This window comes from Candoia aspera, chromosome 3 (genome assembly GCF_035149785.1).
Source record: "Candoia aspera isolate rCanAsp1 chromosome 3, rCanAsp1.hap2, whole genome shotgun sequence".
Taxonomy (NCBI): Eukaryota; Metazoa; Chordata; class Lepidosauria; order Squamata; family Boidae; genus Candoia; species Candoia aspera.
This window is the reverse complement of record NC_086155.1, coordinates 168,968,994-169,029,941: the sequence shown is the minus strand read 5'-3', so window position 1 is coordinate 169,029,941 and position 60,948 is coordinate 168,968,994. Positions and strand designations below refer to the sequence as shown.

Genomic DNA, 60,948 nt, shown 5'->3' with positions numbered 1-60,948 from the left:
TCCATACCTAATTTTTGATTTGACACTTCTCCCATCTCTTTTAACATATGAAAACAAAATGACAATGTCTGTCACTTCCAGAATCATCTCTGTACCACTGAATGTAAGACAAATGATATTTTGGGCAAGATGCTTGTTAGGGTGAGGCAGTAAGTCAAATGCATACTTGAACTTCATTTCAAATACTAGTCTAGCTTGGGGTTCTATTTTTCTTTCTCGAATAAAGTCTCTGAAACCCAAACTAAATTCTAGTTGCTAAATTTAATGTGATTGTACTGAGTGTTCTGTCATAAGAATCAGCTAGTATATGAAACTAGATTGAAACTGTTGTGGCAACTCAAAGACATAACTCATTTATTTAGAGTGATATTTCATTGAGAACAGCTAACTCTATTAGATGCCAGAAGTGAAAGTTTGATACATACAGGGATTGCAGTGCAGCATAGGTTGAGATAAAGGGAATACAAAACAAATCATGATTCCTAGAATATGAATACAAGGAATGAACAATTTAGACACATATTAGTTTAGGAAACTTGGGAAAACTTATTTTTTCTTGAATTTAAGATTATATACATCCAAAGGCTATTTCACAGAACTATTATAAAAATAGCAGACCAGAAGACTTTTATATGAATGACACCTACACAGTCCTTCTGAAAACCAGTTCCCTGCTCTGTTTTCAGGACAAGTCTAGCTCCAAATGTGACATTTTGTCTAAGCAACTCTATTTTTAGTTGTGAGAGGTTTCCACAATATCTGATGGTGAATAACCTATTTGCATTTGTTTTTGAAGCTGCTGAAAGCTGTTTCAAAGTTCACCCTCATCATCCAATTCCTAACCCCTAACCCTAGCCCCCAAAATCCTGAGCTAGGGTCCAAACAATGACTTGAGTTTCAGGCAGATGACACTAACCTTGTTTCAAAGTTATGAGAACATTTTTCCCATGATTAACCTAGATTTATGCCTGTGGTATAAGCCACAAACACAAATCTCGAAAAATCTCTGTTCATCCAGCATAAATAAGCAGTATATTATATTATTTAACTATACCATGGAATTGCCACACTGCCTGGATGACTATGACTTAAAAAAAATTACAAGAAGACAAACATTCTATCAAAAGAAAAAACATTCTGTCAAACAAAAGAAAAGCAAAACACTTTAAAATATGGAAGAAAAGTCTACATTCTGTCTGAAATCTTTAAGCAACTGGTGCAACCAGCAGAGAGGGCACTTAATGTCATTGCTTATGAATGGGACAAATATTGTATTTAGAATTGCTTTAGATGTCTTCTTCTAGTTGAGCTTACCACCTACCTCAGGAAGCAAAAGGGTTGTAGAGCTTGAACTCTTTTTGCCCTCTTCAGTCCCCAGCATGACCTCAGAAACAGAAGGAAGGGAGAGAGAAACTAATCCCATCCTAATCCTCTCTTCAACAGTGTTTCTCAACCTTGGCAACTTTAAGATGTGTGGACTTCAACTCCCAGAATTCCCCAGCCAGCGTGCACCCTCAAATTGGAACCTGATTCTTCCAAGCAAATAGTCCCCCATTTAAAATAAGTTGAATCCCTCAACTGTATTAGTGTCCATCTTGTTCTTGGCCACATTCCAAACTGCATGAAGAAGACTAGGAAAATAACTCCACAAAGGTTCAAGAACAGATCCAATCCAAACTAAACTTCTCTATTAGTTGAGTGGTATATCACTGCCGCTGCCTCCTCTCTCTCTGCAATCTCAGCTAGCAGACACAGAATTGAAAACAAACTTTAATATACCGCCTCACTTTCCATTAGGATTTCTCTCATAGGAGCTGAAAGACAGATTATTTATATAATCAACTGATATATTTATATTTATATATAGATGTTTTTTTGCCCAGGTATTGAAGACAGGGTACATTGTTGCCTTCATGGCAGACCACAACTTATTTTATCCTCACAAAAGCCCTATGAGGCAGGATAGAGTGAGAACTATAGACTGTCCAAAAGTCAAACAATGAGCTTCATGGCTCAGTGGGATTTAAACTAATCTCATTCATCTGACCATAACCCAAATTGAAAATAAACAAACAAACAAACAAATAAATAAATCCACCTCTTCCTCGGCCTAATGTGGCACTCACAAATATAGTTCTAATATTGAAGAAGCATAAATATTTGATTATCAGGGATAAGTTACTTACTTGGTAGAGATTGAGGATGAAAACCCAGATATTCTTTACTTATTCAATTTAATTTTGTGCATCCTGACACTTGGCTTGAAACACTCTACAGATGAGGAAACTGAAAATAGATGAGAAAACAAGAGTGCAATATAAAAGAGGAAATTACTATTGTCTGTTACCGCCTACTCTTCAAGAACATACTAAACACATGAAATGCATACTTATGTCATCTATTTATGTCAAGATAACTGAAGAGAAAAGAGCCACTTACCTTTAGAGAGCTGAGATTTTAAACAGCTGGAATTCTCAAAGAAAACAGTTATTTTGCAAGGGGAGGCACTCTACTCATTCTTTTCCTAATTCTTTTTCAACAGCCTGCTGGATTACCCACCCCATCCTTGTTTTCTGATTACAGATTCTGTAGGTTAAAGATGAAGGAATTAAAGATCCATCTCTTTGCTCTGTTTTTGAAGATGTAAAAGCTCAGAAGGCTTACCATGCTGGGCACATGCACCCGCGTGCGTGTGCACACACACACACACACACACACACACACACACACACATGGTTCTTGTTCTGCACCAACATTCACATGCTGTATTGGAGATGAGACCAACATTCTAACCAAGTTAGAAAGGATTATTGTAATTGAAATAGCTAGACAAATATAGCTCATGTTATATGGTATCCAAATGAGCTCTCTGCTTGCTGATCATATGCCTGTAGTTCAAGGAAAATTTCAGGGCCCCTGTTATTCCTCTGTCCTCTGTAAAGCAGAGCAGTTTGGCCACCACATTTGGCCATTTAATGTGCTGCAAATCTGTGACTGGAGTTCCTGATATATTTATTTACACTTAAAAGCAGTTGTAATATGAATGCTTAAACTGAGGTATATTTCTCCCATTGAGATAAAAAGAAGCTAGTGGGACTTAGAACAGAAAAACAGCAGGGTGGGGGTTACACAATATTTCAGGGACACAGAGGCATACAAAATTGTAAAAAAAATTGATAAAAAATTTAACAGATCATACGTTGGATTACTGCAATTTGTTCTACATGGGGCTACTTCTGAAAGTGACATGGAAGCTACAGCTGATAAAAGATGCAGCTGTGAGAGTATGGACTGGTCAGAACCAGCATAGTAGAATAACACTGATGTTGTGGGACTACACTGACTACCAAGTGGCTTCTAGGTCCAATTCAAGATGATGGTGTACATCTAAATAGCCCTCTAACATTCAGGTCCTTGTGAGCCTTGAAGTCAACTGATCCAGGTAGAATCTGCCTGCTACTTTGCCTTAGCTGAGAGGGGAGGTTGAAAATCCACCTCCCACAACCCCAGATACCAGAAGGAGGATGCTTGAAAACAAGGCTTCTTGGTAGCAGTCTCCTCACTTTGTCATAGGCTACCCAAGTTTAGGAGGCCACTGTCATGCTCCCAGATCAAACATTCTCAGAACACTTGATTGGACTCGCATGCATGTTTCAGTCAACACATGTCTTCTTCTTGCGAGTTGAAGCAAAGGGAGGGGGAACATAGTTGGAATGTGAAATCATTTTGTTTGGACTATCTTGGCCTGCCAAGGTCATCTGCAAGGAACGTTGGAGACAGCTGCACATACTTACATTAACTGGCATGAGAGGGAAGGGTACATACCTGAGATGGGGAGTGGGGGTGGGGAGAACTGGAAGTCACTGAAGTTGTTTAATGGGGAAAACTTTTTTCTTTTTCACATTTTCTTCTGTACTGAATGCTACACACCATCAAAGAGAATTCTAAGTAATTACTTATGAGTCGGATTTAATGGGGAGTATTCCAGTCATTACAGCCACCTTCTTTGCTAACATTTCAGAACACAGTGAAGACTATTTTTTTTTCCTTAAGGCGCTTTGGGGTAGAAATGCTCCTTCATCAGAGGCAACTGCTCATGGGCACACGGTATATGTAGATGGATCACATTGCAAGTATGGAAGAATGGGGCTTATGTCGTGACATCATGACACACATTTTGGCATCACTGTGGGTAGGAACAGATGTCTGTGTTGAAGGGTGATAAGGATTAGTGACCGTGCATTGTATTGAATAGTTGGTGTTTGATATGGCTTTATAGATTTTATTGTTTGGAAGGTGTGCTATCTAGGATCTGTGGAGGTGTAGTATGCAGCATATACACACACACACACACACACACACATACATACACACACATACACACACACACATATAATCTCTCTGTGTGTGTGTGTGTGTGTGTGTGTGTATACACACACACACATATATGTATATGTATATATATATGTATATATTCCCTAAAAATAAAGTGTAGTTTGGCCAGATAACTGCCATTTGAAATATTTGCTAAAGCTATTTAAAAACTAACAAGAAAAAAATAATTTTTCAAGTTAACTCATGAGAATCTTTACATATGGCCTAGTGGCCTCTGATGCCCAAACCTCAATTCCTTAATACTAAATAAGATAGACTATACTTGCTGTGAACCAGTTACTGCTACCTACCCCTACTTACATCCAGCAGTTTTTTATATTTTATGTTTTTTTCAGTGTGACAGGACATACGGTATATTAATACAATTTATAATTAATATAAATTAATATATTGATTGTGTTGATTCTTACTGTTTAAGCATTTAACTGATAGCTAAACACTAGGCAGTAGATGAAATTTTCAAAAATGATACTGTATGCAAGTTTACAATATAAGAACTGGAACTGATCTCAGCCCCTGATAAATAGCTCACTAAAGTGATTCACGCAGATATTCCTTAGCAACTACTACCATCCCTCCAGCAATGTTTCTAGAGACAAAAAAATTACAAGGTGAGGGTGGCAGTTTTGAACAAGTAATAATGCAAATGCACATGCTGTTTTATTTTATTTTTATTTTTTTAAAGAAGCACCGGTAAACCAATCTTTACAATGGATGGTTCTTTGATGGATGCTAGCATAGAAAAGCAAATTAGTCAGTGTCTACAAGATCATCTGGGCTTCAAGTAATATTTACTCAGTCAATGACCAGCACAAAGTGATGATAACACAGAACATGGAAGATTGTGGTTTGGAGTATAAGAAGAGGAAGTGGTAAAGAACAAGCTTTAGCATACTTTTTTTTTTTACAGATAGAAAAAGTATAAAGCCAGGTTAGCAGTTTTAGTCATAACCAAGTTACATGCAGTATTTCCATGTATTGGTAAGGACAGTACCTGCCAGTTTTGGCTCACTGGCAAGTATGGCATAAACACATCCACAGCCCAGTTTACCCCAAGCATACTCACACTATTCTATCAAGATAGGATCTTTAATCAAGATATTACCTTGCAAGCCAACATACTGTAACCTGCATCCCACCAGCTGGAGGTATAATGACACACACAGAGATTTACAGTAATAGTGAACTGAAGCAATGATTATCAGTTGGGTTCAGGGATAGCGGAGTGTCATTAAATTGTGTTTTTCTGTATATACAAAAATACCTGGTAAAGCTCAGCTTTTTCTCTTCAGATGCTTAAATATAATCCCCATCCACTTGGAAAGTCTAAACTGTTTGTATTTCATGGCACAGGGTCTGGTTAGTTTAGGAATTGCTTGCCTCCCATAGTATCTGCCCAGCCAACCCGATCTGGCAGGGCTGGCATGCTTTGGGTTTCTTTAATTAAGCAATGACATCTATCGGGACCCTGAAGTGTGCCTTCTCTGTAGCAGCACCTGCCCTTGGAATGAGGCCCCCCTTAAATTCAAACAGTTCCCACTCTGCTGGTATGTCGAAGGGCCCTGAAGACATGGCTCTTCACCAGGCATTTGGCAAGCATGATTAAAGCCTACTTTTCTTCTTTTTCTTTGTTCCCCTCTGTGTTTGTTCTCTCTGCCAACGTTTTGTGTTGTTTTCTTGTCTTAGTGTTTTTTTACAATTAGTAAACTGCTCAGAGTCACTGGGAGTTGGGCAGGATATAAATTTAATGTAATAATAATAATAATAATAATAATAATAATAGTAGTAGTAGTAGTAGTAGTAGTAGTAGTTTCATTATGTGTTTTCCCAAGATTCCTAATACAGTATATTCTTTTATGTATAGCTGGTGCTATTTCAACAACATAAGCATAGATTGTTGAAGAATGAGTTATCTACCAGTATAGTCCATCTGTTTCTAATGATTTAGAAAAAAAGAAGGCACTCAGGCTACAATGCAAAGGGCACAATACTACCCACCAACCATGTTGAATAGGATTAGAATGATAATGCTATTTAAGTCCCAAAGTTGGCTTAATTAATTTTGTGGCTGCACAGAAGTATGAATATGCCTCTCCTTTGACAACACTCATACAACAGTGGTTATTTGTCCTAACTGTCCAGAACTGGACAGTAAGAACAGAGCAAAAGGAATAACACTGGGAAATGTGTTGCCTCATGTTTAGTAAGCCAATTCTTCAATTTGGTTTACAGTAACAATTGATGTAGTAATTTAGTATGTATCATTGTAGCAATTCCTCCTAATCCCAGCCATGTACAGTAGAGGCTAGAGAAACGTAGATATTAAGAAGGGTTAAGTGATGCAACCATATATAAATTTATTCATTACAGTGTTTTATCCATACAGTTACATGTGATCACTGACAAAACACCATAGAAAAATCTTAATACAACTGTATTTTTGGTGAACCTCGGAAACTAAAACTCATCCCAGCAGAAGACAATGGCAAAGCATTTCAGCATGCCAAGACATGATCATAAAAGTCACCATGAGTCAAATTCAACTCAAAGACAATTTTACTTTTACTTTTTTGAGGTCAGAAACAACCACCAATCAATTTCTGACTGCTAAATTGGTCAAACCAATACTGGACTACCATATTCTTCTGCTGGGTAAATCAATCAAATCAAATATTTTTTGAAGTCATTGCTACAGTAATTCCTCCCTCACAAAAAAAACCCACTATTGATGCTACATGATCATAGAAACGAAATAGCCCACTCTTCTTTATAAACATTTGGGGAATTCAGATTAAAAGAGCCATATGAGAAGAGGGCAGATCTTCTATTTACACCTCCAAATTATGTAATGTTATGCAAAAAAAAAATCAATTTAGAGCTGAGGCACAGGAAAGGAAAGTGAGTGTGGGACTCATGGACCTTAAGGTGCTTGCCTGCCTCCCTATAGGCAAGACTCCATTTACTATCTAGCAAATCTCAGATCTCAATATACAGTATATTTGTAAATACAGTATATATTACAAAGTGCCTGTCAACTTTGTAGATCTTCAATGGTATATTTACACAGGGGAAAGACAGTAGTGTACTGAAAAAATTGGAATGCATGGAAAGTGTTCTGTAAAATGCTCTTTAAAAAAATAGAACAAGAATGCACTTCAATAGCAGCAGGAGAAGAGAAGGGGGAGGGGGAGGAGGAGGAAGAGGAAGGGAAGGAGGGAGTCTTCATCTTTGATGTCCTAAGAAATGCAGTGTTCTCACTTTTAAAGGTTCCCAAATACATGAAGTGAATGAAACCATGGAGAGTATGTACTCTATTCAAGAAAAGATCAGGTTTCACCCTGTATTTTACCTAGTCTGACAGTCAGCCTTCAGTTTATACTCGTTTGTCTTCACAGACTAAGCAGACCCTATCCTTTAAATGCAGGTATGTAAGTGTCATGTGATATATGATGGACTTACATATGATTAAGTATGAAACAAGTAAATCATAGCTATTATAGATTATTTAATCTCTAGGGAAAATATGCTTAACTATAATACCAAGAAGTTTTGACCATTTTTAAAATGTTCTCTGCTCATATGCTTTTAATAGCAGCACTACTATGCCATTGCGATAGAGTCGGAGAAAAATCTTTTTAAAATCCATTTGAATATAAGTTTGCCCTTGAAAGCATAAAAGCAGGCATGAAAGTGGGGCACACTATTTACCACGGGAACAGATTTTAGGGAAATTTAGTATGAACTACTATTGTCATATGACCCTGTTAAGAAAAAACAAAACAAATCCAAGTAACACCTTCCTCATCTTTTTAGATCATAACATAAAATTAGCATAAAATAAGCTCCCTTTCCTTTTGGTCAAACTGAGAACAAAACTTTCCTAAAGCTAAATTTAATACCGAACCTACTGCATCACATTTTCCATTTTGTAAAAAAAATAGATTCCATTCAGAAGTTATCGCTCCCTATCTCCGTCCGAAGGGCCGCAGTTTGACAGAGCAAGCAAAAACAAAGCTTAAAAATCGCGAACTGCTATTGGCTGCTACATTGACGTTTGCATCTTTTGACGCAACACCCTTGCTCCTTCATTGGTCGCGGAGTTGCGAGGCGGAGTCTCTCCGCTTGCGGAGCCGACGCAACAACCCCGCGTCCAGTCCGAAGGAAGGGTGGAGCGTCTCGCCTCCCTCCCCGGGATAGGGTCACGTGCCCCCAGTGTTTACATCCTCTCAGCTGTTTGGCTTCTTCCCCCTCCCCCCTTCTTCTTGGCGTCGTTCAGGCCAACACAAACAGTCGGGATCGGCGATCGCGGGTGGCGGAACGGGCTGACTGCGAGGAGAACCATTTCTCCCCCCACCCGCAACACACGCGCGCACACACACACACAGTCACTCACTCGCTCATTCAGTGGGCAACACCATCTGACTCGGAGCCCGAGACGTCTCTTTCTTTCCTAACTGGTTGGTTCCGCTTCATTTCCCTCGACAGTCCCTCAGAGCTTCAGCCCCCTTCGGGACCCAGAGGACGTGCGGAAGGTGAGTCGGAAGGGGGGGCGCTGACAGAAAAAGGACAGCCAACGAGCGCGTGAGGCGCGAGGCGGCCCCTAGGGCGCCGAGTGACCTGGCCGGTGAGGTTGGCCCTCTGAAGGCCGTTGGAAAGCTCCGGGGGACCAACTGCCCCTGGTGCTTCCTTCCCCCCTTTCCTCGTTGGCCCCTCCTCTCCCCCAGGGCCCGTGGCTCTGGGAAAGCGGGCGGGCGGGGGGCGAAGAGTTTCCCCGAGCGCCTGCCGTTCCTCGCAGGAGACAGTTCGTGGCCCCTCTGCCGCCTCTGAGGGGCTCTAGTCCCTGAGCCCTGGACCGTTTGAAAGCGCTCGGTGCTGGGGGCAGAGGAAGAGTGACGGATGGTACCCTGCCCGCTCCCCGCCACCTCCAGCTCTTAACGAGGAGGCCCCTTTTGCTCCGAGCGTTTGCCGCGTTGGTGGGACTATAAAAGGATAAACAAGTTGGTGGCGCCGCCGCCTCCTACTTGCTCTGCTTTTGGCCGCCAGTTGGCTCGGTGTTGAGGAGGTGCCAAAGAGGAAGAGATCAAATGAGCCACCCAACAACAAAGAGGCGGAAAGCACCCGACTCTCCGCTGCACAAGGTAGGAAAAGAGAAGAAAGAAAGAAATTCATTTCTCGCTTCTCTTCTCCGCCCCCCGCCTCCCCGGGATGCCTGTCACAGTTTTTGGCGAGGCACTCAAGTTCACGCGTGGCCTTAATGTCGCCGACAGGCTGCTCCAGATAGGACACGCCGTGGCTTAGCCGTGGAGCTAAACCGGTTGAGTTTCTCTCATCCGGCAAGCACGGCTTCTTCTGCTCAGAGCGTTTTCCTCCTGTTCACAGGAAGACTGTACTAAACGACGGGGGGACGGACTCAGGGTCGATGGCAGGAGAGCTTTTTGCTGTTGGGCTGCGGGAGAGAAGGAGGCTGCCTTTGCAGGCAGATTTAAAGGATCTGGGCTGCTGCGGTGCCTTGCTGTGACTTGAGGGCCTATTGCGTTTCTTTCTTTTTTCTCCGCACTTCGGAAGCGTTTAGCTTTCTCTGAGTGCTCATTTAAGTGCAAAGGAATTTGTCATTGGCTTATGCCAGAGTAAGAAGAGTTTGGTGTTTTTCATTTGCTTCAAACACAGTAAGTTTTATCATCATCTTCACTACGTTTAGTAGAGGACCTGGAGAGGAAAGCAAAGGAAATATCATTAAGGGAGAAAAGGGAAAGACTGAATCTGTAAGAAGTCAGTCCTGTGTCCTGGCCTGAGATTTTTCGTCTAGTAAGTAGTCCCATACAGTACTTTGACCTATATGAAAGCTGATAAGTATGACATGGGATGAGATCCTGGTGGGTTTGAAAGTTTGATAGACATACACATTTTACCATCAAGAGAATAAAAACCTTAGTATATTTCTCCATTTCATTCAACAAGTTTTTAAAAATCCTGCAAAGTTTTTTTTACATATGTCAGAAGATAAAAGTGGAGAGTTTATTATTGAAGTTAGGAAATTTAATGTCAAAAGAAAAATCCTGTATTGCATCAGTTAATGATGGAAAAATGAAGCCCATTTTACTATGGCCCGTCATATGACTGCCTTGTACAGGGACTGTTCACAATTACAGCGGTGATGAAAAAGTAACTTTGTGACCAGTCCTCGCATTTACAATATTCACAAATCTGTAAAGCAAAGGAAAGCTGAAGTAAGATTGTGAGCACAGTTGTGGTTTCACTTAGTGACCACTTCATTTAACAACTGAGTTGCCGGTCCCAATTGTAGTTGCTAAACAAGGACTACTTGTATAGGATTCCAGATAATTTGGGACTGCCCTGATTATGTTGTTAGTTCCCATATTTCATCAGCCTTCAATAGCTGCTGATACATAATGTAATCAAGAGAAATATATTTTCATGCAGTATTGATGAAATTCTGTGTTATATTCTGGCTAGGATATATGGAAATATCAGCAGATCAAGCAAAATGGTGTAAAAATATAAAATTACAAAAAAATCCAGGACTTTCTGTACCCATTTCTAAAAGAAAAAAAAAAAAACAGTGTGGTGGGAGGATATATTTTTAATTCAAATAAGTTAATATTTTAGTGCATTATTTGAATATATTACAATCCAATTTACATAGTTAAAACTTTCTTGCATCTAGGAAATAGTTATTGTACTACTTCTGTGTAAATAATTCTTAATGTTTGAAAAGATATACAACTTGTAGAATGCTGAAACTAGGTATATCTTCTACAATAGTACAGTTTTACAAGTATACTCGACTTATTTTTTTTCCCATGGAACTTATTTTTCATGTTGCAAATTCTTCTGTGCCATACATACTTTATCTTCACTTTATCTCTTAAAGCAAACTCAAAAGCTGTTTTCAACTTGTGCAACATTCCCAGTTCCTGTTGCCTCTGAAGCTCAATGAAAGTTGCAAGTTAAAAGTTGCAGTTTCGTGACAAAAATCCTACCTAATTCAGCATATGCTTCCTACAGTGCCTAAACAGTTGTCTATACAAAGTCCTTAAGCATAATTGAATCTTCCTTATCATATATTCCACAGCTAGTACTGAGAGATATAAGTACTGAGGCCTCTGATACCATAAGTAATATTTTGCCATGATGATTAGTAACTATGGATATCCTCATTGATCGTGGTGGTTTAATTTTTAAAAACAAGCAGAATTTATGATAGCACTTAGATAAACCATTACATTTCCAGATTATTTGTCTAATTAGAAATTTGAATTATGGCATTATTTTTAAGGATAAATTATATTCTGGGATAGAGATCTTACAGACAAAAAAAGCAGCCATGCATCAATTTTAATACTAACTGAATCTTACATATAAACATCATTCAGCTCAACAGGACTGACTTTTCCAGGACTATGCATATGCATGCCTAGGATTTAGCTGTTTTTTGTAAGTTGATGCTATCACACTCTTCAGTGATATTATGAAGTGTTAAAAATGCCAGTTCTATTATAATTTCTTAGATCTTCTGTTTTCAGACATTCATATAACAATTAAAACCTTTTATTATAGCATGGATTACTTTTTATTTTCATTTTATTCTAGTTTCCAGACAGTATAAACTAAGTTATATATAGGTCCTTAAACTGTACAGTTATGCATATAAGCTATATTATTAGGAAACATTTAAATTGAATTCTGGAAGTTCTGAGTAAATCTGCATAGAGTTGCAAGTAGAATGTAACAGTTTGCAGTTCTGTCAAATTATTACTTAAATACAGTTAATTGTACATTACACTCTAATAAATTAATACTGTCTCACACACACATACCACACTTGGCCAAGAAGTCTCTACCAGTGTATGGAATTGTCTTACTATTGTACAGAGATTAAGAAATAGTCCCTGTCTGTAGGCTCATACCCTTAACAGAAACAAATATAAAAGAGGGAAGGTTGACATGGGAAGCAAGTAGGATCCTTGGCATATGGCACTTTGGTCAGGGTGAAATAAGCCCAAAGCAACTGCTCTTCTGTTACAAGTTGTGCATAATGTATTTTGTCCCTTAAGTAGTAAAATAAATGTATGATTTTATGTTCATGATTAATATAAGCATATATACATGCACATGTGTCTGCAAGTATTATAAAATTATTTTCTTTCCATGATTTTTGCCCTTCATTCTTCCATTATTTCTTGAAATCTTGCATGTCTAGTTCAAACAGCTTTTACTTGCAGTGTTTTGATCATTGTGTAGTCATTGTTATGAAGAACAACTAAATTTTATTCAGTAAAAGTTTATGTAATATGAGGAAGAAGTACGTAGCACAGGTAATCCTTGCTTAATGACAGTAATTGGGGCCAGGATTTCCACTGCTAAGCAATGCAGTAATAAAGTGTGACTACATTAAGTGAGGATCTCCTTGCGACTTCCTGCTGGCTTTCCACAAGCAAAGTCAGTGGGGAAGCGAGCAGAAAGTCACAAGTCCCAGGTGGCTTGCAAGCAGGCCAAAGGATGGGTAAGTGGCTGCTGCAGTGTGAGCGTAGTGGGGCTGGGGGAGAAAAAGCCACAGGAGTGCGAGCGACTTACAGGAGTGACTTGTGACCTTCCTTGCTGGCCTCCCCATTGACTTTGCTTGTGGGAAGCCAGCAGGGAAGGTTGCAAATGGCGATCCTGTGGCCACGGGATAGTTGCCAAGCACCCAGATCGCAGTCACGTGACCGTGGGGGTTCTGGGACGGCTGGAACTTCAAGACCAGTCATAAGTACACTTGCTCAGTGCCATTGTAACTTTGAATGGTCACTAAACAAGTGGTCATTATCCGAGGACTACCTGTAGTTTTGTTATCCCAAAAGAAAAATTCATGAAAAGTTTTTTTCTCCATACTTATATTTATATTTATTGAGTAATATTTATTACTCAAAATGTATTATACCTTATACATTTAGCAGCTAGATAAAAATAGTAATTATGAGAAATGTAGTTGCAGAAAGTATTTTACATGTTTTCAGTCACCTTTACAAGAGCTCTGTAAGGTAGGCCAGTGAACTTTCATTGTATAGCAAATTGCATGAGTTTACAGTAGCAGTAAAAATACATTGCCAAGTGGCTAAAATGAAGTGTTAACTTTGGACATCTGACAGTAGGTTCTCAACCAGTGCATATACTTCATGCAGAATTAGTCCTTGGTTATAAACATAAATGGACATATTAGTTGAATTAACTACATTCTTTCTGTAGTTTTCATTTTGCTTCCTTTTGTGTGTTTCCTTTGACTGGTCTGTCTAACTAGTTTTTTGCTTAGGTTTCTATGTTAACCAAACCCCTGTTGAAAGCACAGTTGTACGATTTTTCCAAACAACTCATAAAAAAGTTAAACAACAGAATAAGCATAAGAACAGAATAAAATCTTGTTTCTGGAAATATAAGTTTTGTGTTTCTAGATAAAACTCCAAAGTCAGCCATTTCAAAGTTTGGATAACCCCAGAAAAATTCTTGTTCATTGAATGAAGCTGCCTCTACTTCTGATAACACTATTTGAAGAAAGTTGGTGAAAGAGGGCCTTAGTAGCTTCTTCCAGGTTTGAAATACCTACTAAGGCAGTTCAGGTTAGCTGGCAGTTTATATTGAGGCAAAACTTGATTATTTGCTACGTTGGGTATAAACTCATTCCTTTTTAAGACTGTTTCACTGATACTTTGTTTTTCCCCCCACTGTATTTTAAAAACACATTTGTCATTTTACTTTTGTAGTACTATAGTTATAATTCTTATTGCTGTTCATTGGTGAAATTGAGTAAGAACATTATTCAAGGGCATGTTTTAAATGCATACACTTTACTCCTATAGACAAAGGTGCAGATACTCCTTGAAATAGATCAGATCATTTATAATTTTTTAATAGTCATAAGTAGTCATTCCCTAAATTGTATATGGTGATGAACTTATAGCCGGTGGAAATGTCTTAAATATTTACAATTTTCTCTGATAGGCAGAATATTGTTGCTATTTCAGCAAGCTTTGTTTGCCTGTCCTAAGTTTTTCTATGTTTACTTCGTGTGCAAGCATTGCCAGCATAACAACACAAACTAATGCATTAGAGCAGGAGTCCCCAACCCCCGGGCCGTAGACTGGTCCCGGTCCATGGCCTGTTAGGAACCGGGCTGCACAGCAGGAGGTGAGCAGTGGGTGAGCGAGCGAATTTACAGCCTGAGTGTTTACAGTCTCTCCCCATCGCTCGCATTACCGCCTGAGCTCTGCCTCCTGTCAGAAAGCAAGCCCATTGGCTGCTATCTCCAAACGGCGTGAAGAAAAAAGAATAAAAGGTTGGGAAAAAGAGGAAGTGCTCGAATCATCCCGAAACTACCTCCCACCCCAGTCTGTGGAAAAATTGTCTTCCACGAAACCAGTCCCTGGTGCCAAAAAGGTTGGGAACCGCTGCATTAGAGCACTCTAAGTATATCATACTAGCATTATAATCTGTTGACAAAATAGAATTTTGTAACAGACCTGTTCCTGCTCATCTGGTTGTTGATAATAGAATGGCTCTACTATCTTCTGTTTTTCATACTGTTGCTTAATATAAAGTATATCCTGCAATGCGTTTTGTAGTGTGTTATCTAGTGAGTTTATGTGAACTCCTCAGTTATTTCCATAGCTTGAAGAAGTTTACAGTTTGGTCAGTAATGCATATTTAGAGACTAACATTTTTGTTCAGGATTAGTCGTTTTACATTTTTAGAATTTAATGTCACTTGCATTTTTTCATGATACAGTAATTTGATACGAAAAAACCTTAACGTTAAAATATATTGATTGGAATTGACTATGTCTAACCCTATAATACTGAGAATGAGCAAATATTGTACAACTATATACTTCGATGATGATATAAACAAATTCTGTCATCTTTTCTGATACTTTATGATACAATCCTTAATAAAATATAAGTCTTTGTTGAGCCCATGGGCTATCTTCAGTTCTTGGCATTTTTAGGACAAAAGGAATGTTGTACATCACATCCCTTGACAACTGCTAACTCTTACTGGGAAATGGTCACCCAGAAGTCCTCTTATTTTTAGTGTAACTTTTAGAATCAGAGTGGGGAATTCTGTCCTAGAGACTTTTACAATCCATTATGATGCGAGAATTCAGCAAAAATTTGGAGGGCCAAAAGTTCCATATCCCTGTTATAGGGGAGACTTCTGTTGGTCAGTGGAAAGAGATTGTTAACAGTTGAGAGACAAAAATCAGGAGGAATTTGGTAATCACTTTTCAGACTAACAAATTTCATTAAAAGGCATAAACTTTTGTGAACTGCAGCTCACTTCATCAGATGCATGGACTAGCTAAATCGATGTAGGATTTAATTGGGATGAAGCAGGGGGAAGGGATGGGAAGATCAGATGGTTATGCAGATAAAGGTTACATGTGAGACAGATTTCAAGTACTTTGTCAATTAACGATTATAATGTGTTAAAGCCCATTGTTTTTTTTTTCCTTCACTATAACCATTTTTTATCTTTTGTTTCCCTGTTAGTATTGTTATTTTATGTATTACATTATTAATATTTTTTTTAAAGTATTATTTTTATAAGTTAGGTTTCCCAGTTATTATATTCTATTGTACAACATGCAATATTTCTTTTCCAACTATTGATTTTTTTTTCCAGAATTAAGTAAGTACTAGTAAAGTATTACACAAAATGTAATCCAAATGACAGTACAATAAACTCTTGACTTAACAAACTAATTGGAGGGAAGAGATGTCTGTTAGATGTGAATGCCCATTAATGGTTGATGGAATTCTTTACATGCAGAAAATGGCAAATTGGTTTTGTCTACTGCATCAGGAGTCTGCTAAATGTGAGGGTGAATTGAGGCTTTACTATATTCTGGAGTCTTGAGTAAACATTTAGTAAACAATTGGTACATGTCCATGCATTATTATTGTTGTTGTTGTTGTTGCTATTATTGTTATACACAAATCACAGTTGCCAGTTCTTTAGCAGGTGTTGGCCTTCATTCGCATCAAGTTCTTCCCAAGAACCTAGGATGTCATAAAGTATTGGCATATAGAATATGTGCAGTTCCAAGCAGTGTGGGCTTTTGTAATCGACAGATGGAAATTTTGTCAATGTGCAGATTTTCTAAGTGCCATCCAAGGTTTTTTGGGATGGCCCTCAGTGGGCCGATAACCACTGGGATTATTATTATTATTAATAATAATTTGGCATTTATCATAACGTACATTCTGTGCTAGCAAAACGTGTCCTAGGCACACTTTGGCTTCTCACATTCCAGGCTTTTCTGAGATTCTTTCAATCCTCAGAAGAATTTTAGAAGGCACAGGAAATTATAGTATGGAGGAAGCAGAACATTCCCTTGCCAAGCACTTATTCTGCTAGAATCTGCATTGGACACAATTCATTAAGAAAAAGTCTACTTACTTAAAAGAGTAAAACAGAAGCACAGAATTAGAATTTGAGGTCCTTTACTGTATTTATATGTATGATAAAATAGATCACATTACATTAGCAATTGTGTTAGAGTTTTTAGATTCCAATCAAACTTCAGGAGCATTTACTTTCTATCACATATGACAATGATATCATGATGCACTGCCTTTTTTTCTAAGATATTCTGACAGTTTATCTTGATTATTAATCTGGCATAATGACCTTTTTTATACACACTGTAGTGAAAAACAATTAGCAATCCTTAATTTTATAATTGATCCTTTAAGAAAATATGAACTCTGTTCTTTGAAAGGAATATAAGTAGAGTACTTGTTTTTTAATATGACCTTGGTAGTGAGGTATCATGCTATTTTCTTAATTGTAGCAACCATATAATTTGCATCCTGTTTCAAGAAATACAGGGATCAGAAAGTTGGGATTATATCTGATTGTGGAGCTATATTTTTGGCAATCACATATACATCAACTTGGATTCACATTTGTGGGGTATTTTGTTTTTGGCAAATCCTTTTACTATTTTACAGTAATTCTGTGAGGAAAATATTTGCAGGAAAATGCAGTTAAGAAAAGATAGGCCAGAAGACTTTCTCCTCTGTAAGAATAGGTAAGCAATTCTCTTCGTTTTCAGTAAGTGAAGTGTTTTCTACAAACTAGGTATTTGACTAATTGCTGTAAAGTTAGAAAGATAAAAATTATTCGGCTTGATCATATCTAAAGCTGCAAACTACTAAGCACTATTCTGTTCAATTCTCTTCTGTTAACTCCATGCTCTCTTTCTATGCAATGTATTAAGTCAACTCTATGCCCATCTTTCTCTCAACAGATAAATTATTAGCATACTCCAAAAAATGTAATACTGTCATGTCATTATTTATATTGATATTCAGTTAAGAAATCTAGTTTGAAGTCTTATGATAGACATATGGCATATGTTTAAATTGGAGGACTCTGCTTGTCCCTACCTAGTTAAATAAACTACTTTTAACACAGTCCATGGCAAAAGAAAGTTTATACACACTTGTGTGTGTGTGACTTTCTGTGCTGTAAATCTTCAAAAACTTCAAGTCATTTTTACGTTTTTGAAGCCTTACAGTCATTCAAGACCTGCACACTTTTTTGTGCTTGATGGGCTGTTATGCTCAAATTAATGATTAGACTTCCAGTCTGGTATTGTTTTTGCTTCCTGCCTTTCTCCAACAAACTCAGGGAGAATCTAAAAAGAAATAATATAAACTTGGGTGAGGAAATAAATCTGATCTGAGAAACTACAATAATCATTAAAACTAATATTGGCACTGTTGACTCAAGTCAATCTTCAAAGGTCTACCAGGAAAGCCAATTTTTTTTTTTACAACTGGCTGGCTGTTAAATCTTTGGAAGTTTCAGGGTATATAATTATTTAAAAATCAAACAAAATAGGTAAAACAAGATGTGTGAGAAGGGTCCATGAAACTTAGGCATGAAGATTATGGGATCATATATATTTTAATATCTTGAAATGCCAAGTGATCTTGCTTTGTTCTAAGGGCTGACATTAAAAAGGGAAGGGAGAAGGAAAATAATGATGTCAGCCGTTCAAGGTAGGCCAGGTCAAGAAATAGATGCTTCAGGGATTCCAGTAATGCTCTTTACTGTGTTAGGGTAGACTAACAGAATCTTGAAAACCTATCAGAGTTTCTCTCTATTCATCTTATATAAAACAGAATCAAGGCAGAGGTATTTTAAGTTCTCACATTTTCCTCTTTCTCAAGACTCCAAAACTTCTCCCTTAATCATTCAGTTACTATTTCCCTCTTCCCAAGGACAGGTTGACATTCTTTTACCTTCATGCAGTGGCTAACTAGCACAAATGACACTACAGTACATTTCTGGCTACTGTTTTGAATGGGATAGAGCCTCTTTAAACAGAACCTGAAGTAGGGATTTTGTTGCTTTCTTTCCTCAATGTGTTATGTGTTTGAGTTATTGTCATCTATTAGTATATAATGTATGGTGACAGAGAAGTTCTTTCCTTTGAAAGTCTTAAAAAATTAAGCTATATTATTAACAGCATATGGCTTACTTTTCATCATAACAAGGAACCAGGGTTATGTAATAGTCAACTAACCAGAAATTGTCAATTCTCATTTGCTTGAGTGAGTAAAAAAAAAGAATATAGTTGAACTTCTTGTAATCTCTAACAAATACTTTCTCTTTTCAGGATGTATATAAATCACAACCTCAAATATTTTAGGTGTCATATATGCTTTTTTCTCATATAGCTTATTGTAACTGTTCCATAGAAACTGAACTATTTTAACAACCACTGTGTAGTTTCCTGGGGGGCGGGGAGCTCTGTCAGTTACTTAATTGGGTTTTCAAGTTTTACTGTTTTGAGTGAAAAAAGGTGAAATCCATCTTTAAGTTTCCCAAAGGAATGTTTAACTTTGGACTAGACTAAGGTTGATTTTAATGGATTTTTAATGCAACTAACTTTGCTGATTCACGTCTCCTTCCACAATTCTTCACAATCTTTTTGTTCTGTTTTTTTCCTTATAATAAATAAGGAGACAAATATGCTTTTAAGAAGGAAATTCAACATTTAACTGAAACCTTTTATTGTTATAAAACCTAATCCAAATAGATTTTAAAATTATAGCATTTGGTTCAATCTTATCTTCTCCAGTGCTTTCTACATGAAGGCTATATTTAGAAAGGAGACTGAATGTCAAATAATGTTTATTCCATAGTCAATAAGAAAAATATGTAAATTACTTCCTTGTAAATAAAAATGTTTTGCTTGCTATTTACAGTATATGGGCATTTCTCTGAATGGACAATTAACATACTGACTTGCTCTTTTCTTTTAATAGATCTGTTTTCAACTGAGGATCAACTGTATATTTCCAGACCAGCTTTGTTTTGGCCTAGTTCCATTTGGGGTGGCTGATATGGATTACTTTCATCTAGTAAGGCTTTCTACAAATTCTGAAGACTTGTGCTGTATACTAAGTATTTGGTTTAATTTTGCAATCTTGTGTCCAGCATATTAGACATAAAAGAACATTATTTACTTTTCCTATCCAGTTATCTCTGAATTTAGTTACATTTTACAACTTGTGAAAGTAAAAGTATGTCTTCTTTAAAATCTTTTAGGATTCTCTTGCAAAGCAGTATTGAACCAGACTGGGTTGGATCTTCTGTGTGGAAACATCAGACAAGCACCTACCAATGTATTTCACAATTAATTGAATTGTTAAAAGACAATCATCATGGGAGGAGCTGTGAGTGCAGGCGAAGATAATGATGATTTAATTGATAACTTGAAAGAAGCACAATATATTCGCACTGAGCGAGTAGAACAAGCCTTCAGAGCTATTGATCGTGGTGATTACTATCTGGAAGGCTATAGAGACAATGCATATAAAGACTTGGCTTGGAAGCATGGAAATATACATTTATCAGCACCATGCATTTATTCTGAAGTCATGGAAGCATTAAAGCTTCAGCCTGGATTGTCTTTTCTTAATCTGGGTAGTGGAACCGGATATTTAAGTACAATGGTGGGATTAATATTAGGTAATATTTTTAAAATTATTAAATGTTTTTATATAGGCTTAGTTTACTGGTATTCTCATAAACTAGCATGTTTATAACCCTGCTAAACTTGTAAAATATTAGCAAGTAGCTTTTCAAATTAATGTTTCTGATACGTAATTGATCAAAACTCCTTAAACTACCAAGAGCTTTGTGGCTTTGCAAAGATGAGCAGATGTTTATAGCATAACCACACAGACAATGGCTTTAGTTGCAAAGCAAGGTTAAGCAGTTTCATGAAACCATGCAAACACTGAAACTGAAAAAAAAAGAACTTTTCGCAGTACACTAGGTTAATTGCAGTCGTTCCTTTTTTCTTGTTACAAAGAATAGTTGCTATGCCCTGGGATCTTTATTTATTCCTGTATCAATATTGCAGCTATATGGTTTGGGGCCTACTGGACAACTTCCCCTTTTGAAATAAATACATAAATTCCCACTATCTACCAAGTGGTCTGTAGTTGTCAAACAAAGATAATGTTGCTTAGCATTCACATCAATGTTTCGTTTTATAAAAATATACCCATTGATTCAATGAGTTTTACATGGTTGCTGAATACTAATTTACAGGCCCTTTTGGAATAAATCATGGAATAGAACTTCATTCTGATGTGGTGGAATATGCTAAGGAAAAACTGGAGAGCTTCATAAAACACAGTGATAGTTTTGATAAGTAAGTATATTGATGGCTAATTTTATTTTAAAATCATTTGTTTTTTTGTGGTGGTAGTACAGCATTTAAGATTTTTAAAGAAACTTGCCATACCTATTTATTGCAGCCACAATTAAAAGCTTTCAACATGATTTTGGAATGTTCAAAATGTATGAAATTCATTGATATGGTACTGTAGTTGTATTATCAATAATCTTGCCCAGTTTTTAAAAGTGTTATGTGTCTTGGTCTCTCATGTTGTTTGGGGAGATTCTTGCATCCCTTACGATGTCCTTTCCCATCCCTCACCCTGTGCATAGTTCTCTATGTAAATATTTCTACTTGCTAGAATTACTGGAATTCATTCTGAATATTATTGAATTTCAAATTAAGATTGGGTTGTACAACTTATTTTGAATTTCAGTCAAGGAATATTTTAAATAGTAGCACTTGTATCTCTGCTGCATAGGCACCTTATGAATCCCAAAAAATTCCAGCAGGTACTTGGAGAATTTCCCATGAATCTGGTAGGCAGTTCCATCACCTGCCTGTTCAGCTCTCAGCAACAAGAGGTAACCTGGGCTCTTGATAAGTTTGCCTGCAAATGGCCTTTCTGTGCGGGCCAATCCTGAATTGGTCCCTTGGTTCGTTGAAGAATTCTGGGAAATGCAACCCCAGCAGTGACATCTAAAGCGCTGATGAAGAAAGACTGGAAGTAAACCTCACCAAACATGGTTAGAAGCTCAAGTTTGTGTACACATCAAGGCAACAGGAGGTGAAGTGTTCTTACTTCTCCTCCCTAATTGCATTGGTAGGCTGTCTTGGGTAGAGTGACAAACTGTGTGAGACAGTCATCAGTAGCTCTTCTGCCTGGCATCTGTAACTGTTTTGTACAGCCTTTTGTCTTCGTGACTCTTCATGGATAGGTTCCATGATGGTGATGGGCAACATCTGCCATATTAACGGACACCAATTAAGTGAAAAGGTGCTTGCTAATGTGTCATCTGCATGTATGGGTTGGATCCATGTGCTTCCAGGCTCCTTTGGATAGTTGAGGGAAATGTAATCAGCTGTATCTAAGAGATGGTCAGTTCGTTCCTTCGGAAAGGGTCTTTTCTGCATCTTTGAAAGAGGCTGTAGTGCACCTCTTCCTTAAACGCCATCTCTGGATCTAGCTGTATTGGACAACTAACTCTGTTTCCAACCTTCCCTTTTTAGAGAAGGTTGTTGAGTCACTGGTGAGAAAACCAGTGGCACTCTAGGAGGCAAAGCATCCTAGAATGGATTATCTGGACTCTTCTCAGTCAGGATTCAGTCCTGGGCATGGGATGGGAATCACATGTCATGCAGGTCATCACTTTTGTCAGGACTTACTGTAGATGGAGGGAGTGTGCAACTTCTGGTCCATTTAGACCTCTTGACAGCCTTTGATACCATTGATTATCATGTCCTGGATTATTTATCGAGGTGGGATAATTTCCCACTATGAAATCAGGGAAGGAAAGGCTAGAAGGAAATACTTACCTGTTACGGTCCCTGTGCTATTGGACAGTGTTCCACTGGAGGTTAGGTTTGCCCTGTTTATGTTGACTTTCCAGAAACAGATTAAAATTGAGTTCTTCTGGAGACCTTTATACTTTTAGTTAGAATAGTACTGCAGGAATTATTTATATATTGGTCTAGTCTTAAGTTGTTGATGAGTTTATAGTTGCATTATGTTTCTATAGTTTTACTATGGTAACCATGGACCATGGTTGTTTCTTGTAAACTGTCAAGAATTACATGATTGCAGTGGTCTAAAATCAGTAAATCAGTAATCTACAGGCTTTCATTTCAGCTTAGAGTGAAAGGATTCATGCTTTATTCAAATTTTGTGTATTATGAAGCATTTAGCACTTTAGCTACTTTGTAGTTGTATTTTAGCATATATTTCAAATATGTGTTAATTCTAATATCTAATTTAGCATGACATTAACTGCTACTATTTTTATTTAGAATGTTTCAGACTAAATGTTCTGTTCTTCATATTAAATGGGCTGTAGGGTGCATCTGCACAAACCCATATCCATTAATGTATTATGCTGAGCATTGAATATAGGCATACTATAGGATCTAAAGCACAAATCACTATGCACTGATACTGTGTTTTTTTGGTTTTAGTTTTGTTAATTCTTTCACTAGTATGAACATCTGTTTTGGACAACATAGTTACATGCCTCTTCTCTTCTCTTCTCTTCTCTTCTCTTCTCTTCTCTTCTCTTCTCTATATTCCTTTCCTGTCAAATTGGAATGGTAAATTAGCATTTTTAATATTCCCACTGACATCAGTAGAAATTATTCAGGGTAATTCTCTCAATTGAAACTAATTATGGGTCAGAAACAAACTAAGTGGTCATTCATATTAACACTTTGGGTCATATAAATATCCCAATATATGCTTGCTTTGAACATTAACTCTTCTTTGAAGATTAGCTGTTTCAGAAGCCTTAATGATGATAGGGAGACACTGTTAATGACTTAATTTATTAAGCATGCAGAGTTCTCATCCTTTCATCTAGAACAAAATTATGCTAATCTGTTGTAAATATATGAATATATAGTAAGGTAAGCATACTATTAAATTTTTTCAATGTATGTTCTAGCCTTAGGCTAGGTTCTCAAGCTTATATATAAACTTCATTATCTTTGAAGATTAGCTGTTATAGAAATCTTAATGATGTTAGGGGGACACTGTTATTGATTAATTTAATTAATTTAATTAAATTTCTTATGCATGCAGCGTTCTCATCATTTTATCTAGTACAAAATTTTACCAGCAATAGGCAATAGCCATGTTGCTCAAACCATGGTTGGCACTTTTAAAAGAACACTAAGTTTGCATACTTCCTTTTCTAATCACTTTAGGAAATTGCTTGTTAACTGCTTTTCAGCTATTAGAAACCTTTGGATCAACATGTTTTACAGCACCGGGTGAGTTTCCTTCAATCCTTAGTGAAAGAAGTTTTAAGTAGAAGTTTAAGGACTTACTTTTTTTTTCTGGAATAAACAGTAAAAGGGTGATTAAAATTTTGATTTTTATAATGTTAATGACTAAGAATCCAGATAAATTTGAAATAAGATTTTGGAATTAATTATAAAGAATTATTTCTGTGGGAAAATGTTTTTGTTTTGAATTATTTAAAAAAAACATAAGATTTTAAAAAAATGGATGCTAGAGGGAACTAGAAGGAACTAAAGATTACTATTAAAGGAGAAGAACACTCAAACTCAACTTACTAATACAGAATGAAGCAAAATATTTTAACATCAGACATATTGAAGGATATTTTTGAACAGTGGACCCAGAGGTTAATTTTAAAGGTATCTGCCTCTGTGTTTAAAAAATGCTATGGAAAAGGAACATGTATTACCTGATATGATTGAGACTGATTTGAAAGTGGATTTTAAAATGACAGGCTACAAGAATGACATGGAAAAAGATGTTACAATGGACATACAAAAAAAAAAAAGGCTGATGTCTTAATAATTAAAAGGGATGTACAAATAACAAACTAAGAGAGTGACCTGGACAATTTTCCTATATTGGATTTACAAAAGAGGCTTGTTAAAGTTTTGAAGAATTTTGTGAGAAGGGACAAAGAAAAAATGAAAAAACAAGTTCGAGGACATTATTTGAAGGGATTAAAGATCAAGATTGTTAGAAGTAAAAGGAAGGAATATAAAGTTGATTTATTTGATCAAGGTTAAAATAGATATGTTGTTACCTCTGGTAACCCTTAATGGATTGTTGCTGACATCAGGACTGAAATGACAAAGTTTTATGGATTTGTTTATGGATAAGAGAAGGGATATGGGAAGAAGAGATCGTTTGTTGTATTTTAAGAGAAGATGATAAATTATTAAAATTGTTTATATTTGTTGTGATGAAGGGGGAAGTCACTTCTTTATATATTTCTTTTTCTTTACTATATCGTTACTTTTTTTTCTTTTCTATTCTATTTTTTCTCCTTTTTTATTTTCTGCATTTTCTACTTTTTTTTCTTTTCTTTTTTTAGTTTGTATTAATTTTTATCATTGTAAATTGTAATCTTTAAAATTACTATAAAAAGAAAAAAAAAAGAGGGGCAGCAGTAGAGTGTTACAATGATAATCCCTTTAAAATTCTGCATGGCTCAGGGCCTGGATGTCTCTGAAATCACCTTCTCCCAAGTTGGATATGCCTGTCCAGTAACATCTGGGAGAGGAGTCTTGGTAAAGGCCCTACCACCAATAGAATACCATCTTCAGGGAATTTGGGCTCAAGCCTTCTCAGTGACGAACCCCTCCTTTGGACCTATCTACTGGATATCTTCCTTAGAAAATGTAATTTTTCTAAGAGCCATAAAAACATTGATTTTTTAGGACAAGAAAGATCATGCTATTCAATTGATGGCACATTAGACTGAATCTGTGTACATAAGATAATTAGCCTAATGACTGAGGGAACTATCAAATGAGTAACCTGCTTTCTAATTTAGATAACTACCTGAATTTTGTGACACTTTGGAGAGCTAATTTCAAGAATCCTGTCAAGCAAGTGACTACCAGTCATGAACTATTTTACTTATGAAACATAAGTATATGGTACAGAATATCCTATTGAGTTTCAGCTCTGGCCTTAGGATGTAGTCTGGAATGAGAAAGCTAAGTGATCAATTCAGAAAAGGACTGTCAAATGAAATACAGGGCAGACTCATTCAAGGCTTTCCAGAGACAGTGACAACATTAATCCTGTTCTTCTTGGCCATCCGTGAAAGACTTGAAGAATTAGATGACCCCATTATTTTATTTATTTCCCTCCATTCCCTTCCACATGTGTATTTGAGACTTTGGAAGTTTAATCTGTAGAGCTGGGAGCTAGCATAATTCCACTAGCTGCCCATTAAACCTTGTGCCAGCATTACACTCATTCATTTAGAGCTATCACAGGTTTTTATCTGAGCCAGTGTGTTTCTGGACAAACAACAATTTAGTTTTGCTGGAACTTAGTTTGAGCTTGTTTCTACCTGACCAGACAATAAAAGCCTTCAGAAACTGGGTTAGGACTTTCACAGCATTTCTGTCCCAGCCTGGGACAGAAATGCTAAGTACCATACCCCAAATCAATGGATGACTTTCTCACCAGCTTCATATACTGTAGATATTAAATAGCAATAGGGAGAGGCCTGAGCCCTGGGGGTTGTTATTGGAGTAATCACAGACCTGACTGCACCTTCCCAACTCTTACTGATTGTATCTGCCCACCAAGATAGGAAGGGAACCACCATAAAACAGTGGTAACTCTAACTCCCAATTGCTGCAGAAGAGTCCAGCAAAATACTATGGCCAGTGATACCAAAAGTCACTAAGAGGACCAAGTGGGGCACGTTTCCACCCTTTAGATCCCAATGGTCATCCGCTAGAACAACTAATACTGCTTTCATCCTACACCTGGATTTGAATCCTGACTAATCAAGATAATCTGCTTCCTTTGGGAATTTCTGTAGCAGAAATGTAGAATTGTTGATACAATAGAATTGTATCTACAGTTCTATTGTATCAACAGTTGAAAAAGTTGATTAAAGAATATTTGCTGGATTATGCAGAAATCCTATGGAACAGGCTTATGCATTTATTTTAGCAAGTTACAGTTGGGTAATTTTTATGCAAATAAGGATGAATTCTCATTAAGTAGACTAAAGTTAAAATATTGGAAGTCAGGTGAAAAAACTAGTAAGTTGTCTCATTGTTTGAAGTAACAGAATTGACAGCTTACTGACAGTGGACAGACTTTGTTAGATTCAGAAGCCATTCATAATCAGTTTTTTCTTGTTTTATAAGTCATTATATAGACTGGATGATAATGGGGGATCAGTAAGATGCTGATCAATCTTTGAGTCAAGTAGGAACTGGATTCAATCCAGTTGTTGCCAAATGGTGAAGCTCCATTTTGGTCCAGATGGTTTTTCTGTGGAATAGTATACATAAATTGCAGATTTGTTTGCCTCTATGCTTTTAGGTATGTGTACTGAATCTTTTAATGTTGGTAAATATTGTTTTATGAACCTTACATAAGATTGATTTTAAAATCAGGTAAAGATTCTAAATTTTGTGATTTTGGTCAGGTGCTGGGCTAGAAACCAGGAGGCTGTGAGGCCTTAGGCATGAAAGCCAGCTGGGTGACCTTGGGCCAGTCATTCTCTCTCAGCCCAACTCACCTCACAGGGTTGTTGTTGTGGGGAAAATAGGAGGTGGAAGGAGGAGTATTAGGTATGTTTGCTGCCTTGAGTTATTTGTAAAAACAATAAAGGCAGGATAAAAATAAATAAAAAAATAAAATTGTACTACCTTATTGGCTAGGTGGTTGCAGAAGATTTTATTATATATAATATAGCCTTCCTAGTCTGGGTTCACTAAAAATCAACAAGTATAAGATAATTCACATTTATTAGTAGATATACTGGACCTAGATAAAGATAGAATGGATTCTGCAGTATTTGTATCTCTTGATGCATAAAAGACTTTGATTGGGTTTGGATTAATTCTTAAAGCATGTAATGATTAGATATGGTTTCTCAATGTATTTTGTCCATTGGATTGAAATTTGCAGCCCTGTGCAAGTGTTATAACAAATTGAATGATTTCAGACTCCTTTGATGGTACCTGGTAGGGTTGCCCGCTTTCACATTACTTTTTTATTTAATTCTTGAACCTTTGTCTATTACCATAATACAACCTTTGGATATTATTGGTATTAATTTGACAGGTTGTGAATGTAAATTATTTTTATATGCAGATGATATTTTAGCAATTCTAGATAAATATTCTACCTCTTTGCCTAATTTTATATGGGCAGTACAGTATTTTGGGAAACATTCTGGCTATAAGATTAATTGGGATAAATCTTACTTCCTTTAGTCTCTAATATATCAACACAAATATATAAAGAATTGTTTTTTTTTATTTCTGCTGATTATATTACATATTTGGGACTTTGTCTAAAATATTTCTAATATGTGGAAATAAATATATTGAAATGTTTAGAAAATATTGGTTTGGATGTTAATAAATGGATTACAAGTTTGTGGGGCAAAGTTAATGTTATTAAAATGAATATTTTGCCTCATTTGATTTCTGTCTTTAAAAGCATCCTAATGTTAATTCCAACTAAATGTCTTCTTCAGAGTGGAAAGTTATTTAGGAAATTTATTTGGGAAAATAGACCCCAAGGATTTCATTAGCTAAAGATTACCACCTGATGATGAGGGTTTTAATTTACCAGATTTACAGAAATATTACAGAACTTATATTATTTCAGTTTGTTAACTGAAAATTTAGTAGAATATCATTCTTTTAAAAAAAGGTATTTATTTCCAGGAGTGCATGCTACAAGAAATCTTTGGGGTTTATTGGGATGTGGATTGGATTTTGATATTGAGACTCATGAATAGTTAACTCTTTGGGGATTAAATTCCCAAACAGTAGAATATCAATATTGGAAGGACCCAGCCTAGCTAATGGGCTCCATAGATACTTATGGTATAGGGATACAAAAGAGGACAAAAACCTAAAAGGACATATTATAAGACAAAGCTTGATATAAAGTATGGAACTTCACGAGGAAAACAGTAAGTCCAACAATTCACTGTTAGCCTCTCCTCTAAATACTTTTCACGTTGGAGATAATTACAGTAAGAAAAGTATAATTACATATACTGTAAGAATCAAGCCTGCCTCTGATTCAGAAATCGAAACTCCTTCTGAGTCAGAGGAGGAAATAGAATCAAGCCTGCCTCTGATTCAGAAATCGAAACTCCTTCTGAGTCAGAGGAGGAAATAGAAACTTACCGGGCTGAAACCAGGAAACCGAAACTAGAAGATGAGTCAGCAGCATGGGAAGAACCTAAGGTGCTGATCGGCCAAGATTTGGTGGAGGGTTTGAATCCTCCAATCAGCGCATGCCAACGATGGGCAGAAAAATGTGCGAAGGAGAAGGCAGCCCAATTGGCTGCAGAAGGGTCCAGGAGCGTGAAGGATCAGCATAAAAGGCAGACGTGTGCAAGCAAGCTGCCAGAGACAACTGATCCTACAAGCCTGCAGCCTTCGCAGAAGAGTCCCTACCAGCATCAGAGAGTGTCTGTTGCCGAAGAGGAATCAGCGCAACTGCTCTCCACTGAAGTGGACTTAAATCCTGCTTTTGCTGCCATCGAGGATCCTCTTATTGCTGAGCCCAGCAACTTCAGCCTTGCTTCCAGCATTGGCCCTCTGCAGTCATCTTGTGTGCATTCCAGGTACGTTTCTCGCCCAGTTTTGGGATTCCAGACGAGCTCAGCATCTCCATTCCTGCCTTGTGCCTCCAGTCCGCAGTTCCACCCTGAATCTCTGGTGCAGCCTTGCAACGTTTCTAGATCGCCAGTTAGCTCCAGGTCTTCTGTGCAGTTTCAGTGTGCCTTGGATCTCCAGCCTCACCATGGATCTTCGGTCCGGTTTAACTGTGGTTCAGTTGCTCGACCTTGCTCAGGAGTTTCACACCTATCTTGTTGTGAAACCGAACCACTGTCTAGTTCAGGACTTCCAGACAACTCCAGCCTTGCTCCGAGTCTCTAGCCTTGCTCTGAGTTCCTATCCCAGAGAATCCAGCCTAGTCCAGGGCTTCCTGCCGAGTCATGCTTTGCTCCGAGTTCCCAGCCTTGCTCCGAGTTCCTTGTCCAGAGAATCTAGCCTAGTCCAGAGTTTCCAGCTGAGTCTAGCCTTGCTCCGAGTTCTCAGCCTTGCTCTGAGTTCCTAGTCCAGAGTATCCAGCCTAGTCCAGAGCTTCCAGCCGTGTCCAGCCTTGTTCCGAGTTCTCAGCCTTGCTTCGAGTCTCCAGCTCCCGGTATCCAGTCCAGCCTGAGTCCTTGAGTCCAGTCCAGTCCTTAGTCTGCAGAAGAGTCCAGGGGGTTCTGGTCAGTCCCATCTGATACTCCAGCATCAGCTTAGTTCAAGTAATGATCCAGTTCGAGATACGTTGTCTTCAGCTTCAGTAGCGCCCTGCACTCCAGTCTCTTCTAGTCTCCCAGTCTCCGTTGAAGAGTCCTGTTCCACTGCCTTGTTGCTGTCTCCTTCTGCAATCTTGCCGGTTGTCTTGCCACTGCCCAGTTGGTCTTGATTGAACCCAGTTCTTCTTTGATTCAAAGGACTTATTTATTGTAAATAGTTATTTAATAAAAGTATTTTGATATTTAATCTGCCTGGTCACCTCTAATCTGAACAGGACATATACAAATATGGTCCATCCAGAACTATGAATAAAGACACAGCAAGTATTACTTAGTGAAAGCTAGAACATACAATGGTTGATATACCTACAAATTGCTGAAAGAGTAAAATCTAACAGTAAAAATTAGAGAGGGACAGAATTTGATATGTTCATTCAGAATTAAGACCACCTATTAGAGCACATACATAAAGTCTCATTTAGATAGGATATAGAGAGAGAACAATTTTCAAAAAAGGCATGATAAATTGGATACAAAAATTTACAAAATAGTCACAGTACATCAATGGGAAGAATTATGGAACAAATCTGTAAAATTTACCCCAAAATATAATTTAAGAGAAAACTGGTATGAAATGTTTTATAAATGACATACAACTCTGTCAATAATTGCCAAAATAGACAAATCATGCAGCAATTAATGTTGGAAATGCCAAAGAACATTTTAACACATGTGGACATGCAAAAAAACCTCCAAAGGCATTGGAAAGACATAACACCATTTAGAGAATCTTAAAAATCAAGTTTGAAATGAAACCACAGCTCTTTTTACTTTTTACTAGGTATAATTACAGAATATGTCACTAAAGAATACAATAAGTAGCTAAGATACATATAATGACAAACTTTTCACAACATTGGAAAAGTAACATAGTACTCATAATATTTGATTGGGAACTTAAACTTGGAGAATACCCAGCAATGGCAAAACAAACGGTATATATACATAATAGAAGTTTAACTAAATTTAAGAAAGAATGGCTTCCATATAGACTATATAAAGTTTCATGCAGCAAGGCAAATATAAACACTTAGAGTATGGTAAATTTATGTTAATAAATATTGTAAATCAGTTGGAGCACAGAGAAGAAGGGGAAAGTCAGAAATTAAATGTTTACCTATATTATTTTTAGTGGCCTTTTTTTCCTTTTTCTTCTTTTTTTAGTATTTATAAGTTAGCAGTTAGCAACAGTTTGAAGTTACAACTGTGCTGAAAAAAGTGACTTGCAACCAGTCCTCGTACTTATGACTGTTACAGCATCTCTGCAGTCACATGATCAAAATTCAGGAGCTTGGCAACTGGCATGCATTTACAATGGTTACAGCATCCTGGGTTCATGTGATCGCCATTTGCATCCTTCCCAGCTGGCTTCCGACAAGCAAAGTCAGTGGGGGAAGCCAGGATTTGCATAATGATCATGTGATTTGCTTAACAACCATGGCAAAAAGGTTGTAAAATCAGGTGTGACTCACTTAATGACCACCTTTCTTAGTGACAGAAGTTCCAGTCCCAATTCTGTTTGTAAGTTGAGGACTACCTGTACAGTGGAGATTTGGCACTAAGTGTAGATGATAGATAGATAGATAGATAGATAGATAGATAGATAGATAGATAGATAGGCATGTGAGAGTGTATGTGTATAATATCACAAAAACAACTCAATGTACTTTGGTATGGTTTATCTTTTATTAATGTTATATTGAGCATTAATTGTATAACTTAAGAATTTTTCTTTGTCCACTTATTAATATTTTCTCTTCTACAACTATATATTTTCTTTAAAAAATAAATAAATAAAGGAAAAATATTTAACTCTTTGGGAGAACTCCATGTTAAAAAATAGATTATAAAATGTTTTGTTGGCATGTATGGGCAGAAGTTGGGATAGTATTTTAAATCAATTATTATGTAACAATTACTTTAAAGACTTTTCTCAGCTTCAAAACAAATTTGGACTACTTAGCTCACGATAGTGGCAGTATTTTCAACGTAAGGATAGTTTGATGGCATAATATAGCCCAGATGCCTTGGCTACTTCAAAGATATCTGAGGTGCTTTCATATCTGATGGAATCCTTGATGAAAGTTAAACCCACAACATATCTTTGCCAAAAATTTATGAATGTTTTTAAAATGGATACTACTGGGATTTATCAGTCATGGACTAAAACATTGGAATCTCAGATAATGTGACATCAATGGTTGCAAGTCCTTAAAAATGTTAAATTGGTGTTAATGGTTTTGAGACTAAAATTATATTTCAAGTCTTTTGGACTCCCCAGTGAATGGGTTGGACATCAGATTTTCTTTGCTGGAGATGTAAACAATTTGAAGGATCTCTGACCCATATGATCTGGTCTTATGAATTATTAGTATTCTTTTGGAATAGTATTTTGATGTACATAAGTAGATCTATGGCAAAATCCCTAAATGTTAAAGATGTTAATGCAATGTTGAATTATATCCCAAAACTTTGTAATCTGACTGCTTTTGAGATATGGGATGGTGGGGGGTGGGGTTGAAAAAGAACAATTCTGAGAAATTGGAATGGTAATACTATTCCAGAAAAAATGGAGCAATATGTTCTTCTTTGGTACAGATTTCATGATCTTTGCAACAACAGAGTAGTATTTTAAATTAATTTTTATTATCCTTTTGTAGTTGATAATAATGTACTAGTTATAGGTATCTAAAGAGACAAAGTGTGTTCAAAAAAACAGTGTCAGAAATTTCTATTCACAAACAAGTTTTTTGTCTTTTTCCGACATTTAAATCTATGTTTTCAAAATAAAGTTTTCTACATGTTCAACTTCATAGCAGTTACAAAAATCTCCAAAACTGTATACTTATCCTCAAGAGATACGGGTATTTTAGCAGTAATTTCAGTTGCTTTGACATCCATTTCTTCAAATAGTTAGTTCCCTTTTGAAATGGAGATACTGCTTAGAAACACATGAAGGCTAGATTTTCTTCCTTTTTAAATTTAATTTCAGTATAAAACATTGCCTTAGGCAGCAAAACACAACTTCCTGTTTTATCTGGACTATCCTTAGGAGAAATACTTCGTAAGTTTAGGTAATTGCATTGCCCTCATCATGAGAATTAATAAGCAGTGTTGTCCTTTCTTTAACTGACATGAGCCACTTCAAATTTTGAAAATGGAAGGATCCTTACGGCTGCCTAATGCACAGATGTTGCAATGCCAGGGCTCCTCTTCACTTGTTTATTGAAGGGGAATGTGTTGTCTTTTCTGCTCCCAGTCAGCTTCTAGATGTAGAATATCCGTCTTGGAGGGAGAGCCACGGGGCAGTGCTAGATTGCCCACCTGCTAGCACTCTACCAATCCCCCAAGTGCAAAAGCTGATATGAACCCTTCTGGGCAAGAAAACCAACAGTTCATCTCTGGGGCATGAAAGAGTCATCTTTCTACAATGGTAAGTGAGAACAATTGTAGTATTACTACTGGAAAAATCTTACTAATAAGATAATCTTTTTAATCGCTAATATCTGCAGTAGGAAAGGAAGTCCACTTATTTTCATCAGTCTCCCAGGAATAAAACAGGAGTATGTTTCAGTTCTATTAATACATGAGGGCTAGAAAAAGAAATTCTGCTGAACTGCAAAGAAAGCCCCTTTATCCAATTTCACTTGAATGAATATGCCATTTTACGACTAATTTATTGATTATTTGAAGGAAAAAAGAGTGGAAATCTACAGTTTTCAAATTTGGGAAGCTTCTGCTATTGATGAAATGAGAACTGTGATAAATTTACTTGTTTATAGAAGCAAACAAAAAGTAATCCTTGGGATATTTTTCATGTTGCTGCAGTTGGAAAGATTTGAGATTCTCTTAGAAGACACTGTGGTGGCAGATAATATTTACATCACGATTTGCAAGCTTCTCTTTAGTTTTAATCAAAATGAGGAAATCTGCATCCAGATATAAAGAAGACCAGCAGAATAACTGAAGACCCTGCAAAATATCTATTGCATTTGCTTCTTCCAGTTTTCAAAATTTCTACATAAAGGCATTGAAAAATGTTTTGTCCATGTGACGAACCTCTTCAGTCAAAAAATACATTACTGTGTACAGTTGTATGGCTAAATATGCTGTGCTTGAATCACTGAACACAAAAAAATTAAAGTTCTTCCAGATATTCCACCTGCAGAATTTTACCACAGATATCATAGACTTCTATTTCAAATCCTCTCATGCTTTTTCACTATTTTTGCTGACCCTTTTTGGCCAAAAAAAAAAAAAAAGCTTTCCTCTGATTAAGAATTTTCCCTTGGCTCATGATGGTGATGGAACCTGGCCAAAGATGAGGCTGTGCTGGCGTACTAAAAGAAAGAGCACTCAGTTTTCAGGACAGCGCTCTACAGAATGCAGTCAATACAGATTAAATATGGAAATAAAAATCAGCATATGTACTACAGCTAATTGGCAAGCAATGCATTTTGGTGGTTTGAGAAGCAAGTACTTTACTTAGAACTGGAACTCTTCACACACAGCATCAGTAATAGCTTTTAAATATATCTACTGGAAAGACTGATAAATATGTACTTTAAACTCATGTTGGGCAGAACAGTTTTGAAAACATTTAAAGGGCTAACCAGATAAGTGTAGTGCCAATATAGATGAGCATGTTTTAATATGGAATGTAGTTTTTACCAAGACTGGAGGTAATTATCTTTACAGGATCTATGTAATACTTAACAGTAATGCCTCTGTATCCAAATACAATTATTATTTTATTACTATATTTATACCAAATGTCCCATTGAGAGCCAGTGTGGTATATTTAAGGACTTTGGAGTCTCAATAAAGTTCATCCTCAGCTTCATACACTCACTGGGGAAATTGGTCCAATTATAGTCTCTCTTTTCAGGAAAAATGGAGGAGGGTAGCATCATGAACTCCTAGAAGAAAGGTGGAATATAAATCTAGTAAATAACATTTAATGTATAAACTATTAAAGTAGTATAAAAAGTTATCTTTCCTATTTTATCATTTTAAGAACTATAGAAGGCAGTACTAACTGGCCCAGTGTTACATTGGAATCTTTGAAGATAATTTAATAGTTAAGCTTCATTTTCCAAAATTCTGGTTCAGAACAATGACCATTGTGATATGCCAGTATGCCAAGCACTAAGTGAGAGATTTCTAAACTGTGTGTTGCAACACATTAGTGTGTCAGCTGCAGTGTGTAGGTGTGTTGCACGGTCGAGGGATCATACAGGTACTGCGCATGTGCAGTATGCGTAATCGGGTTGAAACAGCTGATTCCACGTGACTTCTGGTGACGCGGCCGCACCTGCAGTATGTTAGTGTGTTACCAACATGAAAAGTTTGGAAAGCTCTGCGCTAAGTAATTGTTACCATCTGCTTTGCTGTTAATTTTTCTCTCAACTTGAGCTTGTCATTTGCAATTATTATATAGTTTATTATATTATTGTATTCAGACACCGCAGGTTGTTCCCTCTTAGAAATGCCATGACTTGTTAAGAACCAGGAAAAATAGCAAACACACAATATGGTAATTTTATTTAAATTAGCTACATGAAGCATTTATGTAACTGAAATTTCCATTTTGTTTAGAATAGAAAAATGTTTATGTACACAGCACAATAAATTATTTGATGTTTAACTTCTCATACCCTGCTAACTTTTTAGAATCTTTAGAATATGATATACCTTGGGGAAAACTAAATTATTTTGATGGTTTTTGGCTCCCAAGACGGCATATTTCAAAAAGAGTCCTCAGTAATCCTTATTGTGTAGTCTGAAATAAACAATAATTTATTTGAAAGTATTGTAGTCCACAAAAGTTACAGCTGTGAAAAAAAAAAATGAAGTGGCAGGAGAAGAAAGCTTCATCCCTCTTGCAGCAAACTGCTGCATTTCTGTGTTAGGCAAACAATATTTTTTAAATCTTGTACAGCCTTCTGTGGTATATCAATGGAACACATATGCATACAGCCTAAAGGCAATGGATTCTATAACCGTATGCAGATTTAAGCTTACATTTCTGACATATTAGACCATTTTAAATCATTACCCATCAGAAGTACTAATTTATTCCAAAAGTAATGGACCAGATACAATTCCTCTGATAGCCTCAGGCTAATCAGTCCTGACAGGACCTCTTTAGCTAATGATAATTTTATAGGGAATTTGGGTTCTAGCTAGTTCAGAAGATATTGGGAATTCAAGATTATTGTAACTGATGCCCTTGAAGTGCACTAGCACTGATAAGATTATTTACTAGCACAATATAGATTAGTACTGTAGTAATATCTGTATCTAGTACTTAAGTATAGACTACAAAGTAAATATTTATTAATTTTAGAGATCATACAACTAGTGATTGACCTTTCAATCGCTAAAATTTGTATATTTTTAGTAGACATAGGTTTTGATGAGGGTCCATATTGCAGGTTCAATGTTTGCTATTGATAGTAATGGATCCTAACACTTGGATATGGAATTTTGCAGTAGGAATTATTTTTACAGAATTTTGCAGTAGGTATTATTTTAGTAGAATTTTAAGTCACAGTAAAAATAACATTCCTGAATTTAATCTGTTTCAGTGGGAGGATTTAATTAGAGGTTGTATAACGATGGCTGCCACTTTCATGAAAGACTATAGAAATTACTGTGAATGTGTGTTTGAGTTGCATATTATAATTCATATATCTCATGTAAGTCATAGATATAAAAATATGTATTTATGTATTTAACTTGTACCGTGCCACAGTCTGCTGACTCTCAGAGGCTTACAAAATATAGGCATAGCATTAATTAGTTATAAGAATATTTCTAAGCCTGTCAATTTAAGTAGGATTTAAAGGAAACCAGAATAGACTTGGTAAATTGTATCTGGAAATGCATTAGAAATATGATTCTTTTAGTCTGGTAGAAAGTTATTTAAGGACAATCTAGGAGAACTCATTCATAGTGTTCACTTGTATGCTTAATGTTAATTTCCTAGATCAGTATTGTCAAGTTACAGGTTCTTCATTGTCAGGCTATAAAATCCTTCCTTCCTTCCTTCCTTCCTTCGTCCCTCCCTCCCTCTTTCTCTTTCTCTTTCTCTTTCTTGTTACCTACCTACTACCATGGATTTTGAAGGAATTCATGTCAAAATTCATTTTGATCCATTTTTTATAGTATTTCAAAAGGCCATGTGATCAAGGTTATTTAAAAAATTGTGCTGCAATGAATGAATTAGAAAATAAGGCACAAAATGTGAGTCCTTTTATTATGTCCCCTGGAATACATTTATTGATTCATATGCAGACAGAAATGGGAAAAATGGATGTGTTCTGACTGAATATTAATAAATTTATATTTACTCAGTGGTAGCCATAAGGACAGGTCATCTGTTGGCTTCAGGAGCTTCTAAGTAATTATTTTACTTGCATCTACCTGTATATAAAGAATAGAGATTCTCCTGAACTTGTGAATCTGAGGAATCCAGCCTCATTTTTCTAAACTGTGTTTCATGTTGGTCATTTGGTTAATTTCTACTTTTATTTTATCTATTCCATGTCACAGATTGGGTTGCAGTGTGCCTTGTCCATTTTATCACCCATGTTCTTACAAGCAAGTTGTTTGGAAACAGGTTTTGCTCTAATAAGTTATTTAAATAAAGAAAGAGGTCAATGATTGGGACATGAAAATTATTGCCCTACTTCTGTAGCATTTTCTTTTAAATAATCAAGTCATTTCTGTGGATTGCTGCAATTAAATCAAATATTTAAATACATTTATTTTGTTACTTTTTGTATCTGCACAGTCACAGCATAAATATACTACATGTGTTTTAGCATTAACTTTTAGTCTTAACAATGTTACATTGTTCTGCAGCCAAAGTGTAGGCGTATGGTAAATCCTGACTATGTGGCACTAACTAAAATCTAAAATTAACCTGCTTTGCCAATTAGCTTTCATAGATATTGAATCTGACTATACACAGTTTCATTGATCATAACGAAAAATAGAATGTTAAAAACAGTCTAGTATCTTGTGTTCATTTTGTCTAAATACAGATTTGAGTAATCTTTTGCGCTATCATGGGAGTTTAGGAGGTTTGGGAAGAACATCCAGTGTGCAGCGGCATAGTCCATAAGACTGCACAATTTTGTAGGATGCTGGATGCAGCTACACCATGGAAGGAAGATGCAGGAGAATCCATTTCTTTTCTAATCAGCTTTTGGAGCATAAATTTGTATTATATTACCACACACATTTTCTTGTGTTTTTGTCTGATTTCTTTATTGGGCAATAATCAGCTCAGTTTTACCCAATGGTATAACTGCAGCTGGTTATAATTGTAAGTGTATTTGCCTAGACTGATTTTCTGATGAGGAGGTTGTTTGGAGCACCGACTCCCAATAGGGGCATTGTAAAAGATCTTGAGAGGACTGCAAGACTCCAACCATGATTAGGGGCTGGTACACCTGTTGGCAGACCTGGAGTCATACTGTATTAGAAGTTATTCTTCATATAGATTTTTAGTTGTTGAATCTAATAAAATCACTAAATACCATAATGCCAAACAGTGTTTCTCCAGTGAAGAATTTTACCTATCTTCCTTCAGTGTTGGAAGGAAGTGTTGTTTTTCTTCTGTTGTCACTCTTGAATCATTTGAACTTTTGATGAAAGAAAAGAGAAACTTGCTGAGGATATGACAAGTTAATTTGCTTAACATCTGTGCTTTGTATTGTCAGCAGTTGATTTACATTATAGTATGAACCAATTTAATCATCAGCCCAGCTGGTTGAGGGAGTTTCATGCATGATGAATTTCCTGCGCTAATATTGCTTCTCTATTATAAATTGTGAATATATCATCTGATATCTGTATTGTTTGCCATTATGCACATTATGGAAGTGTTCTGTGAAACAAAGATGATTAGTTTACCTATGCATGGCAAAATGTATCTTCACTACATGTACTGTACAAGATGATAATGATGATGAGCCTATCCTGTATTTCTACCCAGAGATCACTGAAAACAACTAAATAGGTTTGTGCAGTGCTTCAGATTCAAAAAAGAAAAAGAAAAAAGTGCCTTGTAGCATGCAGGAGTATGTACTGAGCATCTGTCTGCAATTCCTTAAACCAAACTTGTCATTTTCCAGGACTGTGCTGTGTCTGCAGAGGGCAGTGATGTATGGGAAAAGCAGCTTTAAGGAATTGCTGACAGGTTCTGTATCAGCATTCCCAAATTCCAAACACCTTTGTGGTTTCAGTTTAGAAGTGCAGCATACCCACTGCAACAATGAAAATAAAATATAAATGGTTAAAATCACTCATTTAGACTGAAAAGTTCTGGCTAAACAGGAAAGTTTGAGTCATTTTCTAAAATCTAAAAGCATAGAGACTAAGCACAGATCCTAAGAGAGGCCATTCCATAGCTTGGTCTGTGAAGGTCTGTGCAACTATTTGGATCCAAAGCAGAAAAGGTGCTTAATCTCCAGCATAAGTGTGTTTTCTGTACCAGACAGCAGCTCTTTAAAGAAACCGTAACTTTTCTTAGACTTGCATGGTAACCATGAAGTTTCAGGGAAATATGTGCTTGAGTTAAGGAAAGAGCAACAGGATGCAAACATGTCACTTTGTCGTCATCTCTTTAATGCCTCCTTAATTTAGCAGACTTCAGTCCACTGAAGTGAATAAATATAAAATGCTGAACTTTAAATTATGTCCATGGTAAATATGGCTATTCTGTATATTTCCAATATATTACAACTACATTATATGAAGGAAACATTTATTACAATAGTTAGCGTTCTCCTGGTCCAGAATTCTGATTTTTAATTTGTTTTGTAAGACAATAGTATTTTCTAATTACTTTATCTGCAATAAAACTTCAAGCCTCTGAACCTCCATTTAGCAGACTTGCACTTGGGGTGCCATCATGTTTGAATATACTGCTTGCATCAGTGTTCCCCTGTTAAGGTAATTTGGGATCACTACCTTCTAATGCTACAATTCTTTTGGAAATAAGCGTGATTTAAAAAAAAAAAGTATAAATGTGTTAAGACTGGTTTCAAAATTGGGGAAGAGGAAGCTAACAGTATGTTTTGGATGTCTTATGATTCCTCTAATGCTATCATTCTCACTACCCGATCATGCAAAAGGATGAAATAAGAATGTTGAATCTTGTAAGCAAGTTTTGTAATAATGTTGATATTTTCATCTTTAGCCTGCAATAACAATTTTGCAACACATTTATAATTTGTAGTTTCATGCCACCTTGCACATTGCTTTTCACATAATATGATATATAATGAGATATTCAGTGCACTGCTTGCTGTAGAATATGGAATGAGTTTAATTTTTGAGGCCTGGACAAGATGCTTGTAGTTGTCTAGCTTTTGCTGGCTTAGTAAGTTTTTTCCTGAGCAAAGATAGTCACTTGATTATTAAAGTATGTTCTACACTTGTTTTCTACCCTAGGAGGTGCATCTGGTCCCGAATGCAATGGCCTGGCTTTTGAGTGGGCATCTGACCATAGCCATATTTATATCCTAAAGCAAACTGCACTGTTTATGTATTAGCTACTGGGACAGATTCAACACTTAATAATTGGCATATTAAGTACTGAATAACTCATCACTGAGTTACCTAGCAGACTGTCTTCCCTATTATAAACCTGCTTGGTTACTAAGATTGCCTAGGGAGACCCTAATGTGGATGCCATGAATTGGTAGATTGTCATCTGTTATTTGCAGTGTGCCTTCTCAGCGGTGGCACCTTTTCTTCAGAATGTTCACCTTGCAGGTGTTAATTTAAGTGCCTACTGAAGACCCATCTTTTCATCCTGTTTTACTTCTATGAATAGCAACAAATTTTTGTAATGTATTTTATTTATTTTCTTCTCTCATTATTTTAAACAATCCATATGTTACATTCTTTTAACTTATTATTTTAAATTGCAAAATATTTTGTGGAAAATAGCACATTATTTAAAGAATACTAAAGCACATTCAACAGTACATTTTAATCATGTAAAGATATAGAACATGAAATATGTTTGTTGTATATTTAATTGAAGATATATTTCAGTGAATTCAGTGGCACTTCCAGCAAATGTTTAAAATATAATGCTTTTCTAACTTGATTTTTTTTTAAAAAAACTGAAATGTTTGCTTATCCACAGATTTGAATTTTGTGAACCTGCATTTGTAGTTGGCAACTGCTTGCAGATAGCCTCAGACAGTCATCAATATGACCGGATTTATTGTGGAGCAGGTGTACAAAAAGACCATGAAAACTACATGAAAATTTTATTGAAAATTGGAGGCATTCTGGTTATGCCTATAGAGGATCAGGTGATTTAAACCTTTTTTCTTTGCATATTTACATTTCCTTTGCTACACTTAAGGATTACTCTTAATCCTTCTACTGTCAGCTGCCTCACTAGTGTAAACAGAATGTAAACCTTAAAGTGGAGAAATTGGGACAAAAATAAAGCTTAAAAAGAATTAAAAATTAAACTTAAAAAAATAAAAGTCTTCCCTTTCATCTTCAAGAAATGTTCTAGTTGAGCACAGTTTGATCTTTCAGGGCAGCTTTTCTAGCCCACTTGCAGTTGATTTTTAGTGGATTTTCAGATGTAGTTTTGACAGTTTTAGTCTGTTATACAGCACTATGTGACCCACAAACTGAGTTGTGAAGGCACTCTCCCCCAGCCCCCAAAAGAAAAAGGTTAGGAAAACAGGATTTAAATGTTCCATTCTCTCAGAAACTGAAATCACCAATTCCTTTTCTTAGATGAGACTTATTTCTGGCTATTAACATGCTGAAATATAGCAGTCTAAGAATAAATTGATGCTACTAATTTGTAATTTTGTTTACTTTTTTAAATTGAGATATTTTGAAGCTCATGTCTGTATCTGGCTTATCAAATGGGTCCCCCAAATTTACTAGTAGGTAGATGGAGATTGTTATTGGGTAGGCTGAACCAAAGACTAAACAACAGCTCTGGCCCTCAGTCCAGTGCTATAAACAAGAACCTTTGATGAAGTAGCTGGAAACATTGCTGCCACTATTGCTAATATACACGAGGTTCTTTCCCCACTGTGTATATTAGGATGAGAAAGAGAGCAAAGATTGGGGTCACCTGGGCTGACACTTTTTCATGAGCAAATTCTGTAAAGAAAAAGAATAAAACTTGGGCTGCTTCAGTTACAGATTAGGCTTTAAGTAATTATAGCTCAATACTAAACCGTATTTTCACACTAATAAATTTCACCAATTTACTTTTTTTATATTTAAATTTAAAGAACTGAAGGAAAATAGGTAAAGGTAAAGGTTTCCCTTGACGTAAAGTCCAGTCGAATCCGACTCTAGGGGGCGGTGCTCATCTCCGTTTCTAAGCCTTGGAGCCGGCGTTGTCATAGACACTTCCGGGTCATGTGGCCAGCATGACGACTCGGAACGGCGTTACCTTCCCGCCGAAGCGGTACCTATTGATCTACTCACATTTGCATGTTTTCGAACTGCTAGGTGAGCAGGAGCTGGGACGAGCAACGGGAGCTCACCCCGCCGCGCGGTTTCGAACCGCCGACCTTCCGATTGGCAGCTCAGCGGTTTAACCTGCAGCGCCACCGCGTCCCTTGTGAAGGAAAATACTGATGAAAATTATAGTAACATGCTCATAATTCCATCTGTGACAAGTATCAAATCTGCCAAACAATTAATACTTGTACTTTTATTTTGATCAGCTTTACGAACTATTTTTAATTACATGTAATTATTTCTGGGCCTTATGTGTATGTGGTATGTGTGCATGTATGCATATATTTGTGTAGATGTATATTCATTTAGGCAAGGACAAACCACTTCTGAAATCTTGGAAGGAAAACTGCAGGAACTAGTCCAGGTAGTCGCTGAGAATAAGACACAACTGAACAGCAAGGGGAAAAAAATCATTTAATGTCTTGAATGATTCATGGATTGCCATGCACCAGATTTCAATCAACAATATAAGCATACTAAAACATTTAAAAATATCTGAGTTGTCTTGGTTTACATAAGTGCTTTATATTAATGTATATAAGATATTTTTCAGAATTCAGGAAATGCTTTAAAATGTGAATTGTGTTTTATTTTAGTATATGTAATGTTGGTGTTCTGCATCTACAATTTTCTCTTTCTTAAGCTAAAAGTTTCAAGAAGCAATTCATTTGGGGCAATCTCATCTTGGCTTAATAAGCCAAGATATGAATGAGTCTTGTTTATATATGCAGCAAAGATGAATGATTTCTTGAATTCATCCTTCTTCAGTCTTGAATAAGATATATCTTGTATTCCACCAATGATGTCTAGGAGTCCCAACTAATCAGAAGAATGTATATTGAAGTTCCTATAGTTCTCATCCACTTATTGAAGTAGAGAGAGAGAAGGCTTAAGTGAGTCCCATACACCTGAATACTAAGGAAACTTAATACAATGTCAATACTAGTATTCTTAGTTTCTAGAGTCATACTCCTTCAACCCTGAAGTTGCTGTTCTTTTCTCCTCTGCCTCACTGCTTCCTTTTCTCCTCTGGGCCCAAAGTCCTTGCCCATACTTGCTTTGCTATCAAGCCTAACACACCTTAATGCAAGATTGGTCCCATCATTAAGAGTCTGGCTATTCAGAAACTATGTTGTCTGTAGTTTTCATCTCACCTTCTGTTATGAATGTTGGGAATTGGAACCCCATCATCTTCCTCCCCAAAGAGGGCACACATTTTCAGAACAATCTTTAGTTCATTTCAAGAACAATATTTAGTACAACCATGATGCTGAATCTCATTAATTAGTAAGTTTCACCTTCCAAAATGACTGATTCTTTTAATTAGCTTTTGCTAACAACTCTGCTCCAGTAGCAAGCTTTGTGTTCTTCTATTATTGTGATTAGGGAATTATTTTTAAAAAAGCCCTTCACACTATACCTTTTGGTTGAGTAGCTTAGAGAACATGTGTAACATTCTTGAGGAAGGAAGTGGCTTTTTTAAAACTTAGTTTATTATTGTTGGGGCTACTCAGAACAAATCCACTTAGCAGATTCACTTTATTGATCCTAATGGGATGAGTAGAATATTATGGGCTAAAATTTTGCATGCAGGAAACAAGCTTTTTTTTTTTAATAATATCTTAGCTTCCTCTGAATATCTCCCAGGTATAAAGGTGGGAATTTGCAACGATTTATATATGAAGATGTCTTTGGTATTTGAATATCCACAGATTCAGATATAATGTCTGGTTTAGGACCAAAGGCAATGTCATAGTCGTGGACTATGCCTAGTTATGATTTCTGGCTTGCACAAAAGACCAAAACTGGTATGGGAGCATTATAATAATGTGTTTTCAGAGAGATAGCAAATGATCCCCAGAATAAAGTACAAATCCTCCGAAATACAGCTTGTTGAATGGGTCTTCATTTAGCACATAGACTGAACAGTTTACATTTGGCTGTTCTAAGGACCTGTCATAATATCACTCAACAGTATCATACCAGCAATCTAGCAACTCCAGCATATACTTTTGTATACTGCCAGTCAGTTTCTTAACTGGAATAAAGATTTTAAATGCAGTTATATGGCCAGTTTGTGTGTGTCTGTCTGTCTCTCATCCCATGGCTCATGACCACCGGCATTTTTGAGATACGGCTAAAGAACTTATTGGATTAATAGTACACACTTGTCACTAACAACTATATGTAAACCATCATTTGTACAGGATTTCTAACAAATATGCCTTTATTTCACCAGAAATTTCTTCCAGATCAATATCATTATTCTGTTGCCTTTCAGAGGAAATCTTAAACCTTTTTTTTTTTTTAAATATGGCTGGTACTTATTTGGCTTGAACTGAAAACTCCTTTTTTTTACAGTTTCCCCCCCAAAATGAATCCTAAGCAATAGGTTTTAAATGGAGACATTTAAAAGTCATACCCAATAGGTTTGAGATGATAGTATTGAGGCTAGCATCATAGTAGTTCTGTAGTTGCTGAGCAAAATGAGGCAAATTGCATTCCAATCATTTTGTAGTAAATGAGATAATTCTAAACTGCAAATTGTTTGGATAACTATCAGCTGTCAGACAATATACTGTCTTTTAAAAAAAAGCAGGGTTACCTATTTTGACATCCTCAACAAGTTGCTACATTGTTACTCTGTTTCTCATAAAAGGTAGAGCAGATTTTAAAAGAAATGTCTAAATAATCTATTTCAGCTTTTTCTACAGCAAAATAGGACACTTTCCTAAAATATTCAACAGTACTACGATATTATGTAATATATTGTAAAAACTTTATGCTTCTTCTCTTCTTCAAGAGTATTGTATTTGCAGTTTCAACGTCAAGGTTTACTTCATGAAACTTCAACTTTCCATTGCCCTATGAAGAATTTTTCAGTATTTTCATACCAAATGGTGAAAAATCTTGTGAAAAGGGTTTATGGCTTAGCCATTCATATTCTTGCCTATTCATGAACTGTATTAGACTTTACAGTTCTTGCCCAGATATAAGCCTATACATATACGTCTTATATTGACTCTTCATATCCAGTCTTACATAGAGACAAGACAGTCCTATTCCCTGATAGGTTTTTTTTCCCCCTAACCAATTTAGTTTCCAATTTTTACTTTTTTTTCTTATATTTTTCTGAATGTATGTGTTGTTCTCCAATCCCTTCTCTATTGAAATGTCTTGTAGACTATGGCATTCAGAATGTTCTAACTTTATATTTTAGTAGAAGTCCTGTTTTTTTCTCAACCGTGCAGGGTGTTTTTTTTGGGAGGGGGCAACCCCACCACATTTCTTGTTCCAGCAAAAGTCCATGGACACTCCACTAGAACAATTAGTACCTCTACAGATTTTCTTGATGCTGGAGTTTTTCCATGCAGTAGTATGATCTCAGCTCTATGTCTGCTGAACATTAGAGATGTGTTCCGCATAATGTATCTCTCTAATAGAAGGGCTATGCTGAATTTCCTGGCTTCCTAAGCATTCCCCTTTTGGTACGTAAGTCATCCATATATGAAACTGAGCACAAAGGAAGAAAAAGCTTATTTTGAACATCTGTCTATACAAAACAACACGTTACCCTTTTGCTCCCTCCAGTTGCATCCTTTCTGTAAGGTATTATTTAGAGATCATGAGGAACTAAATGAGAGCTAGTGGGGGGGGGGGGGAATCAGTATTCTAGACTGATCTTAAAAAGATCCAAAATGAGGCTTCTTACAGAGTTTATGGTTGTGATGACTATGTTAGCCACAGTTACACGTAAACAATTTTTTAAAAATATAAAATGTTGATTTGCTTATGCAGTGAATAAGAGGAGCAAGAGAATTATGCCCACAAGCAAAAGATGAGGCTTATTAAACTAAAGTGTGACTCTCCAAAAAAAAACTAGCTGCCAAATTCAAACATAATTGTAAGTTATAGTTTATTATGTGGATGAACCTCCGTAATAATTAAATTTATACATCCTCCTTTCTCCTGCAGCATAGCTGTTTCCAACTCATCATAGTTTATGGTTTCTTCCAAATTCTAACCCAGATAGAGGCAACCTTTACCCACTCTTTATTTAAATTACAATTTCTTCAAATCTTTGGCATTAGAAATTATAGCTAAGACTGACTGAAATTGAAGTTCAAATTGTTTGGAAAGTATCAAATAATATATCCCTTTCTAAATGGGCAGTAGCTCTACTAAGCTCATGTTTACTTAGAGAATTTGATCCTTGTGATTATAATTACAGATGGAATTTGACTAAAAGGGTTACTTAGTATAACCCTTGCTGGTGTTATGGCATTTATTGTTGGAGAGAGAATCATTGGTACTTTAGTAGGTTTCCTCTGCCCCATTATAGGTGGCATTATATGTTATCCTATAATAGCTATAGTTATTCAGCTTCATAAACAAAGATTTTAATTTGGCTTGCTACAGCCAATTTTTTTGCAGGTGGCAGCTGTCTTTTTTTTTTTAAGGAAAAAAGACGAGCAAGGGACGAAGATCATAATATCATATTACCAAAGTGATTGGAGCAAAAAAAATCAGCCTTATTTATTTGGAGGGTGTTGACTGGGGCTGGGAGGGATGAAGCAAAATAGTTGCAGAGATTAACTGCACCCAGTTTACTTCCTAAAACCCTCAAACCAGGGATCATTGACCAAATTTTGGGTGGATTGGAAGAGTTTTTAAGAAATAAAATGTTTCTTGTAACCCACAATCCTTCAAAATGTTTGACCTATGAGTCTTTAGATATACTTAGGTTCACTAGCATAATGTTAAGCTATAATTTATCAGTCTATCAGAGCAAGGCCATTATATGAAAAGCAAATACAGGTTTTGATTTAACAGCTTAAATTTGTATCATTAATTTTCTATGATTCTATATAGTTAACCCAGATCCTGAGAACTGGACAGAATACTTGGGAAAGCAAAAACATCCTTGCTGTATCATTTGCTCCACTTGTACAGCCAAGCAAAAGTGACACCAGCAAAACTGATAGCGTGGGGCTGCGTAAGTACTATTTGTTGTGTGTTTCCTTGTAGTACAACTATTATATACTAAAAGTAAACATTGTACTGTACTTAAGCAGCTCAAAGTATTTGGGAAAGAATAAATGAAGAAAAAAATCATATTGACACTTATTTAATCACAGTTTAATGGTTCTTCTCTACATTGGGCCACATTCTAAGCAATAAGTAGTTTTGACCACAAAACCTTTCTAAGATCCTGAAGAATAGCATAAAATATATTACAGAGGGCTCTGCTGATAGAAAGAAACTGATAATACATCCTATGAATGAATCTTCTACAAATGCAAACAATCCATTGGAACCAGCCCATCCGCCTTAACAACTGTGTCTGCAATATACCTGAAGCTGAACAACTCTGGCTTACTAGGATACCATATTTGTAACCCATCTTGTTGATTCCATTATGTGGTTTTATTTTTATAATATTAATTTTAAGTCTCAGTTGATAATGTGCTGACAAAAGTTGTTAGGGATTGCTGATGTGGGAGAGTAATGCACCATTAAGCTTAGCCTGTTTCTGGTAACAACAATTTATGAATTCATTGTTATTGAGATCTGATTGCTAAAAGTGGTTTGTTATGTGAATTAAATAACATTTGGCTGCTTAAAACAAAATTTAATGGATGGCATAGTACAGCCTAGCTGCTACTGTGCCATATTCTTGCCTGTTTCTGTTTGAAAAAATAACAGAGAAAGTTTCAGAATAAATTCTATAGGCAGTCCATCTACTTCTTTCTGAGTTGGATAGCTAAACAATTTATAGCAAGTAACTGATTAGTAGGCAAAAGTAATGACTGAAAATAAATGATAAATGTAAAATTTTACACATTTTTTTAGTTTTACTATACTTTAGTTTTACTATGTGATTTATTGTAGTTTTCTATAGTTTATTGTTCTGTCATCTCAGATTTTTTGTTTGATGAAGCATGATATTACAGACTTTTTTATATTGGACACAATTTTAAAAAAATGTTCAAAAATATTTTGGGGTATAGGGAGACATCTATTTCAAAATGTTCATGATGGTGTCTGGTTTAATAATATACAAAAAGCAAGAAATTACAAGAAATTACAAAAGAACTACTGCCTTTCAAGTTCCTTTAACTTCTCTCAAAGTTATCAAGAAATTATATCAGGAAAGTGACTGCTGCTTTTACATATTTTAAATTTAGTTCAGTATTTTTAATGATTCACTTTTTCAGAACATTTTATGGTATAATTAATGTACCATGACTTATTTTATTTTAATTAAATTTTTTCTCGTCTCTTTTAGCCCCCTGTGCTGTTAGGAATCTACAGGACTTGGCTCGGATCTACATTAGACGCACCCTTAGAAACTATGTAAATGATGAGATGCAAGCCAAAGGTGTTATACAGAAACCACCACCAAAACGTAAACGCAGAAGGTGTCGTAGACGCAGGATTAATACCTATGTGTTTGTTGGCAATCAACTCATTCCTCAACCTCTAGATAGTGAAGAAGATGAAAAGATGGAAGAAGACCACAAAGAAGATGATGATAAAGATCAAAATGAAGCCTTGAAAGCAGAGGAACCTCCACGAAACCTATTGCGAGAGAAGATTATGAGTCTACCGCTCCCTGAATCTCTGAAAGCCTACTTGACATACTACAGAGAAAAATAACCTTTGCTTTTAATTAGAAATAATAATGCCTACTTGATAGTTTCTTAATCCCTGAAATGTAGCATTTATTTAAGTACAGTAATCTTTCAACAAGGCTATAGAGCTGTGATGAATCGAAACAAAACTTGTCTTAACTTTGCTACAAGGACTTGGATTCAGCAGTAGTTTCCTATTTTAAATCCTATTTTGTTACCTTTTCTTTTTTTCCAGAAAATATTCTTTTAACTTGGATAGAAATGTGTTCCACAGCAGTATATAGCATTAATTAAGAGTTTGCATGATAAATCTTTTTGTTCTCTGACTAATTTGTATTGATGAGGATTAGTGACATTTTATATAAGTGAATAACTGAAACAAGTGTATTCAGATAACAAGAAGGATTGTCTGCATTCTCTTAAGCAAGTTTTTAAACAAGCAGACACTTGTCGTCTCACTGATTTGGAACATTTTATTTTACCATGGTTATATTGCAATCATCGTTACTGCATTGAAGTGACCGTGTTCAAAGGAATACACAAGTGCAATAACTGCGGACACTGAATGAGCTGGCTTTAGTGTAATATGAGCATTCAAATTTAGAAATGACAGATGATTTTCTTTTATATCTCTTGCCAAAAAATGTCAAGAAAAGTGACTGCTTCTCTTTCTCTGAGCCTTAAAGAAACATATTTACTATAGCATTTCTAAAAAAAAATTTCTTTAACACCAGCCAGTGATTGATTTCTTAACTTTCCAGCATTTATGAAAAAGTATGTAACTTATTTTTAAATTGAATGGTACAGAAAACATCTTTCATTTGTAAAGGATTGTAATTCAGGATTCAGCTACTATATGTCTTCGTAGAGTTGAACATGTAAAAAAAAATACTTTTATTGCTTTTTTGCATAGCAGTAATAATAGAATTCAAGGATTTGTTCAGCAATGCACTTTAAGTGATTCTTTACCTTATTTATTGCAGATAAGGGAAGAGGCATTTCATTTTTACACTTGATATTGATACTCCTCTTTGCAAGCTTGGGAACCCATGTTGCTTGACTATAGTGTTCCATCTGCATTTTTATTAAATATTTAAAGGGGTTATTTTTATAGCATCTTCCTACTAGCATTAAGGGAATGAAAGAAAATGGAGTTCAAAATATGCTTTAAAACCAACTGTTGTTGAGGACACCTAATCCCTGGGGCCAATTAAAAGCATTCCTTATGGAGAAGATTCCTATACAGTTTATTATTGTAGATACTTAAAACAGGTTAAATAGATGATGAATGCTATAGATGTTCTCACATTCTAAACTAATAGAAATAAACCAGTTCAACTGTGTAATTCAGTGTCTTTTTTTCTAGTGTCCACTTCATAGTATTACAAAGAACTTGAGCAGTCTGTGAAATACATGGGCTTTGTTCTTTATATACAAACAATGCCCCACCTTTTTTTTTTTCTTTGCAATTATCAAATTAAATTCCACAGTGGGGGAAAAGTTCAGGGGTTATAATGTAGACTGGTTTTCAGAAAATTAACACTAACAAATAACATGTATTACTGGAAAAGTATGCCAGTCTTATTTCACAGCAACACAGACTGACAAATGACAGGCTTATATAGTGAAACTACTGTAGTAATTCTGAATGTTCAGTGGTGGGGAGCATTGACACATGTAATGTATTTTATTAGCTGAAATGAAGTTTAAGGCATTTTGAAAAACAATTATCTTCTAGTCTTGGTTTTTCATATTTTCTCAATTTTCAGAGTGCAAAATATTTAAAAGTTTTCCCAGAAGTTTATATAGGTTGTTTCTTGTAGAATTTCATGTGTTTTTTGTTGTAATCTTGTTCAGATAGATAATAGAGGAGTTATAAACATTATGTAATTTTTTTTAGTTACTGAAGCATTTTTTTGTTTGTGTGTAAGTTTACTTCACATTTTTGGATTTGTATTTTAAGATAAAAGAATAAAATTCAGAATGAATCAAATTTAAATCTCTTGTCATAATTCCAGTAAAAATGTCTGGCATGTTTGTGCTGACAAGGATTCCCTTATTGTTCCAATTACATTGTGCATCTTTGCAGAACTACCTGTCCGCATTGGGAAATGGACATTTAGAAATCTAAGTGATACTGTGATAAATAACCCTGTTACTGGAAAAATTGAACAGCAAAAATGCTGAGTTTATTTGTGTAGCAAAACCAAAATAGCTTATTACTAACAAAAGTTGCCAAACTGCTGGTGCTAGGAATCATATGGGCCAGTGGCATGGTTTGTCCACTCCTTAACTAAACCAATCTCTGGTTTGTTCGTGATTTAACAGCTAAAATTCACATAATGGACTTATTTATGGTTGAATCATGTATCTTGCATGTATCATGTCGAAAAAAATTAGGCATTTTGTTTTATTTTATATATGGAGACGGTTCAAGTAACAGGTTGAAGATAGCCTTCTGTGAGCCATTCCAGAATATACATTGAGGTTTTGAAGTACAGTCTCAGATTTATGTAGGGCTTACGTCTTCTTGCAATCTTATTGGGATAGAAGTTCAATTGGCCAACCGTTAGTGGCTTACAAGGTTTACAATACATAAAACATCAACAATAAAATAGCATAAATTACAAAAAAAAAGGTAAATGATTAAAGTGGTGTGATGCATAAATCAAGAAAATGCCCTTAGAATAGTTTGTTTTTTAATAACTTATAAAGGCCAGGAGGGAGAGCTTTTTTTAATAATTCAAGTGTTCTGAAGCAAAATGTCACCATTTGTCCTAAAAGTCAGTTCTACAGGTTAAATAATTCTAAAATCATATAGATTATTACTAAGTTAGATCAGTATCACATAATCACATCAACTCACTAATAAATCTACCTTAATGTTTATCTGAACCATGCACAAGGGAAATAAGTTCAGAAATTTGCAATCCATTCGGTGTACTTTTTAAAATCTAATTGTCTAAATGAATGCCTCACATTTGACAGATACCATACATACATAATCTTAGATAACACAATCTTCTCTACAAAATTGTCTGAAAAATAGTGTCAAACATTTTATTGAATGCATTTCTCAGTAGATTTATATAGGTAAATTTTCCAGTATTTTGAGTACCTGTGAAATATCTTTTACAGTGCTGTTGCCACTATCTGGAGGTTTGCATACTTGAATACATCAAATTTTATAATCCTTTTTAATGGATTTCACTGATCATCAGATTCTAGCCAAGCAAAGGCTTGTAGCATGCTTGCTTTCAAATTACCTGTTTGTTTCTTTTCTCCTAATTAGGTCTATATAGCTAAATGCCTTTTCTTGCATATTTTCTATATTAGATTCAGTAGTAGTATTGCACAAATTAAATTGGACAAGTGGGCCTCATCACAATGTGTTTTCAGCTTACTTTACTTTCATATAAACTTTGAAGCTGCACTATGACTATATCAATATATCCGTGTTGCCTTCTTGCCAACGATACAGAAGTGGTTTGTAATTGCATACTTACAGGATTACTATATTTTGCTGTACTTTCCAATATAGTCCATAGCCCTAGTTTTCCTGTTTCTTTTTAAAAGTCAAGACACGTGCTGCCACTTGTTGTACTTAGATGAGAATGATACCAAAGAAAGCATTTCCCATAAAATACGCTTTAGGATAAATGGGTGCAATTGTCTTAATTTTAGATATTATCCCTTCCATGATCTCCATTTTGGCCCACAGGATTTTTGCAAAGAGAACCTGAATTCTACACTAGTCACATAATGAGAAAATGTTGTATCCAACAACAAGGATATTCTAAAAATATATTAAAAGCAGTTTTCTTCCAGAGTTCTTACAGATCTTGTTTACATAAAACACTCCTCAAACTCCTAAAATGGAAGTCAGTTGTAGGTTCTATGTGCTGAGGGTAAGTTAAATTAACATAGTACATATTTTCTCAGAAGAACTGTGGCGGTCCAGGTAGGTAAGCAGAAGCACCTGATGAGTAATAGAGTGAATGAGTAAAGGAAAAGACCTGTGTATTCATGATTATGGGGTTTTCTTCTGTAAACTGGCCTGAAGCTGAAATTGAAATGTGCTATTTAAAAAGAAAATGTAATAATTTTATACTTCTATTCCCAGCAGAAGAAAAAAGGTATAACCCAGTTTTGTTGAAAGTCACTATAACATAATACTATCATTCCAGATGAAGGTAAAAATAAACAGAGAGTTACAGGTCTGTTCTATGTATATTCACTGGCCTTGGATGGGAAGGATGGTACTGGTCTCTGTCAAGGAGTCCTAATTTTAGTTTTGCTTCACCATGAGCTTTGGATTCTCCTATCTGCCTTACTGAGCAATTCTGAGAATAAATCTCCCTAAGCTTGTTGGGAAAGTGGATAGAAAATATTGTCCAATAAAAAAAAGTGTCTTTGTACGTATTTACTTACTGAAGGGTGATGCGTGCATTTCAGAGCCTTGGGTTTTGATGTTTTGATTCTGACAATGGTATTTGATGCAAACATCAATTGCCACTTAACCAGGGCTGGCAGTCTCATAAGCAAGAGTTAATGTATCTTGTGTTAACATTACTTTCAAAGCTGATTCTCCAGAACTTGTAATTTGCAAATCAATAAAGAGATAATTCCTGCTCTCATTCTTAACAAAAGAAAAAGGGGTGGGATTCTTGAACACTCAAAATCAGTATTTAATACTGCACTGATTTTATTACAAACATATAGTATGTAGATGTGATGCTGCAGTGGCTATAATGCAGCCAGGAGTTCCTACTTATTTTATTGCAACTAATGAGAGTGCCCCTATCAGTTATTCAGTTGATAGGGGCACTCCCATTAGTTGCAATAAAAATACCTACCGTGGCTCAAAGAGATAAACAACTAATGGCTAATCTCTCAGCCAAGCCAGTGGAATGGACTTGCTTATTTTCATTCCCTTTGTGAAATATAACACAATAATTCCCAAACAGGGGAAACAGGGGAAAGTGATCCACTTATCCTCCCTTATTTCTTTGTGGTAGATGCAGCTCCTTGTGGCTTGATGCATCCATATGCTGCATCTGCTGAAGAGTGAACCTTCAAGCCAGGAACTATATTCTGTGTCCCAGTTATGTGAGGACAGTTATTTCACAGCAAAAATAAAGCCTTTTAAAACTTTATAAAGCCACAAGGGGGCAATGTTGCCATACAGAAGAATATGGAGAAAAATAAAAACTGAGGGAACAAGGAAATATTTGCATAATTAATAAAACTGACTGCAGATTTCAAAAGCTGGAAAAATCATTTGTGCAAATACATATCCAGCTACATAGCTAAAATCACTGCAACAATCGATAAATAAAAGGGAGAGACAGCACATTCACTGCCTGACTTTGTTCACACTGAACAAAGGTTGGGCTTCCCACTTTAGAGAATTATAGTAATTTATTTCCAGATTTCTTCATTTTATGAGACAAATGGCTGTGAGCATTCATGGCAAACTTTGGAAACGGTTGCCATATTTATTTCTCTCTCAAGATTTACCTTTGCCTTGGAGGGAAAAAAAAATGAAATGTCTTCCTTTTGTACAGCCCTTAAGTTTTCTTATAGGCCTCTGATTTCGTAGTATACCTGTATTTTCTCAGCAGCTACTCTAGCTTGTAGCGCTCTCTCTCTTTCTCACATACAGGGTTAGTTTTCTACTCAAGTTGTCCATCACATGTGCTAAAGTGAACAACGAAGTTTGATTTTTTATTGTTATTAGGTATTGCATGTTTGTTGATTTAGAGAAAGTATAGAATAAAATAAATAGGTTAAAATTATAGAAAATTTTGCACAGAGGTTAAGGTTGATTGCTAAATGGGATAAGAGCAGTATATGATGGAAATAAAGCATGCATGAAAATAAATATAATGCTGAGAGAGTAAGATAAGAAAGAGTGATATCCCCTTGGTTTAATATGTGTAAGAAATACTTGTGACGGTGTAGGTGATTAGTGCCATGAAGGTACATGTTCTTTGGTATACAGACAATTCTGGGTTGTTGGCTGAGAACCCAAATGATTTGCAGTAAATTTAGATTGTATAATCCAGCACGGAAGATGGGTTTAAAAATTGATCTATCAGAGTTGGATACATCAATATTCAGATTCATATTCCCTGTCAGATTGTACAATCTAACAGTTGTTGCAAATCATTTGTGTTCTCAGCCAGTAGCACTGAAAATAGAACAATTGCCAGTTATACATAAATGGTGAAATACTAAAGCAAGTAGAACGTTTTCTAAAGCAAGTAGAATGTTTTCTAAAGATGGGAAAATGTGCAAATGCTGGTCGAAAGATAGTGGGTAGTAGGTGGTCTGTTGCAAGGAGTGAATGTTTGTTGAAAGAAGCAAAAATGGCTTTACGTAAGACTGCTTCTCCCTGCTTCAGTATATGGGAGAAGTGTATGTATATGGAAATGAGAGTTGAGTATACCAGGCAAAAAGGGGTGAGACATTTACAGAATATATTATCAGAGTACTTGAGAACATGAACATGTTCGCAAATGAACAGACTTCATGTTAACTTTCTCTTGGTGGTGTTTTTGACCTCACTATACTGTTGGAGGGGGGAAAGAATGCTACTGTTGAAGTTGCTATGTTCAATTACTGTGTATAAGCCCATCAGCGGATAAGCCAAACTCAATTTTTGGGTGACCTAAAATTCTTGGCTTATCTGCAAGTATATAAAGTACTTATCTTTAGACAACTCTGAAGCCTTTAGGACCCATGATTTCTAGTTGGAAACTGTCCAATGGCATGTGTCTTCATGAATTCCCTCAGAATTTAACTGAAGGAAGAGAAGAAGCAAGAGAGGGAGATAACTAAACAACAAGCTTTATTATACAAGGACAATGCAAGAACATTCATAGAAACATTTAGCCACCTTATAACTAAAGAAGTACATTCTACCCAACTCTTTGAAAGCAATCTCTTTTATCAAACTGAACAAAATGGGTATAAAAATATAGGAAAATGTTTTCTGAAGAATACTTGTTGCAATTCTCATTTTTAAAATTGCAGTGGAAAGTGGGAAATAGCTGGGTCCCATCCTGTTTATATTTATGTGGATTACTGCTCACCTTAATGAGGAATGTAAGGAAGTTTTCAAAGCTGGTTTGCAGAAACTGCTGCCAGGTGTTCATGAATTCTATGAGATGATCACATAGAAAAATTGAAGTGTGAATGGAGCACTTTACAAGAAATGGCTATCATTTCTGTAGTGGTTATAGCCAGGCACACTGCTAGTCCCAAAGTGTTGGAGAGTAGTCAAAGAATTAGAAGGCTTCTTTCTTGAGCCATATTGGGCTAACTAACAAGAAAAAAAAAAGGGGGGGGGAGTTGAATAAAATGTAGAGGTAGCAACCCTCTCAATCTCCACCTATAGGCCTGATTATAATTTGCAAAAACATGGCTCAAAAATTACTGCCATGTAAACATGAAATATACTCCGCAAGGTGAAATATTAGGATAAAAATCATGTTAAAAAAGTAATGCTGTTTTTTTGTGTGGATTAGCATGGAATGACTTTTCTTTTTCATAGTGCCATTTACCAAAGACACACCAAGGAGTAAAAGTCACAGTTGATGCCTATTAAAGGTGCTATAGCTGGGCTGCAGAAATCTGGATGACCAGTAGAGACACATATTACTTAAAGCAGAAATAAACAACTCACAGACTTTAGTTTATGTTCGGCCTCTGCAAGCCTATACCAGGGAATCCCTTCATTTGTTGAGGACCTCCAGGAGATGAAGTGATAAAACCAGCATCGAGAGAAGAAACTGTATTTCTCTGCCCTTATTGATAGGTTTTTCATCCAACACCCTTGTTTAAATACAGTCAGTCCTCATTTAGCAACTATCTCAGTTAGCAACCATTCACAAATACAATGGTAATAAACTGTAGTAAAAAAAAACATTTTCCAATCAGTTCGCACACTAATGACCAAATTTCTGCACCTAACAACACACATGGAGTGAGAGTAACACCTGCATTGCTGCATGAAAGAACTTTATCAAATGAGATGGCAGCAACCAGAAATCTTCACAGCATCTTTCTCTCAGTCATGTGATTTGCTTAGCAGCCATTTTGCTGGAACAGAGTGTGGTGGAGGACTGCCTGTGTGTCCAGACCTTGCTAGGGAAGGATGGACAAGAATATTTGCCACTCTCCACTTGTCATTTTGTTAACAAAGTCACTCACATTTGCTTTAGTCTTAACTCTTCATGGGTGGAGTTTGGAGTAACCACTGAGGCAACATCTTGTAATATTATCTGAGACTTCTTTCAGTTGATGGACTCCAGTGAAATGGAGAATTTATAATACAACTAACATTAAAGCTAGCATTTTACTTTCTTATCACAATTAATTGTAGTTCAGCTTTGATGACACAGCTCCTGTATCAATAAACAATGCTACTGCATTTATTCAAGTTTGCTTGAAATTTTTATGACTGAGTCTGGGAAGAACAATATCAAAATATTTTCTGTGAATACCTAGAAACTAGAGATGATACTGTATTGTTTCAAATGCAGGAATGAAGCAGGTGTATAAAATGACTGTCTTAAGATATATGGTAATTTGCAATCCTTTGACTATATGGTACCATGTATAGAGCTTTAATAACATTTCATTCACTTTAATAGATCATGCTACATTAAAAAAAAATTACTGGCATTAGCCTTTAAAGCTTTAAATAGTTTGAGGTCAATTACATTGTGAAGAAAATACTTTTCTCTGCATGGAGAACATCCCTCTAAATGCAAATAGTATTTTTAGGGGAAATTCAATAGGCTACAAAGTATTATTCAAGTTTTGCTTTGTTCCCAATTCTTCCTTACAAATTTCCTTCTACTGATTTTCTTTTGGTTTTATGCCAACTAGAATCAAAAATTAGTTTTGAAGGGCTTTCATAGAGAAGAAATCAGCTAAGGTAGGAGGGGCTTAGCATCTCTCCTTCCTCTTCAGCAATTCTTTTCCATTAAGCTTGCCTCTGTTTGCATTATTGTTTTCCACAGTTATACTTGGAGATTTAAAAATAAACATTCATTTGCTAAGATATTGTGAAATTAAGTCCTAAAACTTTGGACCATCTTCAAAGGAGATTTTTAAAAATCCTTCCCACAATGCCTAATTAGCTTATAGGATGCACTATCAAGTGATAAAGACCTCTATCTTAGAGCTACTCTAGACTGAAGGATAATGAAGTACTGTATGTTTCTGATGGTTTCTCAGTTAGCCTAAGGATGGGGATTGTAAAAAAAACCAACAACTATATATCTTCCTGGGCCAACTATTTGTACTAGAAAGGAATCGGGAAAAAAGGGAGGGAGGGACGGAGGGAGGAGGTGGCTCAGAACTGCTTTACTGTAAACCCTTGATCTTAGAACATGTGGACTAACTGTCATGCAAGTCTAAACATGTAAGAACTTATTTCACCTTACTATATTTTATTTTTGTTCTTAACCCTTTATATCTCAAGGTAGGCCAGGCTTTACAAGCTCAAACCTAGTTGCCCATAAAAATATATAATCTTTATGAAGTCCAGGTATCTAATTCTATGGAGTCATTTCTGTGATAGTATCATTTGATGAATCACCATCTGTGATGGAGAGATGTGAACTGTTTTCAATTTATTTTCATTATCCTCATTTTTTTTTCTTTTATCCTTGTGAAAAACTGGTTCAAGTTCAGTTTATTTTTGTCAATGGATTCAAATTTCTCTTGTGTGAATAATTAAACCGTTTAATTATCTGTGACACATTATAGGTGGGATTGAGGTCTTATGCTCACGAAGCATTGTTAAGACATCATCATCCTCATTAGTTTGCATTTGAGTTTTTTGTCACCTTGGCATTTGTGCTGTTATAACCAGACTGGCATAGTATATGTGTATGTGTGATATTTGTAACACAATAACTAGATCTATGTCTATGCAAAAAGGACTAAGAATGAGATGAAAACAGACGGAATTCACCTATATCTTCAGTGAGTTGGATCCAGAGTTGAGCTTATATGAAGAAGTAAGTGGTGACTAACCAAGGTGAATACATGTACTTCAGACTGGAGATTGTTAAGAAGTCTCTCCAGCCAAGTTCAACAGTCTGTAAATTATGCTAGACTGTTACATATTATTTTACTGCATTCATTTTATTGTTTTATTCCTTATAAATAAAACTAAAGCATTTTGATTTTTTTCAATTGAAAAGATGAACTGATTAAATTCTGTTGAAATCCATAGGCCTTTCATCTGAATCACAATGAATACGATCGCATTGTTAGAGATTTAAAATAATAAATGACAGAATCTCCTCATTGATCATAAGACAAAAGCTGAGAAAAATGTGAGATGTCACACCTATGACCAACATAATGGGGGAGTAACAATTTAAAAAAAAAATGAAATTTGAGCAGATACATGTCAAAAGAAAGCCAGTTTGGTGTGGTTAAAGGTACCAGGTCAGAAACTGGGAGGCTGTGGGTTCTGGTCCCACCTTAGGCACAAATCCAGCTGAGTGTCCTTGAGCCAGTCACACTCCCTCAGTTCTGGGAAGAAGGCAATGGCCAACCACTCCTGGAAATCTTGCCAAGAAAACTCCAGGGACCTGTCCAGACTCTTGCCAGGAGTCAAGAGTAAAATGAAGGCACTACATACGTACATACATACATAAATCCCAAACACCCTTTATTAACTTTGCAGAATTCATAATATATTTGAAATGCTGAATCTTTTTTTATATAGCTTAAGGTTTTCTCTTTACTGTTTTGTATTACAAGGCTTTGTATTATTTGCAGTTTTATTGCAACAGCTCTCTTACAAGCAACAATGTTTAAATGCTCTAGCAGAACCTGGTGCATAAGGGTTTCCCAGCAGTGAAGTACAATGGGTTTTTCAAGCATATATTGGAAGAAACCTAGGGTGAACTGCCAGTGGAGTTTATTAGAGAAGCTGTTAAAATAGGCAGGCACTGCTTTCAATAGTAATGTAGAGGAAGTTGTAGTTTTTTAAAGAAAAGGAACTACTTGCATCTTCTACATCTCTAATCTTCAGTAAAGAATAAATGTTTAAGATGTACTCTTACTTTTGTAATATGTATGTGCTTTTTAGTTTGTTTCTTGATCAGAGTTTTGAACAGCACCAATTTAGCCTTTTATTACCTAACGCTTAGTGGAAAACAAATTGGGCCCTGCAGCAAACGTCTAGCTAGACTTCTCATATCATGTATATCTTATAGTAAACAGCCAATGAAATAAGCCAATTGATCTGGGTATTTTGATGTAACAAATAAAGAAAAAGTTAAGTCACAAATTCACAAATAACTAAGTTCTGCAGTGACTGCAGTGGGTAATCTTATATTAAAAAGAGTTTTGCCTTATGGATCTTACAGAGCTGAAGAGTGTGACAACTTTCCACACTTGACATCCTGGAGGCCTTGGAGCATGATCATCAGAGCAGATCATCATTATATGCATCCCTACTCACTACGTACACACCGATAGCAAAGTAAAATTTGACTTATTTTCCTATTCACACCACTTATGAAATTTATATCCTGTAAACTGAGATTGCAGTTCTCAGAATTTTGGGAGTTGATACCTCAACAGA

General features: G+C 35.9%; 1 protein-coding gene across 2 annotated transcripts; it reads left to right on the top strand.

The window, feature by feature from the left end:
* The first annotated feature begins 8,766 nt into the window (after nucleotides 1-8,766).
* PCMTD1 (protein-L-isoaspartate (D-aspartate) O-methyltransferase domain containing 1) lies at nucleotides 8,767-50,674 on the top strand. 2 transcript variants are annotated; one of them, XM_063299272.1, is made up of 7 exons: nucleotides 8,767-8,927; nucleotides 19,731-19,826; nucleotides 20,014-20,436; nucleotides 21,025-21,127; nucleotides 41,333-41,504; nucleotides 47,566-47,689; nucleotides 48,983-50,674. In XM_063299272.1, the coding sequence occupies exons 3-7, from the start codon at nucleotides 20,130-20,132 to the stop codon at nucleotides 49,351-49,353; spliced, it is 1,077 nt and encodes a 358-aa protein (XP_063155342.1). In that variant the 5' UTR covers nucleotides 8,767-8,927; nucleotides 19,731-19,826; nucleotides 20,014-20,129; the 3' UTR covers nucleotides 49,354-50,674. The 2 variants fall into 2 exon arrangements, with proteins under 2 accessions (XP_063155342.1, XP_063155343.1); XM_063299273.1 differs by lacking the exon at nucleotides 8,767-8,927 and adding an exon at nucleotides 9,247-9,533.
* The last annotated feature ends 10,274 nt before the right edge of the window (nucleotides 50,675-60,948 follow it).

Excerpts from the sequence above, each read along its gene's own strand:
- PCMTD1 (XM_063299272.1), top strand. The coding sequence starts at position 20,130 with ATGGGAGGAGCTGTGAGTGCAGGCGAAGATAATGATGATTTAATTGAT. Across the intron at positions 20,437-21,024 it reads AATGGTGGGATTAATATTAG|GCCCTTTTGGAATAAATCAT; the intron begins GTAATATTTTTA and ends ACTAATTTACAG. Across the intron at positions 41,505-47,565 it reads TTATGCCTATAGAGGATCAG|TTAACCCAGATCCTGAGAAC; the intron begins GTGATTTAAACC and ends GATTCTATATAG.